General features: G+C 45.2%; 1 protein-coding gene across 1 annotated transcript; it reads left to right on the plus strand.

The window, feature by feature from the left end:
• The first annotated feature begins 10,196 nt into the window (after window positions 1-10,196).
• Window positions 10,197-32,784, plus strand: LOC109899181 (potassium voltage-gated channel subfamily B member 2-like). The gene is made up of 4 exons (XM_031835034.1): window positions 10,197-10,319; window positions 29,380-29,590; window positions 29,812-29,994; window positions 30,257-32,784. Exons 1-4 carry the CDS (start codon window positions 10,197-10,199, stop codon window positions 31,981-31,983), a joined length of 2,244 nt encoding a protein of 747 aa, XP_031690894.1. The 3' UTR covers window positions 31,984-32,784.
• The last annotated feature ends 39,305 nt before the right edge of the window (window positions 32,785-72,089 follow it).

Here is a 72,089-nt window from a genome sequence, read left to right on the forward strand (position 1 = left end):
ATATGCACTCCGTTTGAAATAGGTGAAGGGGGATTGGTTGAAAGAGCTCTGCTAGTTTGACTTGTGTAATCAATTACGTTTTCTACAAAGCAAGGTAGAACATTCCCTTCCCTTCAATATATATTGACCACGACAAGCCTATCTGCCTTGAATAAGAAATGTCTCTCATTGATCCACACGTTTGAAGCAGGGCTTTCCTTTTCCATCCTTAATTCTTTTATCCTCCACTTTTGAAAGGGCAGAGCACGTACCCAAGCAGGTGTGTGATGACTGGAAAGTGTTCCTGCAGCAAAGGGAGGGCTACTGATGAAGGAACCAGGAACCTGCCTGTTTTTAGGGGATTTGATTTCCTGCTGTATAAACTTACTTATTGTGTTCTTCATTTTTCTTCTTATTTCTCATGGGTTTTTTTCTTCTAGCATCACATTGTTATTGATTAGTGCTTTGTTGGGTTTTGAGATCGCAAGAAATGCGTTTCAAAGTACGTGTTCATGTGAAATTACAACTGGAAACTAACTAGCTCTGTCTGTCCGGCTCCGTCTGTCTGGCTCTGTCTGTATGGCTCTGTGTGTCTGTATGGCTCTGTCTGTCTGTATGGCTCTGTCTGTATGGCTCTGTCTGTCTGTATGGCTCTGTCTGTCTGGCTCTGTCTGTCTGTATGGCTCTGTCTGTCTGGCTCTGTCTGTCTGTATGGCTCTGACTGGCTCTGTCTGTCTGCATCTGTCTGTCTGTATGGCTGTGTCTGCCTGTATGGCTCTGTCTGTCTGTCTCTATCTGTCTGTATGGCTCTGTCTGTCTGTCTGGCTCTGTCTGTATGGGTCTGTCTGTCTGTATGACTCTGTCTGTCTGTCTGGCTCTGTCTGTATGGGTCTGTCTGTCTGTATGGCTCTGTCTGTCTGTATGACTCTGTCTGTCTGGCTCTGTCTGTATGGCCCTGTCTGTCTGGCTCGGTCTGTATGGCTCTGTCTGTATGGCTTTGTCTGTCTGTATGACTCTGTCTGTCTGGCTCTGTCTGTATGGCTCTGTCTGTCTGGCTCGGTCTGTATGGCTCTGCCTGTATGACTCTGTCTGTATGGCTCTGTCTGCATGGCTGGCTCTGTCTGTATGGCTCTGTCTGTCTGGCTCTTTCTGTCTGTATGGCTCTGTCTGTCTGGCTCTTTCTGTCTGTATGGCTCTGTCTGTATGGCTCTGTCTGTCTGTATGGCTCTGTCTGTATGGCTCTGTCTGTCTGTATTTCTCTGTCTGTATTTCTCTGTCTGTATGGCTCCGTCTGTCTGGCTCTGTCTGTATGGCTCTGTCTGTCTGGCTCTGTCTGTCTGGCTCTGTCTGCCTGGCTCTGTCTGTATGGCTCTGTCTGTATGGCTCTGTCTGTATGGCTCTGTCTGTATGGCTGGCTCTGTATGGCTCTGTCTGTATGGCTCTGTCTGTATGGCTCTGTCTGTATGGCTGGCTCTGTCTGTATGACTGGTTCTGTCTGTCTGGCTCTGTCTGTATGGCTGGCTCTGTATGTCTGGCTCTGTCTGTATGGCTGGCTCTGTATGTCTGGCTCTGTATGTCTGGCTCTGTCTGTATGTCTCTGTTGGTCTGGCTGTCTCTTTTGGTCTGGCTGTCTCTGTTGGTCTGGCTGTCTCTGTTGGTCTGGCTGTCTCTGTTGGTCTGGCTGGTTCTGTTGGTCTGGCTGGTTCTGTTGGTCTGGCTGTCTCTGTTGGTCTGGCTGGTTCTGTTGGTCTGGCTGTCTCTGTTGGTCTGGCTGGTTCTGTTGGTCTGGCTGGTTCTGTTGGTCTGGCTGGTTCTGTTGGTCTGGCTGTCTCTGTTGGTCTGGCTGGTTCTGTTGGTCTGGCTGTCTCTGTTGGTCTGGCTGGTTCTGTTGGTCTGGCTGGTTCTGTTGGTCTGGCTGGTTCTGTTGGTCTGGCTGTCTCTGTTGGTCTGGCTGGTTGTGTTGGTCTGGCTGTCTCTGTTGGTCTGGCTGGTTCTGTTGGTCTGGCTGGTTCTGTTGGTCTGGCTGTCTCTGTGGCTGTGGAGACAGATTGTCGAGGCTCAACTTCCTGCTCTAAAAAATTGATTTCTCTATTTCACTGGTCAAGTTGGACAAAGGAATATGAAGTAAAACCGCATACTCTATGAGTAAAACGATTTATGGCACATTTTCATTCAAAACAGCACTTATTTTCAGTATAAATATCTTTGTCAAAGTGTTTGCAACTCTCTTTGTGAATTGCAGTGTGTCATTTTTTGTTTTACATTTTTTAAGTGTGTAGCAACTGACCCACAGTTTTCTTCTTGAAGAATCTTGTAAGAGTCTGCTGACGGCCACAAGCTTCAAGCTTCCATTTTCTCAGCTATCTACAATAAAGGTATAATTGAAGAATGAAACAGGTGTTAAATCATGGACTTTGCTACACAGAAAACAGCAGTTAACTTCTCCACTGTCAACACTTTGATTAGATCAGAGGAACTAGATCAATATCTCTGAAAATACCATATAAGTATCATTACCTTTTAAAACGATTTAATCTGTATTCTTTTATCATGTTTTGGACCAGAGGTCTCCACTAACTATTGTTCCTGCAGTGAGGAGGATTCACAAATCTTCATAATTTATCTTTAGATAATTGCCTCCAAAAAAATGTGCATAACAGTATTAGGGTCCCAAACGAACGGCTCTCTCACCGATGCGATTCGTTAGGCTACTAACGCGTCACACGCTTTAACGTCACTGTCTGGCAAGTTTCGACTTCGTGCTTCAGATCCTAGGAAAATACAAACAAGATATTTTGGTTGACTTGTCCCGATGTGATACCGCGGACATATAACTCAGTAGTATGATTTATGAATGGCACAGGGATATAGGGCATCGCATTTATTCAGTTCGACACCTTTTATAAACTAGTCAAGCTTGCTGTTCGGTCATCAATCAGAGCACAGTAAAAAAGGAGTCTGGCTATACACACAAAATAAAAATGAAAATGAATGTGCCAGAAAACAGTAATTAAGCTAAGTGGATTTCTACTCATCGTTACAATTTCCATTTCATGAGACGTACAAATTCACTCACAGGTATGTCAAAGGAGCATCGTGTTCCCTCCTTCCTCTGTTTAAAGGAGTTTGAATGCAACCAACCAACCAACCACAACACACACACTAAACACACACACACTAAACACACACACACACACACACACACACACACACTAAACACACACACACTAAACACACACACACTAAACACACACACACACACACTAAACACACACACACTAAACACACACACACTAAACACACACACACTAAACACACACACACACACACTAAACACACACACACTAAACACACACACACTAAACACACACACACTAAACACACACACACTAAACACACACACACTAAACACACACACACACACACTAAACACACACACACTAAACACACACACACTAAACACACACACACACACACTAAACACACACACACTAAACACACACACACTAAACACACACACACACACACTAAACACACACACACACACACACACACACTAAACACACACACACTAAACACACACACTAAACACACACACACACACACTAAACACACACACACACACACACACACACACACACACTAAACACACACACACACTAAACACACACCCACACACACACACACTAAACACACACCCACCCACTAAACACACACACACACACACTAAACACACACACACACACACTAAACACACACACACACAAACTAAACACACACACTAAACACACACACACACATTAAACACACACAAACTAAACACACACACTAAACACACACACACACACCTTAAACACACACACACACATAGACACTAAACACACACACACACACTAAACACACACTAAACACACACACACACACACACACTAAACACACACACACACATAGACACTAAACACACACACACACACACACACACTAAACACACACACACACACACACTAAACACACACACACACACACACACACACACACACACTAAACACACACACACTAAACACACACACACACACAGACACTAAACACACACACACACACACACACACACACACACTAAACACACACACACACTAAACACACACACACTAAACACACACACACACTAAACACACACACACTAAACACACACACACACTCACACACCACATAGACACTAAACACACACACACACACACACACACACCACATAGACACTAAACACACACACACTCACACACCACATAGACACTAAACACACACACACACACACCACATAGACACTAAACACACACACACACACACCACATAGACACTAAACACACACACACACTAAACACACACACACACACACACACACTAAACACACGCACACACTAAACACACGCACACACTAAACACACACACACACACACACTGAGAGACGGTACAGACAAGCGGTTTCCTGGCCATCACTCGCTTTATAACTGACAGGTCATAACCTGTCCTATCAGTTAGGTCGCTGGACGCATACTGACCTGAGAGGGTCAATAGCCAACCAATAGCCAACCAATAGCCAACCAATAGCCAACCAACAGCCAACCAATAGCCAACCAATAGCCAACCAATAGCCTCCTGTGTCAAACTCCTCAGAAGACGAGGACATTTCTCTTCCTCTACTTCTCCATCGGGAGACAGATGGATGGAGGGATGAGAGAAGGAGACAGATGGATGGAGGGATGAGAGAAGGAGACAGATGGATGGAGGGATGAGAGAAGGAGACAGATGGATGGAGGGATGAGAGAAGGATACAGATGGATGGAGGGATGAGAGAAGGATACAGATGGATGGAGGGATGAGAGAAGGAGACAGGTGGATGGAGGGATGAGAGAAGGAGACAGATGGATGGAGGGATGAGAGAAGGAGACAGATGGATGGAGGGATGAGAGAAGGAAACAGATGGATGGAGGGATGAGAAAAGGAAACAGATGGATGGAGGGATGAGAGAAGGAGACAGATGGATGGAGGGATGAGAGAAGGAGACAGATGGATGGAGGGATGAGAGAAGGAGAAGAAGGAGAGGTATAAACGGTTGCAGAAAGGGGATGGGGTGGAGGGGTTGTGCTCCCGTGTAACGGGTCGTAACCGTTAGTGACGGCCGAACTGTCAGTGGTGACAGGATGGTTAGAGGGAGAGAGAGAGAGAGAGAGAGACAGAGATACTAATGAACAGAGAGAGACTAAGAGAAGCAGAGAGAGAGAGAGAGAGAGAGAGAGACTTGCTCGGACTACTAGGAGAGAGAGAGAGAGAGAGAGAGAGAGAGAGAGAGAGAGAGAGAGAGAGACTTGCTCGGACTACTAGTTAAAGTTGAAGATTCCTTTAGTCTCATGTTGTCAGGAGTGAGGTTAATTACCCCAAAATCTTTTGTAGCTTTTCAATTTGTTCTTCATTCCATACACCTCTGGACTGTTCAGTGGCAGCATTAGACCTGTGTGCGTCCCAAATTGCTCTCTATTCCTTAAATGGAGATTTCTGGTCAATGGTGCATTGTACCCTGGGAACAGGGTGCTATTTGGGACTCAGCCCAAGCCCTTTGAGCGAGGAGTTGGGAGGCTGCCAACAGGTCATTTCCAGGTCACATCTTGGTCAGCTGACAGGGGACGTGGTGGGGTCGTCCTCTTTTCCAGGAGATTAAACCTGAGTACTGACTACATCACGCCATCCACCTGACACACACATCACCCACACATCTACCACCAACACACGCGCACGAGCGCAAATGAGGCTCGGTCAGAGGCGACTGGACGTGAGTACTTGATCTTCTCTGCACCTCCCAGTCAGTTAAGGAAAGGTTAATAGGTCTGTGTTCAGCACTCACACAGTGGGACGAACGGCAGGCAGCGACATATACAGTACACCGTTTACCAGACATCTCTGTGAGTAGGTGGAGTTGTGAGTGGAGGTGTGTGTGTGTGTGTGTGTGTGTGTGTGTGTGTGTGTGTGTGTGTGTGTGTGTGTGTGTGTGTGTGTGTGTGTGTGTGTGTGTGTGTGTGTGTGTGTGTGTGTGTGTGTGTGTGTGTGTGTGTGTGTGTACACTGTTACCCAGGCCAAAAGTTTTCAGAATGACACAAATACTAATTTTCACAAAGTCTGCTGCCTCAGTTTGTATGGTGGCAATTTGCATGTACTCCAGAATGTTATGAAAAGTGATCAGATGAATTGCAATTAATTGCAAAGTCCCTCTTTGCCATGCAAATTAACTGAAAACCCCAAAAAACATTTCCACTGCATTTCAGCCCTGCCACAAAAGGACCAGCTGACATCATGTGTGAGTGTTGACGAGAACAAGGCTGGAAATCTCTATCATGCTGATTGAGTTCAAATAACAGACTGGAAGCTTCAAGAGGGGGGTGGTGCTAGGAATCATTGTTCTTCCTCTGTCAACCATGGTTACCTGCAAGGAAACACATGCCGTCATCATTGCTTTGCACAAAAAGGGCATCACAGGCAAGGATATTGCTGCCAGTAAGATTGCACCTAAATCAAACATTTATCGGATCATCAAGAACTTCAAGGAGAGCGGTTCAGTTGTTGTGAAGAAGGCTTTAGGGCGCCCAAGAAAGTCCAGCAAGCGCCAGGACCGTCTCCTAAAGTTGACTCAACTGCGGGATCGTGGGTACCACCAGAACAGAGCTTGCTCAGGAATGGTAGCAGGCAGGTGTGAGTGCATCTGCACGCACAGTGAGGCAAATACATTTGGAGGATGGCCTGGTGTCAAGAAGGGCAGCAAAGAAGCCACTTCTCTCCAGGAAAAACATCAGGGACAGACTGATATTCTGCAAAAGGTACAGGGATTGGACTGCTGAGGACTGGGGTAAAGTCATTTTCTCTGATGAATCCCTTTTCCGATTGTTTGGGACATCCGGGAAAAAAAAAAGCTTGTCTGGAGAAGACAAGGGGAGCGCTACCATCAGTCCTGTGTCATGCCAACAGTAAAGCATCCTGAGACCATGTGTGGGGTTGCTTCTCAGCCAAGGGAGTTTTTTTTATTTATTTTTTTCACCTTTATTTAACCAGGTAGGCTAGTTGAGAACACCTTTATTTAACCAGGTAGGCTAGTTGAGAACACCTTTATTTAACCAGGTAGGCTAGATGAGAACACCTTTATTTAACCAGGTAGGCTAGTTGAGAACACCTTTATTTAACCAGGTAGGCTAGTTGAGAACACCTTTATTTAACCAGGTAGGCTAGTTGAGAACAAGTTCTCATTTGCAACTGCGACCTGGCCAAGATAAAGCATAGCAGTGTGAGCATACAACAAAGAGTTACACATGGAGTAAACAATTAACAAGTCAATAACACAGTAGAAAACAAAGGGGGGGTCTATATACAATGTGTGCAAAAGGCATGAGGAGGTAGGCAAATAATTACAATTTTGCAGATTAACACTGGAGTGATAAAAGATCAGATGGTCATGTACAGGTAGAGATATTGGTGTGCAGAAGAGCAGAAAAGTAAATAAATAAAAACAGGGGATGAGGTAGGTGAAAAGGGTGGGCTATTTACCAATAGACTATGTACAGCTGCAGCGATCGGTTAGCTGCTCAGATAGCTGATGTTTGAAGTTGGTGAGGGAGATAAAAGTCGATTTTTGCAATTCGTTCCAGTCAGAGGCAGCAGAGTACTGGAACGAAAGGCGGCCAAATGAGGTGTTGGCTTTAGGGATGATCAGTGAGATACACCTGCTGGAGCGCGTGCTACGGATGGGTGTTGCCATCGTGACCAGTGAGCTGAGATAAGGCGGAGCTTTACCTAGCATAGACTTGTAGATGACCTGGAGCCAGTGGGTCTGGCGACGAATATGTAGCGAGGGCCAGCCGACTAGAGCATACAAGTCGCAGTGGTGGGTGGTATAAGGTGCTTTAGTGACAAAACGGATGGCACTGTGATAGACTGCATCCAGTTTGCTGAGTAGAGTGTTGGAAGCCATTTTGTAGATGACATCGCCGAAGTCGAGGATCGGTAGGATAGTCAGTTTTACTAGGGTAAGCTTGGCGGCTTGAGTGAAGGAGGCTTTGTTGCGGAATAGAAAGCCGACTCTTGATTTGATTTTCGATTGGAGATGTTTGATATGAGTCTGGAAGGAGAGTTTGCAGTCTAGCCAGACACCTAGGTACTTATAGACGTCCACATATTCTAGGTCGGAACCATCCAGGGTGGTGATGCTAGTCGGGCATGCAGGTGCAGGCAGCGACCGGTTGAAAAGCATGCATTTGGTTTTACTAGCGTTTAAGAGCAGTTGGAGGCCACGGAAGGAGTGTTGTATGGCATTGAAGCTTGTTTGGAGTGGGTTCACTCACAATTTTTGCCTAAGAACACAGCCATGAATAAAGAATGGGACCAACACATCCTCCGAGAGCAACTTCTCCCAACCATCCAGGAACAGTTTGGTGATGAACAATGCCTTTTCCAGCATGATGGAGCACCTTGCCAAAAGGCAAAAGTGATAACTAAGTGGCTCGGGGAACAAAACATTGATATTTTGGGTCCATAGCCAGGAAACTCCCCAGACCTTAATCCCATTTAGAACTTGTGGTCAATCCTCAAGAGGCGGGTGGACAAACAACACCCCCACAAATTCTGACAAACTCCAAGCATTGATTATGCAAGAATGGGCTGCCATCAGTCAGGATGTGGCCCAGAAGTTAAATGACAGCATGCCAGGGCGGATTGTAGAGGTCTTGACAAAGAAGGGTCAACAGAGCAAATATTGACTCTTTACATCAACTTCATGTAATTGTCAATAAAATCCTTTGACACTTATGAAATGCTTGTAATTGTACTTCAGTATTCCATAGTAACATCTGACAAAAAATATCTAAAGACACTGAAGCAGCAAACTTTGTAGAAATATATTTGTGTCATTCTCAAAACTTTAGGCCACGACTGTAAATACTGGTATTTCTGTCTGACCTCTATAATATAATCTATTATTATGTACGGGCTGTAAGTCTGCGTGTGAATCCAGATGTGTGATTGTGTTAGCATGTGCATGTGAATAAGTATCAGTAAGCAAAGGTCAGAGGTGAGACACCAATCTGTTGTACAGTCATCGTGACTCCACAGTCTCTCTGAGGGTGTAGGATCTAGCCCAGGCCTGACACCACAGTCTCTCTGAGGGTGTAGGATCTTGCCCAGGCCTGACTTCACAGTCTCTCTGAGGGTGTAGGATCTAGCCCAGGCCTGACTTCACAGTCTCTCTGAGGGTGTAGGATCTAGCCCAGGCCTGACTCCACATTCTCTCTGAGGGTGTAGGATCTAGCCCAGGCCTATGGTTACTAGAGTTACTAGGGTTACTAATGTTCTACTAGCCCGGCTAGTTTGATGAGTTCTACTAGCCCGGCTAGTTTGGCAAATGTTCTACTAGCCCGGCTAGTTTGATATGTTCTACTAGCCCGGCTAGTTTGGCAAATGTTCTACTAGCCCGGCTAGTTTGGCAAATGTTCTACTAGCCTGGCTAGTTTGGCAAATGTTCTACTAGCCTGGCTAGTTTGGCAAATGTTCTACTAGCCTGGCTAGTTTGGCAAATGTTCTACTAGCCTGGTTAGTTTGGCAAATGTTCTACTAGCCTGGTTAGTTTGACAAATGTTCTACTAGCCTGGCTAGTTTGACAAATGTTCTACTAGCCTGGCTAGTTTGCCAAATGTTCTACTAGCCTGGCTAGTTTGCCAAATGTTCTACTAGCCTGGCTAGTTTGCCAAATGTTCTACTAGCCTGGCTAGTTTGCCAAATGTTCTACTAGCCTGGCTAGTAGAACATTTTGTTCATATGTGTTTGATGCCATTCCATTCACTCCGTTCCAGCCATTATTATGAGTCGTCCTCCCCTCAGCTGTCTCAACTGGACTCTAAACTAATCCTCTAAGGTCAGGGTAGCAGCCTTTGCATGTGGCCCAGAGCCAATCTGTTACTGTAATAATAGGGTGGAGGAGGACAGCAAGGATAAAGGATAAAAGAGGGAGAAGAGGAGGAGAGAGAGGGAGGATGAGGTCAGGGAAGGGTAGTGGGAGGAAGAAGAGGAGGAGAGAGAGGGAGGATGAGGTCAGGGAAGGGCAGTGGGAGGAAGAAGAGGAGGAGAGAGAGGGAGGATGAGGTCAGGGAAGGGCAGTGGGAGGAAGAAGAGGAGGAGAGAGAGGGAGGATGAGGAGGAGGTCAGGGAAGGGCAGTGAGAGGAAGAAGAGGAGGAGAGAGAGGGAGGATGAGGTCAGGGAAGGGCAGTGGGAGGAAGAAGAGGAGGAGAGAGAGATGGAGGATGAGGAGGAGGTCAGGGAAGGACAGTGGGAGGAAGAAGAAGAGGAGGAGAGAGGGGGAGGATGAGGTCAGGGAAGGTCAGTGAGAGGAAGAAGAGGAGAGAGAGACCGAGGATGAGGAGGAGGTCAGGGAAGGGCAGTGAGAGGAAGAAGAGGAGGAGAGAAGGAGGATGAGGTGGATAGGGAAGGTCAGTGAGAAGGAGAAGAGTGATTGGTCATTGTCCTGCACTTTAATATTGCACAGCAGCAGTAGCGTAGCTTATAGCTTCTCAACACGTGCACTGTAGCAGTTCTAAAGGCTAAAAGATGAGAACTGATATGAGCTGAGAACATTGATGAGAACACTTCACCTTCTACTCAGGTAACAACTCCACCATTGACCTATAAACAAAGATTGGCTAACGGAGAGGTAGGAGACAAACAGACTGTTACCCAGGCTAACGGAGAGGTAGGAGACAAACAGACTGTTACCCAGGCTAACGGAGAGGTATGAGACAAACACTGTTACCCAGGCTAAAGGAGAGGTAGGAGGCAAACAGACTGTTACCCAGGCTAACGGAGAGGTAGGAGACAAACAGACTGTTACCCAGACTAACGGAGAGGTAGGAGACAAACAGACTGGTACCCAGGCTAACGGAGAGGTAGGAGACAAACAGACTGGTACCCAGGCTAACAGAGAGGTAGGAGACAAACAGACTGGTACCCAGGCTAACAGAGAGGTAGGAGACAAGCCGACTGGTACCCAGGCTAACGGAGAGGTAGGAGACAAACAGACTGGTACCCAGGCTAACAGAGAGGTAGGAGACAAACAGACTGGTACCCAGGCTAACGGAGAGGTAGGAGACAAACAGACTGGTACCCAGGCTAACAGAGAGGTAGGAGACAAACAGACTGGTACCCAGGCTAACAGAGAGGTAGGAGACAAACAGACTGGTACCCAGGCTAACGGAGAGGTAGGAGACAAACAGACTGTTACCCAGGCTAACGGAGAGGTAGGAGACAAACAGACTGTTACCCAGGCTAATGGAGAGGTAGGAGACAAACAGACTGTTACCCAGGCTAACGGAGAGGTAGGAGACAAACAGACTGGTACCCAGGCTAACAGAGAGGTAGGAGACAAACAGACTGGTACCCAGGCTAACGGAGAGGTAGGAGACAAACAGACTGTTACCCAGGCTAAAGGAGAGGTAGGAGACAAACAGACTGGTACCCAGGCTAACAGAGAGGTAGGAGACAAACAGACTGGTACCCAGGCTAACGGAGAGGTAGGAGACAAACAGACTGGTACCCAGGCTAACGGAGAGGTAGGAGACAAACCGACTGGTACCCAGGCTAACAGAGAGGTAGGAGACAAACAGACTGGTACCCAGGCTAACAGAGAGGTAGGAGACAAACAGACTGTTACCCAGGCTAACAGAGAGGTAGGAGACAAACAGACTGGTACCCAGGCTAACATAGAGGTAGGAGACAAACAGACTGGTACCCAGGCTAATGGAGAGGTAGGAGACAAACAGACTGGTACCCAGGCTAACGGAGAGGTAGGAGACAAACAGACTAGTACCCAGGCTAACGGAGAGGTAGGAGACAAACCGACTGGTACCCAGGCTAACGGAGAGGTAGTAGACAAACAGACTGGTACCCAGGCTAACAGAGAGGTAGGAGACAAACAGACTGGTACCCAGGCTAACAGAGAGGTAGGAGACAAACAGACTGGTACCCAGGCTAACAGAGAGGTAGGATACAAACAGACTGTTACCCAGGCTAACATAGAGGTAGGAGACAAACAGACTGGTACCCAGGCTAACAGAGAGGTAGGAGACAAACAGACTGTTACCCAGGCTAACAGAGAGGTAGGAGACAAACAGACTGGTACCCAGGCTAACAGAGAGGTAGGAGACAAACAGACTGGTACCCAGGCTAACAGAGAGGTAGGAGACAAACAGACTGGTACCCAGGCTAACGGAGAGGTAGGAGACAAACAGACTGGTACCCAGGCTAACAGATAGGTAGGAGACAAACAGACTGGTACCCAGGCTAACAGAGAGGTAGGAGACAAACAGACTGGTACCCAGGCTAAAGGAGAGGTAGGAGACAAACAGACTGGTACCCAGGTTAACAGAGAGGTAGGAGACAAACAGACTGGTACCCAGGCTAAAGGAGAGGTAGGAGACAAACAGACTGGTACCCAGGCTAGGAACATGAGTGTTATGTTATGCTTTGAGCATTGGTGTTGGATTATCAGTACGTTGGGGTCTCCTGATGGGTCACAGATGGGATCAGAAAGACAGATGAAGATGCATTTGTTCTGCTTCTCTACTATCGTTACTGTCCCAAACGACACCATATTTACTATTGGCTCTGGTCAAAACTAGTGCACTATATATAGGGAATAGGGTGCCATAGGGCTCTGGTCTAAAGTAGTGCACTATATAGGGAATAGGGTGCCATAGGGCTCTGGTCTAAAGTAGTGCACTATATAGAGAATAGGGTACCATAGGGCTCTGGTCTAAAGTAGTGCACTATATAGGGCATAGGGTGCCATAGGGCTCTGTTCTAAAGTAGTGCACTATATAGGGAATAGGGTGCCATAGGGTTCTGGCCTAAAGTAGTGCACTATATAGGGCATAGGGTGCCGTAGGGCTCTGGTCTAAAGTAGTGCACTATAATAGGGAATAGGGTGCCATAGGGCTCTGGTCTAAAGTAGTGCACTATATAGGGAATAGGGTGCCATAGGGCTCTGGTCTAAAGTAGTGCACTATATAGGGAATAGGGTACCATAGGGTTCTGGTCTAAAGTAGTGCACTATATAGGGAATAGGGTTCCATAGGGCTCTGGTCTAAAGTAGTGCACTATATAGAGAATAGGGTGCCATAGGGCTCTGGTCTAAAGTAGTGCACTATATAGGGAATAGGGTACCATAGGGTTCTGGTCTAAAGTAGTGCACTATATAGGGAATAGGGTTCCATAGGGCTCTGGTCTAAAGTAGTGCACTATATAGAGAATAGGGTGCCATAGGGCTCTGGTCTAAAGTAGTGCACTATATAGAGAATAGGGTGCCATAGGGCTCTGGTCTAAAGTAGTGCACTATATAGGGAATAGGGTACCATAGGGTTCTGGTCTAAAGTAGTGCACTATATAGGGAATAGGGTTCCATAGGGCTCTGGTCTAAAGTAGTGCACTATATAGAGAATAGGGTGCCATAGGGCTCTGGTCTAAAGTAGTGCACTATATAGGGAATAGGGTACCATAGGGTTCTGGTCTAAAGTAGTGCACTATATAGGGAATAGGGTTCCATAGGGCTCTGGTCTAAAGTAGTGCACTATATAGAGAATAGGGTTCCATAGGGCTCTGGTCTAAAGTAGTGCACTATATAGGGAATAGGGTTCCATAGGGCTCTGGTCTAAAGTAGTGCACTATATAGAGAATAGGGTTCCATAGGGCTCTGGTCTAAAGTAGTGCACTATATAGAGAATAGGGTTCCATAGGGCTCTGGTCTAAAGTAGTGCACTATATAGGGCATAGGGTGCCATAGGGCTCTGGTCTAAAGTAGTGCACTATATAGAGAATAGGGTTCCATAGGGCTCTGGTCTAAAGTAGTGCACTATATAGAGAATAGGGTTCCATAGGGCTCTGGTCTAAAGTAGTGCACTATATAGGGCATAGGGTGCCATAGGGCTCTGGTCTAACGTAGTGCACTATATAGAGAATAGGGTACCATTTGGGACATTTATTATTGAAGGAGATGTAATCCTCTACTTTAAACACGTGTAATCTGAAGAGACGTAACTCATTCTGTTTTTTTTTTAAATCTGCACAACAGCTTACAGGCTTTTATCCGACTTTCATCTCCTCTGTCAATCTGTTCTGTTTCTTATGCTCCTTTTGACAACAGTAACAGTTCATTGGAGATTAAAGGTGAAGAAATTAAATCAAAGAGTCATTTGACATTTGTATGGGCCATGTAGGGTTGCAACGTTCTGGGCTTTCACAGAAATCCTGGTAGTTGGATTCCCAGAATCAAGAGGGAAATAAGCAGGAAATGCAGATGGGGTATACTACAGATGAGGGATGCTACGGATGGGGGATGCTACAAGATGGGGGATGCTACAGATGGGGGATGCTACAGATGGGGGATGCTACAGATGGGGGATGCTACAGATTGGGGGATGCTACAGATGGGGGATGCTACAGATGGGTTAAGCTACAGATGAGGGATGCTACAGATGGGTGATGCTACAGATGGGGAAATGCTACTCGGAAAATTTCCCAACTGAAAAAAAGGAGTTGGTTTGTGAGTTGTGAGAAGAATAGAAGCGGGAATACTAGAACTATATAGTATAGAATATCTAAACAATGCTGCAGGATGGAAGCAGACGCACAAATACACTGGTAATTAGAGGACGTTAAAACTACCATTTAAAAAAAAATCTAAATCTCCTCTCACTCACTCATCCACCGTCTGTTCCAAGGACTGTACAAAAGAATGGACCAAGCAATTGATGACATCCCCCCCATTGGTTCCTATGTGAAGGCTCATTGGTTCCTATGTGAAAGCTCATTGTTTCCTGTGTGAAGGCTCATTGTTTCCTGTGTGAAAGGTCATTGTTTCCTGTGTGAAGGCTCATTGTTTCCTATGTGAAGGCCCATTGTTTCCTGTGTGAAGGCTCATTGTTTCCTGTGTGAAGGCTCATTGTTTCCTATGTGAAGGCCCATTGTTTCCTGTGTGAAGGCTCATTGTTTCCTATGTGAAGGCCCATTGTTTCCTATGTGAAGGCCCATTGTTTCCTGTGTGAAGGCTCATTGTTTCCTATGTGAAGGCCCATTGTTTCCTGTGTGAAGACTCATTGTTTCCTGTGTGAAGGCTCATTGTTTCCTGTGTGAAGGCTCATTGTTTCCTGTGTGAAGGCTCAGAGGCGCATTTGAAGATCAGCAAGTGTTGTTTTAGCCTGTCACCATCTTGCATTATGGAGGAGTATCTGGAAATATTGCATGCGCACTGCAGTTTGAGCCACTCTAGGAAGTGACGTTGCAGGCTAGCTCAGTGCTGCCCCCTCTCATTGAGTATCTAAAGTTGAAGGCAGACCAGGGGTACTGCAGGTTGTAACTTATCCTTAGAACTTTTTCTAAGTGCAATTTTTTTTTTATCAAATAGGTTCAAGGACATACAACTGGTGAAATAAAAGCAAGTACTGGAACCATGACTGTGTACCTATGATGAAAATTACAGGCCTCTCTCATCTTTTTCAAGTGGGAGAACTTGCACAATTGGTAGCTGACTAAATACTTTTTTGCCCCACTGTACCTATATAAATATACATCCTTTTTAAAGAATATACCTTTATTATTCCCTGCTAACCCTTCCACTCTTCCACCAATTAGAGTATATTAATAAACAATAACTCTTGTGCTTCTACCTTCAGTTTATACATATTACACACATTTTACAGACACAATCTATTCAACAATAGTTACATTGTGTTTGTTTTTAGTCCTTCCTCTATTTCTGATGTCCAACCAGTTAGATTTCTATTTGTAACTGTGTTATTTTGCAACATTTCTGAACCTTTATACATTTTACAGACCCCTGTATGTTTTACATTGGTTATCTTGTTGTTATTAGTCCCACCCTTCAGCTCCATTCAGCCCCTCCCATCTATCTCTTAACACCATCTAGTCCCACCCTTCAGCTCCATTCAGCCCCTCCCATCTATCTCTTAACACCATCCAGTCCCACCCTTCAGCTCCATTCAGCCCCTCCCATCTATCTCTTAACACCATCTAGTCCCACCCTTCAGCTCCATTCAGCCCCTCCCATCTATCTCTTAACACCATCTAGTCCCACCCTTCAGCTCCATTCAGCCCCTCCCATCTATCTCTTAACACCATCTAGTCCCACCCTTCAGCTCCATTCAGCCCCTCCCATCTATCTCTTAACACCATCTAGTCCCACCCTTCAGCTCCATTCAGCCCCTCCCATCTATCTCTTAACACCATCCAGTCCCACCCTTCAGCTCCATTCAGCCCCTCCCATCTATCTCTTAACACCATCTAGTCCCACCCTTCAGCTCCATTCAGCCCCTCCCATCTATCTCTTAACACCATCCAGTCCCACCCTTCAGCTCCATTCAGCCCCTCCCATCTATCTCTTAACACCATCTAGTCCCACCCTTCAGCTCCATTCAACCTCTCCCATCTATCTCTTAACACCATCCAATCCCATCCTTCAGCTCCATTCAACCACTCCCATCTATCTCTGAACACCATCCATTTTGGATTTCTATTTGCCATATATTTTTCAACTGTGCTGTGATGCTTCACAAATGTACTGGACCTTTCTATTCTCATAGCTTCTACAGATTGTAAATTAAAGATAAACATTTTTGCTAACATTTTTATAAAATATATATTATATTATTGATTGATTGACTATGGCTTTTCAAATCACCCAGTATTGCTATCTGCAGCATTAGTTCTATGAACAAAAACGAGCTACATATGGACAGTACCAAAATAAATGATCTAATGACTCTGCCTCCTCACAGCAGAATCTGCAGAGCTGGGAAGATTGTATCCCCCATATAGGGGGGGGGGGGGGAATTTTGTATAGTAATTTAAATTAACGTTGTTTTGTGTGTCATTTCATAAACCATGTGCCATGGAATGGGTACATCGAAAATCTCTTCCCAACTCTTTTGCAATTTATATGGCACAGCTGTTAATTCTTTGGTCCTTAAATGAAATTGGTATATGTTTTTATCACACTTTTCTTTGACCATTTATGTTCTTTAATACAGGGCCGACATACAAGTTCCTTACTTTTATCCCCTTCTACTTGCCTCTTCCATTTTTGTGGTAATGCTGCTATTAGTTGGTTGTAATTTTGGGTAGAGCAGACATTTCCATATGTCTGTGTTAGCTGCATGTGTGACATAACTCCACCAGTCCTATTTATGATATCATTCACTAAAATTATACTTTTTTTGTAAAACATTTAATCGAAAAATATGTTTTTTTTTATCAATTACTATATTTGAGTTTAACCACACTATTTGTTGTATTATTTGTTCTGTCTTTTCAGGATTAAACTGAAATTGCAACCAACTTTCTGAGGCTTGTTTAAAAAATAACGATATTTTGGAGATTATTTCATTTTCAAACAACCGAAAGTGAGTGGTTGTAATGTGAATAATGGGGAAAAGGCCCTTATTGAACATGGGATGAGACATTCCTACCAATTTACTAGAGAACCAGTTTGGATTTAAGGTATAACTTTTGTATGACTGATGCCTTTAGTGAGAGGTCCAATGCTTTAATATTTAATCATTTCTGCCCTCCGAATATATTCGTTATATAAATAGGCCCTTTTCATTTTGTGGCCATTTCAAATACATTGTAATATTTTTTTGTTCATATCATTTAAAAAGCAGGTCGCTAGGTGGAGGAAAAACCATAAGCAAATAGGTCAACTGTGATATAACTAAAGAGTTCATCATGGTGATTTTTCCACATATAGACAGGTATTTTCCTTTCCATTGTAGCAAGATCTTATCTATTTTTGCTAACTTTCTATAAAAATTTATTGGAGTGAGATCATTTCTTTCTTTCGGGATTTGAATACCGACTATGTCCACATCTCCGTCAGACCATCTACCAATTAAACTACATGGTGATGTAAAATTAGCACGTAATATAGTACACATTGATCATAATTTGGTTTTAATCCAGAGAGGTTAGGAAAAGTATCTAGATCCTCTATGAGCCTGTGGAGGGATTCAGATTGTGGAGATGGAGGAGATGGACATGGAGATGGAGGATGGAGGAGATGGAGATGGAGATGGAGGAGATGGACATGGAGATGGAGGAGATGGAGATGGAGTTGGAGGAGATGGAGATGGAGGAGATGGACATGGAGATGGAGGAGATGGAGATGGAGATGGAGGAGATGGAGATGGAGGAGATGGAGATAGGGGAGATGGACATGGAGATGGAGGAGATGGAGATGGAGATGGAGATGGAGATGGAGGAGATGGAGATGATGGAGATGGAGATGGAGGAGATGGAGATGGAGGAGATGGACACGGAGATGGAGATGGAGATGGAGATGGAGATGGAGGAGATGGACATGGAGATGGAGGAGATGGAGATGGAGATGGAGGAGATGGAGATGGAGGAGATGGACATGGAGATGGAGGAGATGGAGATGGAGATGGAGGAGATGGAGATGGAGGAGATGGACATGGAGATGGAGGAGATGGAGATGGAGATGGAGGAGATGGACATGGAGATGGAGGAGATGGAGATGGAGTTGGAGGAGATGGAGATGGAGGAGATGGACATGGAGATGGAGGAGATGGAGATGGAGATGGAGGAGATGGAGATGGAGGAGATGGACATGGAGATGGAAGAGATGGAGATGGAGATGGAGGAGATGGAGATGGAGGAGATGGAGATGGAGGAGATGGACATGGAGATGGAGGAGATGGAGATGGAGGAGATGGACATGGAGATGGAGGAGATGGAGATGGAGGAGATGGAGACTGAAACCAAATATTCTTAGGGTACTTCACTTCCTCTTTTCAAAATATAATTTGGTAAATCATAGAATCACCAGCTCTATGTTTACAGATGATAAAATGAAGACTCCAAAGAAAGAACACCTTCCCTACAGTCAAACATGGAGGAGGTTCAGCCTTCCCTACAGTCAAACATGGAGGAGGTTCATCCTTCCCTACAGTCAAACATGGAGGAGGTTCATCCTTCCCTACAGTCAAACATGGAGGAGGTTCAGCCTTCCCTACAGTCAAACATGGAGGAGGTTCAGCCTTCCCTACAGTCAAACATGGAGGAGGTTCAGCCTTCCCCACAGTCAAACATGGAGGAGGTTCAGCCTTCCCTACAGTCAAACATGGAGGAGGTTCAGCCTTCCCTACAGTCAAACATGGAGGAGGTTCAGCCTTCCCTACAGTCAAACATGGAGGAGGTTCAGCCTTCCCTACAGTCAAACATGGAGGAGGTTCAGCCTTCCCTACAGTCAAACATGGAGGAGGTTCAGCCTTCCCTACAGTCAAACATGGAGCAGGTTCAGCCTTCCCTACAGTCAAACATGGAGGAGGTTCAGCCTTCCCTACAGTCAAACATGGAGGAGGTTCAGCCTTCCCTACAGTCAAACATGGAGGAGGTTCAGTCTTCCCTACAGTCAAACATGGAGGAGGTTCAGCCTTCCCTACAGTCAAACATGGAGGAGGTTCAGCCTTCCCTACAGTCAAACATGGAGGAGGTTCAGCCTTCAAAGAAAGAACACCTTCCCTACAGTCAAACATGGAGGAGGTTCAGCCTTCCCTACAGTCAAACATGGAGGAGGTTCAGCCTTCCCTACAGTCAAACATGGAGGAGGTTCAGCCTTCCCTACAGTCAAACATGGAGGAGGTTCAGCCTTCCCTACAGTCAAACATGGAGGAGATTCAGCCTTCCCTACAGTCAAACATGGAGGAGGTTCAGCCTTCCCTACAGTCAAACATGGAGGAGGTTCAGCCTTCCCTACAGTCAAACATGGAGGAGGTTCAGCCTTCCCTACAGTCAAACATGGAGGAGGTTCAGCCTTCCCTACAGTCAAACATGGAGGAGGTTCAGCCTTCCCTACAGTCAAACATGGAGGAGGTTCAGCCTTCCCTACAGTCAAACATGGAGGAGGTTCAGCCTTCCCTACAGTCAAACATGGAGGAGGTTCAGCCTTCCCTACAGTCAAACATGGAGGAGGTTCAGCCTTCCCTACAGTCAAACATGGAGGAGGTTCAGCCTTCCCTACAGTCAAACATGGAGGAGGTTCAGCCTTCCCTACAGTCAAACATGGAGGTTCAGCCTTCCCTACAGTCAAACATGGAGGAGGTTCAGCCTTCCCTACAGTCAAACATGGAGGAGGTTCAGCCTTCCCTACAGTCAAACATGGAGGAGGTTCAGCCTTCCCTACAGTCAAACATGGAGGAGGTTCAGCCTTCCCTACAGTCAAACATGGAGGAGGTTCAGCCTTCCCTACAGTCAAACATGGAGGAGGTTCAGCCTTCCCTACAGTCAAACATGGAGGAGGTTCAGCCTTCCCTACAGTCAAACATGGAGGAGGTTCAGCCTTCCCTACAGTCAAACATGGAGGAGGTTCAGCCTTCCCTACAGTCAAACATGGAGGAGGTTCAACCTTCCCTACAGTCAAACATGGAGGAGGTTCAGCCTTCCCTACAGTCAAACATGGAGGAGGTTCAGCCTTCCCTACAGTCAAACATGGAGGAGGTTCAGCCTTCCCTACAGTCAAACATGGAGGAGGTTCAGCCTTCAAAGAAAGAACACCTTCCCTACAGTCAAACATGGAGGAGGTTCAGCCTTCCCTACAGTCAAACATGGAGGAGGTTCATCCTTCCCTACAGTCAAACATGGAGGAGATTCAGCCTCCCTACAGTCAAACATGGAGGAGGTTCAGCCTTCCCTACAGTCAAACATGGAGGAGGTTCAGCCTTCCCTACAGTCAAACATGGAGGAGGTTCAGCCTTCCCTACAGTCAAACATGGAGGAGGTTCATCCTTCCCTACAGTCAAACATGGAGGAGGTTCAGCCTTCCCTACAGTCAAACATGGAGGAGGTTCAGCCTTCCCTACAGTCAAACATGGAGGAGGTTCAGCCTTCACTACAGTCAAACATGGAGGAGGTTCAGCCTTCCCTACAGTCAAACATGGCGGAGGTTCAGCCTTCCCTACAGTCAAACATGGAGGAGGTTCAGCCTTCCCTACAGTCAAACATGGAGGAGGTTCAGCCTTCCCTACAGTCAAACATGGAGGAGGTTCAGCCTTCCCTACAGTCAAACATGGAGGAGGTTCAGCCTTCCCTACAGTCAAACATGGAGGAGGTTCAGCCTTCCCTACAGTCAAACATGGAGGAGGTTCAGCCTTCCCTACAGTCAAACATGGAGGAGGTTCAGCCTTCCCTACAGTCAAACATGGAGGAGGTTCAGCCTTCCCTACAGTCAAACATGGAGGAGGTTCAGCCTTCCCTACAGTCAAACATGGAGGAGGTTCAGCCTTCCCTACAGTCAAACATGGAGGAGGTTCAGCCTTCCCTACAGTCAAACATGGAGGAGGTTCAGCCTTCCCTACAGTCAAACATGGAGGAGGTTCAGCCTTCCCTACAGTCAAACATGGAGGAGGTTCAGCCTTCCCTACAGTCAAACATGGAGGAGGTTCAGCCTTCCCTACAGTCAAACATGGAGGAGGTTCAGCCTTCCCTACAGTCAAACATTGAGCAGGTTCAGCCTTCCCTACAGTCAAACATGGAGGAGGTTCAGCCTTCCCTACAGTTAAACATGGAGGAGGTTCAGCCTTCCCTACAGTCAAACATGGAGGAGGTTCAGCCTTCCCTACAGTCAAACATGGAGGAGGTTCAGCCTTCCCTACAGTCAAACATGGAGGAGGTTCAGCCTTCCCTACAGTCAAACATGGAGGAGGTTCAGCCTTCCCTACAGTCAAACATGGAGGAGGTTCAGCCTTCCCTACAGTCAAACATGGAGGAGGTTCAGCCTTCCCTACAGTCAAACATGGAGGAGGTTCAGCCTTCAAAGAAAGAACACCTTCCCTACAGTCAAACATGGAGGAGGTTCAGCCTTCCCTACAGTCAAACATGGAGGAGGTTCAGCCTTCCCTACAGTCAAACATGGAGGAGGTTCAGCCTTCCCTACAGTCAAACATGGAGGAGGTTCAGCCTTCCCTACAGTCAAACATGGAGGAGGTTCAGCATTCCCTACAGTCAAACATGGAGGAGGTTCAGCCTTCCCTACAGTCAAACATGGAGGAGGTTCAGCCTTCCCTACAGTCAAACATGGAGGAGGATCAGCCTTCCCTACAGTCAAACATGGAGGAGGTTCAGCCTTCCCTACAGTCAAACATGGAGGAGGTGCAGTGATGTTTTGTGGTTGATTTTATGCCTCAGGCACTGTGTGCATTGAATGTGTGCATGACATCATGGAATCAGGAGAATGCCAAGGCATTTTGGGACGCAGTAACCCGGTAGACCTTTAACTTGAAATCCTCAATGACATGGGGCCAGAACCCTATGGCACCGTATTCCCTATATAGTGCATTACTTTAGACCAGAGCCCTATGGCAACCTATTCCCTATACATAGTGCACTACTTTAGACCAGAGCCATATGGCACCCTATTCCCTATATAGTGCACTACTTTAGACCAGAGCCCTATGGCACCCTATTCCCTATATAGTGCACTACTTTAGACCAGAGCCCTATGGCACCCTATTCCCTATATAATACACTACTTTAGACCAGAGCCCTATGGCACCCTATTCCCTATATGTAGTACACTACTTTAGACCAGAGCCCTATGGCACCCTATTCCCTATATAGTGCACTACTTTAGACCAGAGCCCTATTCCCTATATAGTGCACTACTTTAGACCAGAGCCCTATGGGCCTACATAGAGTGACATTTGGGATGCACCCTTGTATATATTTTCTTCATTTCATAAAAGCATTTTCACTTTATCAGATCACAACAATTGGCCCAGTGCTGTCCGAATTTGGCCGGGGTAGGCCATCATTGTAAAGAAGTTGCTCTTAACCGACTAGTTCAATAATATTTTTATAAAGTTAAATAAAAGGTCCAATAAAGTTACAGTTGAAGAAATCAGATCACCATAGTCTTTACCCTGGAGGCATTACCCTGGAGTCTTTACCCTGGAGGCATTACTCTGGAGGCATTACCCTGGAGTCTTTACCCTGGAGGCATTACCCTGGAGTCTTTGCCCTGGAGGCATTACCCTGGAGTCTTTGTCCTGGAGGAATTACCCTGGAGTCTTTACACTGGAGGCATTACCCCGGAGCCTTTACCCTGGAGGCATTACCCTGGAGTCTTTACCCTGGAAACATTACCCTGGAGTCTTTACACTGGAGGCATTACCCTGGAGTCTTTACCCTGTAGTCTTTACCCTGTAGGCATTACCCTGGAGGCATTACCCTGGAGACTTTACCCTGTAGTCTTTACCCTGGAGGCATTACCCTGGAGACTTTACCCTGGAGGCATTACCCTGGAGGCATTACCATGGAGGCATTACCCTGGAGGCTTTCCCTGGGGGCGTTACCCTGGAGACATTACCGTGGATGTATTACCCTGGAGGCATTACCCTTGAGGCATTACCCTGGAGTCATTACCCTGTAGTCTTTACCCTGGATACATTACCCTGGAAGCATTACCCTGGAGGCACTACCCTGGAGACTTAACCCTGGAGGCATTACCCTGGAGACTTAACCCTGGAGGCATTACCCTGGAGACTTAACCCTGGAGACTTAACCCTGGAGACTTAACCCTGGAGGCATTACCCTGGAGACTTTACCCTGGAGACTTTACCCTGGAGTCTTTACCCTGGAGTCTTTACCCTGGAGTCTTTACCCTGGAGGCATTACCCTGGAGTCTTTACCCTGGAGACTTAACCCTGGAGTCTTTATCCTGGAGTCTTTACCCTGGAGGCATTACCCTGGAGTCTTCACCCTGGAGTCTTTACCCTGGAGTCTTTACCCTGGAGTCTTTACCCTGGAGGCATTACCCTGGAGGCTTTACCCTGGAGTCTTTACTCTGGAGGAATTACCCTGGAGTCTTTACCCTGGAGGCATTACCCTGGAGGCATTACCCTGGAGTATTTACTCTGGAGGCATTACCCTGTAGTCTTTACCCTGGAGTCTTTACCCTGTAGTCTTTACCCTGGATACATTACCCTGGAAGCATTACCCTGGAGGCATTACCCTGGAGACTTAACCCTGGAGGCATTACCCTGGAGACTTAACCCTGGAGGCATTACCCTGGAGACTTAACCCTGGAGACTTAACCCTGGAGGCATTACCCTGGAGACTTTACCCTGGAGACTTTAACCTGGAGTCTTTACCCTGGAGTCTTTACCCTGGAGGCATTACCCTGGAGTCTTTACCCTGGAGACTTAACCCTGGAGTCTTTATCCTGGAGTCTTTACCCTGGAGGCATTACCCTGGAGTCTTCACCCTGGAGTCTTTACCCTGGAGTCTTTACCCTGGAGTCTTTACCCTGGAGGCATTACCCTGGATGCTTTACCCTGGAGTCTTTACTCTGGAGGAATTACCCTGGAGTCTTTACCCTGGAGGCATTACCCTGGAGGCATTACCCTGGAGTATTTACTCTGGAGGCATTACCCTGGAGTCTTTACCCTGGAGTCTTTACCCTGGAGGCATTACCCTGGAGTCTTTACCCTGGAGTGTTTACCCTGGAGGCTTTACCCTGGAGGCTTTACCCTGGAGTCTTTACCCTGGAGAAAGGGGACACCGCGACTCATTATTGTACTCCTACATTTCTTCAGTCATTCTTTTATTTTCATCATTCCACTGTCTTCTCATTCTCTCTCAGGCTCCATGCTTTATGTTCCTCATACAGAAAGCACATTCCCATTGATGAATGTCTGTCTCTCTCAGCTCATCAAATCAAATCTACTTCCTCACCACTGATTTTATTCATACCATTAATATTCCTATGGCTTCCAGAGATTCACTTATACATCTCACAGAGCTTGTCCCCAATGGCACCCTATTACCTACAGTATATAGTGAGCTTCTTCTACAGGGGCCTATGGGCCCTGGTTAAAAGTAGTGAACTTAAAATACAATGAACGAAAAAAATAAAAAATAATCCAACATGCAAGAATTTTAAAGATTTTACTGACTTATAGTTCATAAGGAAATCAGTGAATTGAAAGAAATTCATTAGGCCCTAATCTATGGATTTCATATGACTGGGAATACAGATATGCATCTGTTGGTCACAGATACCTTTAAAAATCAAAATAAGTCATGGCGTGACTCAGAGAACCAGTCAGTATCTGGTGTGACCACCATTTGCCTCATACAGCGCGACACATCTCCTTCACATAGAGTTGATCAGGCTGTTTATTGTGGACTGTTGTAATGTTGCCCCGCTCCTCTTCAATGGCTGTGCGAAGTTGCTGGATATTGGCGGGAACTGGAACACGTTGTTGTACACGTCTATCCAGAGCATCCCAAACATGCTCAATGGGTGACATGTCAGGTGAGTATGCAGGCCATGAAAGAACTGGGACATTTTCAGCTTCCAGTAATTGTGTCCAGATCCATGTGACATGGGGCTGTGCATTATCATGCTGAAACATGAGGTGATGGCAGTGGATGAATGGCACCACAATGGGCCTCAGGATCTTGTCACAGTGTCTCTGTGCATTCAAATTACTCTGTTCACAACACTGACATCAGCAAACAGCTTGCCCACACAATGCCATCTGCCCGGTACAGTTGAAACCGGGATTAATCCGTGAAGATCACACTTCTCCAGCGTGTCAGTGGCCATCAAAGTCGGTTACGAAACCGAACTGCAGTCAGGTCAAGACCCTGGTGACGACGACGAGTATGCAGATGAGCTTCCCGGAGACGGTTTCTGACAGTTTGTGCAGAACCCACAGTTTCCTCAGCTGTCCTGGGGGGCTGGCCTCAGACCATCCCACAGGTGAAGAAGCTGGATGTGGAGGTCCTGGGTTGGCGTGGTTACACGTGGTCTGTGGCTGTGAGGCCAGTTGGACGTACTCCCAAAACCATGTTGGAGGTGGCTTATGGTAGAGAAATGAACATTCAATTCTCTGGCAACAGCTCTGGTTGACATTCCTGCAGTCAGCACGTCAGTTGAACGCTCCATCAAAACTTGAGACATCTGTGGCGTTATGTTGTGTGACAAAACATCACATTTTAGAGGTGCCTTTTATTGTCCCCAGCACAAGGTACACCTGTGTAATGATCGTGCTGTTTAATCAGATACTTGATATGCCACACCTGTCAGGTGGATGGATTATCTTGGCAAGGGATGTAAACAAACTTGTGCGTAACATTTGAGAGAAATAAGCTTTTTGTGCATACGGAAAATTACTGGGATATTTTATTTCAGCTCATGAAAGATTGGACCAACACTTGACATGTGGTGTTTATATTTTTGTTCAGTGACAGTATAGGGTGGCATTGGAGACACGGACAGAGTCTATCCCAAATCAACCACCTCAGATCTGAACTCTAGCAGTGGAATGGCTGGGCTGTAAAGTGTTGACTCTAGATAGATACATTTATATTCTCTAAGGTGTTAGGCTGTGACTCATTTATATTCTCTAAGGTGTTAGGCTGTGACTCATTTATATTCTCTAATGTGTTAGGCTGTGACTCATTTCTATTATCTAAGGTGTTAGGCTGTGACTCATTTATATTCTCTAATGTGTTCGGCTGTGACTCATTTATATTCTCTAAGGTGTTAGGCTGTGACTCATTTCTATTATCTAAGGTGTTAGGCTGTGACTCATTTATATTCTCTAATGTGTTAGGCTGTGACTCATTTATATTCTCTAAGGTGTTAGGCTGTGACTCATTTCTATTATCTAAGGTGTTAGGCTGTGACTCATTTATATTCTCTAATGTGTTCGGCTGTGACTCATTTCTATTATCTAAGGTGTTAGGCTGTGACTCATTTATATTCTCTAATGTGTTAGGCTGTGACTCATTTCTATTCTCTAGGGTGTTAGGCTGTGACTCATTTCTATTCTCTAGGGTGTTAGGCTGTGACTCATTTCTATTCTCTAAGGTGTTAGGCTGTGACTCATTTATATTCTCTAAGGTGTTAGGCTGTGACTCATTTATATTCTCTAAGGTGTTAGGCTGTGACTCATTTATATTCTCTAAGGTGTTAGGCTGTGACTCATTTCTATTATCTAAGGTGTTAGGCTGTGACTCATTTCTATTCTCTAGGGTGTTAGGCTGTGACTCATTTCTATTATCTAAGGTGTTAGGCTATGACTCATTTCTATTCTCTAATGTGTTCGGCTGTGACTCATTTCTATTCTCTAGGGTGTTAGGCTGTGACTCATTTCTATTCTCTAGGGTGTTAGGCTGTGACTCATTTCTATGCTCTAGGGTGTTAGGCTGTGACTCATTTATATTCTCTAAGGTGTTAGGCTGTGACTCATTTCTATTCTCTAAGGTGTTAGGCTGTGACTCATTTATATTCTCTAAGGTGTTAGGCTGAGATGCAAGATTCACCCAACCGTTCTCTGCTATGAATTGACAATGGAAGGGAAAGATATTACATGGTCTATTACATCTCACCTTAGTGTGTGTGTGTGTGTGTGTGTGTGTGTGTGTGTGTGTGTGTGTGTGTGTGTGTGTGTGTGTGTGTGTGTGTGTGTGTGTGTGTGTGTGTGTGTGTGTGTGTGTGTGTGTGTGTGCGTGCGTGTGGTGTATATATATACAGTAGAAGCTCCTACTGTTGTTTTGCTCAAAGAACATGTACTGCTCCTGGTTCTGGCTACAGACCATATAGTACCACTTTTAAAAGGGGTAGTTTTTTTTCTTCAAGGTCAGAACACATAGCTACTGTTTAATATTTGTATTCTTGATTTTATCAACTGATTTAACAGTGTTGCTTCCCATCCCTCTCCTTGCCTCAGAACTGGGCTTGAACTAGGGACCAAAAAACACAATACATTTATATGAAAACATGTTTCTATTCAGATTTTTCAAGGGGTGATGCTGCACCTTCAGCATCCTTACTTCCTGTGCTACTTCCTGTGCTACTTCCTGTGCTACACCACGGACCCTCTGAACACGTGTCGTCCGTATAGTAGAAATACCTGTCAGATCACAAAAGCAGTCCTTACAGAGTAGTGACCCTACAGAGTAGAGACCTTACAGAGTAGTGTCCTTACAGAGTAGTGACCCTACAGAGTAGTGTCCTGACAGAGTAGAGACCTTACAGAGTAGTGACCTTACAGAGTAGTGACCCTACAGAGTAGAGACCTTACAGAGTAGTGTCCTTACAGAGTAGTGACCCTACAGAGTAGTGTCCTGACAGAGTAGAGACCTTACAGAGCAGTGACCCTACAGAGTAGTGTCCTGACAGAGTAGAGACCTTACAGAGTAGTGACCCTACAGAGTAGAGACCTTACAGAGTAGTGTCCTTACAGAGTAGTGACCCTACAGAGTAGTGTCCTGACAGAGTAGACCTTACAGAGTAGTGACCCTACAGAGCAGTGACCTTACAGAGTAGTGACCTTGCAGAGCAGAGACCTTACAGAGCAGTGACCTTACAGAGCAGTGACCTTACAGAGCAGTGACCTTACAGAGTAGAGACCTTACAGAGCAGTGACCTTACAGAGTAGAGACCTTACAGAGTAGTGACCCTACAGAGTTGTGACCTTACAGAGCAGTGACCTTACAGAGTTGTGACCTTACAGAGCAGTGACCTTACAGAGCAGTGACCTTGCAGAGCAGAGACCTTACAGAGCAGTGACCTTACAGAGCAGTGACCTTACAGAGTAGAGACCTTACAGAGCAGTGACCTTACAGAGCAGTGACCTTACAGAGCAGTGACCTTACAGAGCAGTGACCTTGCAGAGCAGAGACCTTACAGAGCAGTGACCTTACAGAGCAGTGACCTTACAGAGCAGTGACCTTACAGAGTAGTGACCTTACAGAGTAGTGACCTTACAGAGCAGTGACCTTACAGAGCAGTGACCTTACAGAGTAGTGACCTTACAGAGCAGTGACCTTACAGAGCAGTGACCTTACAGAGCAGTGACCTCACAGAGCAGTGACCTCACAGAGCAGTGACCTTACAGAGCAGTGACCTTACAGAGCAGTGACCTTACAGAGCAGTGACCTTACAGAGCAGTGACCTCACAGAGCAGTGACCTTACAGAGCAGTGACCTTACAGAGCAGTGACCTTACAGAGCAGTGACCTCACAGAGCAGTGACCTTACAGAGCAGTGACCTCACAGAGCAGTGACCTCACAGAGCTGTGACCTCACAGAGCAGTGACCTTACAGAGCAGTGACCTTACAGAGCAGTGACCTCACAGAGCAGTGACCTTACAGATCAGTGACCTTGGAAAACAAGTACTTCTACGTCTCAGTGATTTAACGCTACTTGCGCACCGCCAATTAGCTATCCATTTTACATCAGCTACACTGACATCTCTCCCTCTCCCTCTCCCCTCCAGATCCTGGCTATCCTGTCTATCCTGTTCATAATTCTCTCCACTATCGCCTTGTCCCTCAACACCCTACCAGAGCTCCAGGTGCTAGATGAGTTCGGCCAGGCCAACGACAACCCCCAGCTGGCCCATGTGGAAGCCATCTGCATCGCCTGGTTTACCATGGAATACCTCCTCCGCTTCCTCTCTTCACCCGACAAGTGGAAGTTCTTCAAAGGTAAATATACGCTTAAAGCCGCTCCTCAACTAAACTGGAACTTTGTCTTTCGTTTTGTGTTTTAGTTGATAATACTGGCCAATTTTTATAGTTAAAATGTAAATTGTACTCGCAATTCAGCTTGTTGCTGCCACTTGTACAAAGTCGTATTGAAGTAAAAACTGTTTTACCCCTCTCCCTTGCTTCCTCTCTCCCTCCTTCTCTCCCTGTCTGTCTCAAAGGTCCCCTGAACATCATTGACCTGCTGGCCATCCTCCCTTATTATGTCACCATCTTCCTGACGGAATCCAACAAGAGTGTTCTACAGTTCCAGAACGTTCGGCGTGTGGTGCAGATATTCCGGATCATGAGAATATTGAGGATTCTGAAGCTGGCCAGGCATTCCACAGGGCTGCAGTCTCTAGGTCTGTATGCATGTTGTTTAGCCCAGTGTTTATTAGTCCTGGTCCTGGGGACTCAGATGGGTGCTCGTTTTAGTTTTTTTGCCCACTACGCACCTGATTCCACCAATGAAAGGTTTGATGAATTGATTCAAGGGAATCAGATGTATAGTGCGAAGGCAAACATTAAAATGAGCACCTCTTCGGACCAGTACCAGGACCAAGAACCACTGTTTGACTCATTGAGAGTATACAGTTTTAGTTGTTCTACTCTAATCTAATATAGGTTTCACCCTGAGGAGGAGTTACAACGAGCTGGGCCTGCTCATCCTCTTCCTGGCCATGGGCATTATGATCTTCTCCAGCCTCGTCTTCTTTGCCGAGAAGGACGAAGACGCCACCAAGTTCACCAGCATCCCCGCCTCCTTCTGGTGGGCCACTATCACTATGACTACGGTGGGTTACGGTGACATCTACCCTCAGACTCTGTTGGGTAAGATAGTCGGGGGTCTCTGCTGTATCGCCGGGGTGTTGGTCATCGCTCTGCCCATCCCCATTATAGTCAACAATTTCTCTGAGTTCTACAAGGAGCAGAAGAGGCAGGAGAAGGCCATAAAGAGGCGGGAGGCCCTGGAGAGGGCCAAGAGGAACGGTAGTATCGTCTCCATGAACCTGAAGGATGCGTTCGCCCGGAGTATGGAGCTGATGGATGTAGTCGTGGAGAAAGGAGGAGAGGACAAGCTCTGTGTGGGCCTGGGCAACCACCTGTCCCCCAACCGCTGGGCCAGCACACCCAAATGCGCCGCCTCTGACACCAGTCTTCATACCCTGGATAAGACGTTCCCCGAATCCATCCTCCTGGGATCCACCCACCGCATCACCATCACCACCAGCAGCAGCCCCCAGCGGCGGCACCTCGGTAGCCCTCAGTTCAGAGGCGGTATCCCCGAATTCAGAGGCGGTAACTCTCAGCTTCTTAACGCTCAGAACCTAGAGTCCTTGTACAACGAGATGGCCAGGTCTCAGTCCTTCACCAACCTCAACACTTCCTGCTCCCTGAGCACCGTGAGCACCTCAACCGCCTTCACCGCCACGACATCCCCGGAGTTGCAGCAGCACCCGGGGTCCCCTCCTGCGCCGACCCCGACCTTACAGAAAGTAGAACTGGAGATGCAGGAAGTCCTGCGCTCTTCTTCGTCTTCGACGGAGCTGAAGGAAGGTGACGGAATACAGAGCCCGCCGAGCGTGGATAGCATCGCCACCTGCAGGGACGAGTTTGGGGAAGGTTCTGGAAGGAAGTTCCCTCCGACTCTGGATCTCCTCCCAGAGTCGAGTGTCGATGATGTCCAAAGCCCACACGATACCACCCTCCTCAAAGACAGGATGTATGGGTTTGTTCCCTATGACCAAGATGGTGCCACAAAGTCCACCAGAGACGACGCAGAGAGCTTCAACAGAACCGTTGAGAACATCCGGAATTCCCTGAGAGGCAGCATCAACCCTGTCGTCAAGGGAACCAAAGGGTTAAAGGTCATTTTCATCGAGGGCCCCCCCACCGAAGCCCCCCCGACGCCACCCAGCACCACCTCACCCAAGGACATCAGCTCCAGCCTCCTGGAGGATGAGTCCCCTGAGGGGGAGACCACACCGCTCCTCCCCAGCACAGAGGCCCTCGACCTGGGCACAGAAGACGAGATCTTCCCCCTGTCCCCTGAGAGGCTGGTGGTAGTGGTGGACACCCCGCCAGGGGACGAGGACACCCTGGACCAGAGTCTCGGGTGTCAAGGGTTGACCAACGAGGAGAAAAACCTGATGGAGACTACTGCGGGAGCGGCAGGAGGGGCATCGGCGGGGAACTGCACCCAGGGTGTGTTGGGGGGAGGGGCAAGTGGGGAGGGTAAGGTCGACATCAACCAAAGTGGACACCAAGCAGAGAACCACATGTTCACACCAGAGATCCCCCTGATGACCGGGGAGAGCAGTATGTCCCCAACCTGTGAAACCAGCATGTGACTGTAGGGGGCGCTATGAGGGAAAAGACCCACTTGAATTACATTTAAATAACCTGCTGAGAAATACGAAGAAGAATGAGAAGAGAGGGAGGAAATAGGAGGAAAGTGAGATGAGAGAAAAAGGGCCAGATAGTGGAAGAGGTATTTTTGCATGGCATGACAAGTCCCTTTTACGCGTGTTGTTGTTTATTGCTGAAACAGAGACTGCAGAGGTTTATTGCCGAAACAGAGACTGCAGAGGTTTATTGCCGAAACAGAGACTGCAGAGGTTTATTGCCCGAAACAGAGACTGCAGAGGTTTATTGCCCGAAACAGAGACTGCAGAGGTTTATTGCCCGAAACAGAGACTGCAGAGGTTTATTGCCCGAAACAGAGACTGCAGAGGTGTATTGCCGAAACAGAGACTGCAGTAGTTTTGCAGACATAAAACTTTTGGGGCTCAAATCGAGAAACTCATATGGACATATTTAAGAAGACATTTTCAATCCTGTAAATTTCAGTCTTGTTTCTTTTTTTCTAGCAACAGTGAAAAATGTGTATCTTTAAAAACATCAAAAAGCTTTTAAAAATAGATATGTAGGTATATTTGACGGTTTGCTGAAAGCGCTCAACATACTATGACAACAAAGGCAATGACAATTCACAGAAGAAGAGGCAGAAAAAGATCCACGTTCGCCAAAGGTACAAATATTTCTAATGTGAGGAGAAAGAAGGTAATGCATCAACAGACCTCACACAGAGCCTGTGTTCCAAATGGCACCCTATAGTGCACTACTTTAGACCAGAGCCCTATAGCACCCTATTCCCTATATAGTACACTACTTTAGACCAGAGCCCTATGGCACCCTATTCCCTATATAGCACACTACTTTAGACCAGAGCCCTATGGCACCCTATTCCCTATATAGTACACTACTTTAGACCAGAGCCCTATGGCACCCTATTCCCTATATAGTACACTACTTTAGACCAGAGCCCTATGGCACCCTATTCCTTAAATAGAGCACTACTTTAGACCAAAACCCTAAGGGGGTGTTGCAACGTAGCGACCTATGACAAACATATCATGACCTTTCGTTTAAATCCAATGTGTAAAAACCATGATGACTATGTTATGTTTTTGTCTTGATGAGATGAGTGTATGAACTGCAATGTTAACATTGTCTTCGGTTTGCGTTATAATTGGTTTGGGTTTTCAATGTAATAATGCCTTGCTCAAAGATCAGCTTAATGATGATTAGTATTTTCATTGGAAATAATGTTTCAAAAAAATGATATACAAATGTAGTTGCCAAAATATGTCATCAGTGATGACAAACGCTTCAGCTACTAGCCTAAACTTAATAAATAAGCATATTTATTTCAGCTTGGTTTCAGCAGGCGAGATAGGGTTTTAGAAAGGAGAAATCATTAGGTTGGTTGATATACAATCTGCTCCTTGATTCCATCAAAATATCACACAATATATTAATTACTCTCTGACAATGTATACTTCAGAATGTAGCTTTTACGAATTTAAAATCTATGAATACAGTGAAGTAGGATTACAGTTAGTTAAGACAGTCCTAGAGGTGTTCTAGTGGGGCCTACAGATAGTTAAGACAGTCCTAGAGGTGTTCTATTGGGGCCTACAGTTAGTTAAGACAGTCCTAGAGGTGTTCTATTGGGGCCTACAGTTAGTTAAGACAGTCCTAGAGGTGTTCTAGTGGGGCCTACAGTTAGTTAAGACAGTCCTAGAGGTGTTCTAGTGGGGCCTACAGTTAGTTAAGAGACAGTCCTAGAGGTGTTCTAGTGGGGCCTACAGTTGGTTAAGAGACAGTCCTAGAGGTGTTCTAGTGGGGTCTACAGTTAAGACAGTCCTAGAGGTGTCCTAGTGGGGCCTACAGTTACGACAGGCCTAGAGGTGTTCTAGTAGGGCCTACAGTTAGTTAAGACAGTCCTAGAGGTGTTGTAGTTAAGACAGTCCTAGAGGTGTTCTAGTGGGGCCTACAGTTAAGACAGTCCTAGAGGTGTACTAGAGGGGCCTACAGTTAGTTAAGACAGTCCTAGAGGTGTTCTAGTGGGGCCTACAGTTAGTTAAGACAGTCCTAGAGGTGTTCTAGTCGGGCCTACCGTTAAGACAGTCCTAGAGATGTTCTAGTGGGGCCTACAGTCAGTTAAGACAGTCCTAGAGGTGTTCTAGTGGGGCCTACAGTTAAGACAGTCATAGAGATGTTCTAGTTAAGACAGTCCTAGAGGTGTTGTAGTTAAGACAGTCCTAGAGGTGTACTAGTGGGGCCTACAGTTAAGACAGTCATAGAGGTGTTCTAGGTGTTCTAGTGGGGCCTACAGTTAAGACAGTCCTAGAGGTGTTCTAGAGGGGCCTACAGTTAGTTAAGACAGTCCTAGAGATGTTCTAGTGGGGCCTACAGATAGTTAAGACAGTCCTAGAGGTGTTCTAGTAGGGCCTACAGTTAGTTAATATGGTCCTAGAGGTGTTCTAGAGGGGCCTACAGATAGTTAAGACAGTCCTAGAGGTGTTCTATTGGAACCTACAGTTAGTTAAGACAGTCCTAGAGATGTTCTAGTGGGGCCTACAGATAGTTAAGACAGTCCTAGAGGTGTTGTGGTGGGGCCTACAGTTAGTTAAGACAGTCCTAGAGGTGTAATAGTGGGGCCTACAGATAGTTAAGACAGTCCTAGAGGTGTACTAGTGGGGCCTACAGTTAAGACAGTCCTAGAGGTGTACTAGTGGGGCCTACAGTTAAGACAGTCCCAGAGGTGTTCTAGCAGGGCCTACAGATAGTTAAGACAGTCCTAGAGGTGTACTAGTGGGGCCTACAGTTAAGACAGTCCTAGAGGTGTACTAGTGGGGCCTACAGTTAAGACAGTCCCAGAGGTGTTCTAGCGGGGCCTACAGTTAGTTAAGACAGTCCTAGAGATGTTGTAGTGGGGCCTAGAGTTAATGAAGACAGTCCTAGAGATGTTGTACTGGGGCCTACAGTCAGTTAAGACAGTCCTAGAGATGTTGTACTGGGGCCTACAGTTAAGACAGTCCTAGAGGTGTTCTATTGGAACCTACAGTTAGTTAAGACAGTCCTAGAGATGTTCTAGTGGGGCCTACAGATAGTTAAGACAGTCCTAGAGGTGTTGTGGTGGGGCCTACAGTTAGTTAAGACAGTCCTAGAGGTGTAATAGTGGGGCCTACAGATAGTTAAGACAGTCCTAGAGGTGTACTAGTGGGGCCTACAGTTAAGACAGTCCTAGAGGTGTACTAGTGGGGCCTACAGTTAAGACAGTCCCAGAGGTGTTCTAGCAGGGCCTACAGATAGTTAAGACAGTCCTAGAGGTGTACTAGTGGGGCCTACAGTTAAGACAGTCCTAGAGGTGTACTAGTGGGGCCTACAGTTAAGACAGTCCCAGAGGTGTTCTAGCGGGGCCTACAGTTAGTTAAGACAGTCCTAGAGATGTTGTAGTGGGGCCTAGAGTTAATGAAGACAGTCCTAGAGATGTTGTACTGGGGCCTACAGTCAGTTAAGACAGTCCTAGAGATGTTGTAGTGGGGCCTACAGTTAGTTAAGACAGTCCTAGAGATGTTGTACTGGGGCCTACAGTTAAGACAGTCCTAGAGATGTTGTACTGGGGCCTACAGTTAAGACAGTCCTAGAGGTGTTGTACTGGGGCCTACAGTTAAGACAGTCCTAGGGATGTTGTACTGGGGCCTACAGTTAAGACAGTCCTAGAGGTGTTGTACTGGGGCCTACAGTTAAGACAGTCCTAGAGATGTTGTACTGGGGCCTACAGTTAGTTAAGACAGTCCTAGAGACGTTGTACTGGGGCCTACAGTTACGAAAGTCCTAGAGGTGTTGTACTGGGGCCTACAGTTAAGACAGTCCTAGAGGTGTTGTACTGGGGCCTACAGTTAAGACAGTCCTAGAGATGTTGTACTGGGGCCTACAGTTAAGACAGTCCTAGAGATGTTGTACTGGGGCCTACAGTTAAGACAGTCCTAGAGATGTTGTACTGGGACCTACAGTTAAGACAGTCCTAGAGATGTTGTACTGGGGCCTACAGTTAAGACAGTCCTAGAGGTGTTGTACTGGGGCCTACAGTTAAGACAGTCCTAGAGATGTTGTACTGGGGCCTACAGTTAAGACAGTCCTAGAGATGTTGTACTGGGACCTACAGTTAAGACAGTCCTAGAGATGTTGTACTGGGGCCTACAGTTAAGACAGTCCTAGAGGTGTTGTACTGGGGCCTACAGTTAAGACAGTCCTAGAGATGTTGTACTGGGGCCTACAGTTAAGACAGTCCTAGAGATGTTGTACTGGGGCCTACAGTTAAGACAGTCCTAGAGATGTTGTACTGGGGCCTACAGTTAAGACAGTCCTAGAGGTGTTGTACTGGGGCCTACAGTTAAGGCAGTCCTAGAGGTGTTGTACTGGGGCCTACAGTTAAGACAGTCCTAGAGATGTTGTACTGGGGCCTACAGTTAAGACAGTCCTAGAGATGTTGTACTGGGGCCTACAGTTAAGACAGTCCTAGAGATGTTGTACTGGGGCCTACAGTTAAGAAAGTCCTAGAGATGTTGTACTGGGGCCTACAGTTAAGACAGTCCTAGAGATGTTGTACTGGGGCCTACAGTTAAGGCAGTCCTAGAGGTGTTGTACTGGGGCCTACAGTTAAGACAGTCCTAGAGATGTTGTACTGGGGCCTACAGTTAAGACAGTCCTAGAGATGTTGTACTGGGGCCTACAGTTAAGACAGTCCTATGTAGATCATTTGGAGTTCCATTTGGGGCAGAAAAATATTAGTGTATCTCAGAAAACCCCCCATTATTATTACTTCTACTGTCAGATGACCAATACATATGATCATGTTTTATCAAGGCATTCTAGCTGCTCATTAACACCAGTAAATGAGTAGATGATCGTTCTTTTTGATTTCTCTAACGGGTGGTTTGTCTCGTAATTGATTCATCCTGATGTCATTACTGTAATTGTTTTGCGTTTCCAGTTAGTTTTTTATCCTGATCATTTAAAACTTCTCTGTTTGTTTTGCTCTGGTGTCTTGGACATGATTGAGTTTTAAAACTGAATGATTTCAGTCAGACTTCAATACCCTAAGCTTAACTTCAACTTTCTCTGCTTGTTTTGCTCTGGTGTCTTGGACTGGGCGTAATTGTTTGTTTTGTTCTGGTGTCTTGGACATGATTGAGTTTTAAAACGGAATGATTTCAGTCAGACTTCAATACCCTAAGCTTAACTTCAACTTTCTCTGCTTGTTTTCGCAGAATGATAATACCAGCTATGTTGCATTTTGTTCTAATTGACATGCTAGAATATAATATATAATATACATATATAGCTTTGGCATGGAGCTTGGCTGAGTGTAAAATATAAACTTGTGTTGAGTTTGAGAAAACGACATAGATGCTGAATGCTACAGAGACGAGGAGGAGGTGGTTCTCATAGTTTAAAGCAGGGGACAAGGACTTACCCCCTATCATAGAAGACACGGAAGTTCAAGGCTGACAGCGGTACGCAGGCATTGTTTACAGAAAACAGGATCCCTCGTTATAGTGAATTGAAAAATGTCAATATTTTTGGTTAGTCTTCATGTAAATAAAAATGTAAACAAATCTTAGACAAATATGGTACCAATAATTGCTTCCAAATACACCAGATGTCCTTGAACCGATTGTTTTACAGCCATCCACAGAAGAAGAAAAGGATAATTTTGTTGCTCATGAGAGCCTGCAGTACCCCGGTCGGCCTTCGACTTGAGTTACTCAATTAGAGGGGGCAGCACTGAGCTAGCCTGCATCGTCACTTCCTAGAGTGGCTCAACCTGCGCATGTTGTCTCCATGAGACGCCATCTTATGAATGGTGTCAAGTGATCAATGGCTTTGTCCGTTCATATATACAGTCATGGGTAGCCTAGTGGTTAGAGCGTTGGACTAGTAACCGAAAGGTTGCAAGTTCAAATCCCCGAGCTGACAAGGTACAAAATCTGTCGTTCTGCCCCTGAACAAGGCAGTTAACCCACTGTTCCTAGGCTGTCATTGAAAATAAGAATTTGTTCTTAACTGAGTTGCCTAGTTAAATAAATACATTTGTTTCAAAAAGAGAGAGGTGGAAAGTGCAACACAGCATTCTGCCATCTTTGCAGGCCAAGATTTCTGTTCCTTTGTTTTCTGTCCAATTGGATGTATAAGTATACAGGCAGACACTAGTACTACACTTGTATTTTTCAGAAGATATTTCATCTATAAGGCCCGAGGGGGTGTGGTATACGGCCATTATATCACAAACCCCCAAGGTTCCTTATTTCTATTATAAACTGGTTACCAACGTAATAGGAGCAGTGAAAACAAATGTTTTTTCATACCCGTAGTATACGGTCTGATATACCACAGCGGTCAGCCAATCAGCATTCAGGGCCCAGTTTATAAATCTGAATATATAATGGGAGCTATATTTTTTATCTACACTGAGCATACCAAACATTAGAAACACCTTCCTAATATTGAGTTGTACACCCCCAACTTGTGTCAAGTTGGCTGGATGTCCTTTGGGTGGTGGACCATTCCTGATACACAGGGGAAACTGTCAAGCATGAAAAACCCAGCAGCGTTGCAGTTCTTGACACACTCAAAGCAGTGCCCCTGGTCACCTACGACCCCCGATGCCCCCATCTCCGCCCCCATCTCCATCCCCATCTCCGCCCCCATCTCCGCCCCCATCTCCACCCCCATCTCCGCCCCCATCTCCACCCCCATCTCCGCCCCATCTCCACCCCCATCTCCGCCCCATCTCCGCCCCCATCTCCCCAGTTCAATAGGTACTTACTGTAAATCTTCCGTCTTTTCCATTCACCCTCTGAATGGCAAACATACACAATCCATGTCTCCATTGTCTCAAGGTTTAAAAATCCTTCTTTATTAATCCTTCATCTACACTGAATGAAGTGGATTTAACAGGTGACATCAATAAGAGATCATGGTTTTCACCTGGTCAGTCTGTAAAAGAAATAGCAGGTGTTCTTAATGTTTTGTACACTCGGTGTATCACGGAGAAATGTCTTTATTATATAATGATATAACATTGTCATCATGACCAATGCACCATTATCAAAATATAAACTGAGAAATTAAAATGTTTACTTTCAAATATTGGTGTGACTGACAATGTGTTGTCGGTCATCCTACAATGTGTTGTCAGTCATCCTACAATGTGTTGTCAGTCATCCTACAGTGTGTTGTCGGTCATCCTACAATGTGTTGTCAGTCATCCTACAATGTGTTGTCAGTCATCCTACAATGTGTTGTCGGTCATCCTACAATGTGTTGTCGGTCATCCTACAATGTGTTGTCAGTCATCCTACAATGTGTTGTCAGTCATCCTGCAATGTGTTGTCGGTCATCCTACAATGTGTTGTCAGTCATCCTACAATGTGTTGTCAGTCATCCTGCAATGTGTTGTCGGTCATCCTACAATGTGTTGTCAGTCATCCTACAATGTGTTGTCAGTCATCCTGCAATGTGTTGTCAGTCATCCTGCAATGTGTTGTCAGTCATCCTACAATGTGTTGTCAGTCATCCTACAATGTGTTGTCAGCCATCCTACAATGTGTTGTCAGTCATCCTACAATGTGTTGTCAGTCATCCTACAATGTGTTGTCAGTCATCCTGCAATGTGTTGTCGGTCATCCTACAATGTGTTGTCAGTCATCCTACAATGTGTTGTCAGTCATCCTGCAATGTGTTGTCGGTCATCCTACAATGTGTTGTCAGTCATCCTACAATGTGTTGTCAGTCATCCTGCAATGTGTTGTCAGTCATCCTGCAATGTGTTGTCAGTCATCCTACAATGTGTTGTCAGTCATCCTACAATGTGTTGTCAGCCATCCTACAATGTGTTGTCAGTCATCCTACAATGTGTTGTCAGTCATCCTACAATGTGTTGTCGGTCATCCTACAATGTGTTGTCAGTCATCCTACAATGTGTTGTCAGTCATCCTACAATGTGTTGTCAGTCATCCTACAATGTGTTGTCAGCCATCCTACAATGTGTTGTCAGTCATCCTACAATGTGTTGTCAGTCATCCTACAATGTGTTGTCGGTTATCCTACAATGTGTTGTCAGTCATCCTACAATGTGTTGTCAGTCATCCTACAATGTGTTGTCAGTCATCCTACAATGTGTTGTCAGTCATCCTACAATGTGTTGTCGGTCATCCTACAATGTGTTGTCAGCCATCCTACAATGTGTTGTCAGTCATCCTACAATGTGTTGTCAGTCATCCTACAATGTGTTGTCAGTCATCCTACAATGTGTTGTCAGTCATCCTACAATGTGTTGTCAGTCATCCTACAATGTGTTGTCGGTCATCCTACAATGTGTTGTCAGTCATCCTACAATGTGTTGTCAGTCATCCTACAATGTGTTGTCAGTCATCCTACAATGTGTTGTCAGTCATCCTACAATGTGTTGTCGGTCATCCTACAATGTGTTGTCAGTCATCCTACAATGTGTTGTCAGTCATCCTACAATGTGTTGTCAGTCATCCTACAATGTGTTGTCAGTCATCCTACAATGTGTTGTCAGTCATCCTACAATGTGTTGTCAGTCATCCTACAATGTGTTGTCAGTCATCCTACAATGCCAGAAGTCGATGGGAGAAAAAAACTCTAAACAATTATGGAATATAAATGAGAATATCTTAAATGTTATTTATTTATTTCCATGGCAACTAGTAACATGTAAAGCTATTTTATGTTTTGTTGTGAATTAATGTAGAGAATAATTATATATTTTTTTCTAAACCGAAACCAAACAAGCACAACCAACGATTTAATGCCATAACGGTGACTTTTCATAAAGATGTTGTTTATGAAAAGGTGTTTAAACATTAGGCTTTGTTCATATTATAGAACTGTACAGAAAATGAGGACTTTTATAGAGGTAAAACAGCAGGTCTTTAAGTAATAGATACAATATCATTGAGTTCTCAGGATTTCTATCTATCAACTCTCTTACGTTTCGATTGGCTCTCTGGTTTTCATCAACAGGTATAATGTCAGTTAGTACAGAACTTTATAAAATATGTTTTCAAACCCACATTGATGTCTTGGCTACTAGGGATATACACTCGACGCCCCCTATCTCCGCCCCCTATCTCCGCCCCCTATCTCCGCCCCCATCTCCGCCCCCCAGAGAGAGAGACAGTTAGACAGATACAGAGAGAGAGAGACAGTTAGACAGATACAGAGAGAGAGACAGTTAGACAGATACAGAGTGAGAGAGACAGTTAGACAGATACAGAGAGAGAGAGACAGTTAGACAGATACAGAGAGAGAGAGACAGTTAGACAGATACAGAGAGAGAGACAGTTAGACAGATACAGAGAGAGAGACAGTTAGACAGATACAGAGAGACAGACAGACAGATACAGAGTGAGAGAGACAGTTAGACAGATACAGAGAGAGAGAGACAGTTAGACAGATACAGAGAGAGAGAGACAGTTAGACAGATACACAGAGAGAGAGACAGTTAGACAGATACAGAGAGACAGATACAGAGAGAGAGACAGACAGACAGACAGACAGATACAGAGTGAGAGACAGTTAGACAGATACAGAGAGAGAGACAGTTAGACAGATACAGAGAGAGAGACAGTTAGACAGATACAGAGAGACAGACAGACAGACAGACAGATACAGAGAGAGAGACAGTTAGACAGATACAGAGTGAGAGAGACAGTTAGACAGATACAGAGAGAGAGACAGTTAGACAGATACAGAGAGACAGACAGACAGACAGATACAGAGAGAGAGAGACAGTTAGACAGATACAGAGAGAGAGAGACAGTTAGACAGATACAGAGTGAGAGAGACAGTTAGACAGATACAGAGAGAGAGAGACAGTTAGACAGATACAGAGAGAGAGAGACAGTTAGACAGATACAGAGAGAGAGACAGTTAGACAGATACAGAGAGAGAGACAGACAGATACAGAGTGAGAGAGACAGTTAGACAGATACAGAGAGAGAGAGACAGTTAGACAGATACAGAGAGAGAGAGAGACAGTTAGACAGATACACAGAGAGAGAGACAGTTAGACAGATACAGAGAGACAGATACAGAGAGAGAGACAGACAGACAGACAGATACAGAGTGAGAGACAGTTAGACAGATACAGAGAGAGAGACAGTTAGACAGATACAGAGAGAGAGACAGTTAGACAGATACAGAGAGACAGACAGACAGACAGATACAGAGAGAGAGACAGTTAGACAGATACAGAGAGACAGATACAGAGAGAGAGAGACAGTTAGACAGATACAGAGTGAGAGAGACAGTTAGACAGATACAGAGTGAGAGAGACAGTTAGACAGATACAGAGTGAGAGAGACAGTTAGACAGATACAGAGAGAGAGACAGTTAGACAGATACAGAGAGAGAGACAGTTAGACAGATACAGAGAGAGAGAGACAGTTAGACAGATACAGAGAGAGAGACAGTTAGACAGATACAGAGTGAGAGAGACAGTTAGACAGATACAGAGAGAGAGACAGACAGACAGACAGATACAGAGTGAGAGAGACAGTTAGACAGATACAGAGAGAGAGAGAGACAGTTAGACAGATATAGAAAGAGAGAGACAGTTAGACAGATATAGAGAGAGAGAGACAGTTAGACAGATATAGAGAGACAGACAGACAGACAGACAGACAGACAGACAGACAGACAGACAGACAGACAGACAGACAGACAGACAGACAGACAGACAGACAGACAGACAGAGCAGTCATCAATGAGAGTCTAACGAACCATCAGAATGGCACGCGGAATTGGACCTCAGACAGGAAGAGATGTGAATGGATCGCTCTGATTGGCTCCTACTGAAGCCAAGTCAATGAAAAGTCAGTATTGTAGATCACTGGAAGGAGTGATGGGTTGGATCCCCATGGCATGCTTGCAGGAAGACTGGTCCATTGATAAATGGTTAGGATAGGTTACGGAGCCAGTTTTGGGATGCAGGGAAGGACACTTTGGACTAAAATATAACCTTGTGTAAAGGGAGTGAGAGCAGCTTAGTGCTACATATGAACAATGGCTATCGATGTACGCAGACAAGGGAATGTCCCAATGATAGACTGGCTGAAAGACAAACAGGACACACAGGAACACATGTTCTCATATCACAAGATGGTGTTGCTAATCCACCCCAACAAGAAGTGAAATTGGCGTTCGAGATCCACACAACATTGTGTGATGTGTGTTCTGTCTCCAATCTCCAGACCCCCCCCCCCCCCCCCAAAAAAAATAGTTTGACTTTTGTTTGGATTTTATTTCAATTTTTCTGTCCAAGATTCATCTGTTATTTGTGAAAGGTCATGAAATGTGTCCATTTTTTCTCTCAAAGTGATTCCACATGGAAAAGCTCTTTCTTGGTATTTGTGTTCAGTAATCATAAGTGTAGAGTAATCGTTAATCAGTAGTGAAGCAGGGCAACGGAGTTGAATCAGCTACCTAGAACCAAGCTGAATGTTTCTTCAGGGTTGTGTACTGCAGTGTTTCCCAACTCTGGTCCTCCAGTACCCCCAACAGCCCAACTCTGGTCCTCCAGTACCCCCAACAGCCCAACTCTGGTCCTCCAGTACCCCCAACAGCCCAACTCTGGTCCTCCAGTACCCCCAACAGGAGTTGGGACTGGAGTTGGGCTGTTGGGGTACTGGAGGACTGGAAATGGGCTGGAGGGGGTACTGAAGGACTGGAGTTGGGCTGTTGGGGGTACTGGAGGACTGGAAATGGGCTGATGGGGGTACTGGAGGACTGGAGTTGGGCTGATGGGGGTACTGGAGGACTGGAGTTGGGCTGATGGGGGTACTGGAGGACTGGAGTTGGGCTGATGGGGGTACTGGAGGACTGGAGTTGGGAAAACACTGCTGTTCAGTATAGATGCAAACTGAAATAGCACCCTATTCCCTATGTAGTACACAACCTTTGGCCAGAGCCCTGTGTAGGGAATAGAGAGCCATTTAGCACCAAAGTCTGTGTGCGTGTGCGCGTGCGTGCGTGCGTGCGTGTGTGTGTGTGCGTGTGTGCGTGCGTGCGTGTGCGTGCGTGCGTGCGTGTGTGTGTGTGTGTGTGTGTGTGTGTGTGTGTGTGTGTGTGTGTGTGTGTGTGTGTGTGTGTGTGTGTGTGTGTGTGTGTGTGTGTGTGTGTGTGTGTGTGTGTGTGTGTGTGTGTGTGTGTGTGTGTGTGTGTGTGTGTGGATGCTGAATTTAACTCTATGAGCTAACAGAAGAAGGACAGTCTCCTGGTATTATTATTGGTTTAAAAAACCGTTTTAAAAGGTGGAGAAAATATTATGTCTTTATTTTCTTTCACAGAATTTTTCTGTGTCATTCACACGTAGAATTATCGAACTCCCACTTCCCTTCCCACAAACACATAAATGCTACTTACGTTGTTTTGTTTCCCGTGTCTATGTGAAATTCTGCCTCTCTTATTTTGGGGGATTTTGTTTTATTTTTTTATTCTCTATTTTTTGGGGGGACAGTTTTAAGGGACATTATCAGTAAACACCTTTTTAAGATTCAGACTGTTTATCTTTGTACACATGTTTTTAGTCCCAACAATTGTGACACTTTGTCACGGTACATGTATGTTAACATTTCTGTATTGGTTAGACAGCATTGTTCCCCATTAAGTCTACTAGCATATGCAAGACAACAAATAAATGTAAATACAACTCACCTGTGTCCTGTCTGCTCTTCTCCTTCTACAAGATATCTGTGTCCCAAATGGCAACCTATTCCCTATATAGTGAACTACTGTAGCCTGGCACCAGTCTCTTTAGCTAATGTTCCCTGTAGTCCCTGTCATGTGTCTAAGAGACATCTTCGTGAACTTGAACATTCTATCACTAATGAGCTCGGGAGGATTTGATCCTGATTCGATCACCCTCACAGCTATAATCCAATCACAAAGATTATGCAAATTATTATGTTCTTTTTCCTGTATCCACAGAACACATTGATATCCGGTTTCTAAGCAACCGTTGTCTTTGTCCAGATCAAAAGTTGCTAGCTCATGTTTACATTCTCTAACTAAATAGCTGGCTGTATGCTTCAATTCCAACCATAAAACGTCTTAGCTTTGATTTTAAGCCTTAAAATACAATAACTTGCCAAGCTAACAGCTAACTGTTTGTTTATAAATATTTATGTTATTTCCAATAACCAATTCGATATTAGATAGCTAGAACGTAGCGGCCCCTTTGTGGAAAACAACCTGTGGTTACCAAGGTTACCCAATCAGCTCACAACACAATTTTCTCGTCAACTTGTTTTTGTCAATTATAAGACTACACTTATGAAAAGTATGACATGTCTAAAAATTACTTTTCAACATTTTCTGCTCACTAATTGGAAAAAAAAGGTAATATTGTACGGCCCCTTTTCATAACGGTGGTAGCAGCCAGGTGAGTGAATGTTAACTAGGAGTTACCCACCTGAACATTAAATGTCTTACTGTACCTGTGATGAATCGTTTTCCACATTCATATCTACGTGTATCCTACTTAGACACCTGTCCCCATATTGTCCAAGCCATCGCAGAATAGCCTGAAGCCACAGGGCTCTTCTCAGAGGTGTGTGACAGCGTGTTCCAGTTCCCGCCAATATCCAGTAACTTCGCACAGCCATTGGAGAGGAGTGGGACAACATTCCACAGGCCACAATCAACAGCCTGATCAACTCTATGTGAAGGAGATGTGTCACGCTGCATGAGACAAATGGTGGTCACACCAGATACTGACTGGTTTTCTGTTCCACGCCCCTTCCTTTTTCTAATGTATCTGTGACCAACAGATTCATATCTGTATTCTCAGTCATGTGAAATCCATAGATTAGGGCAAAATTTATTTATTTCAATTGACTGATTGCCTTATTGTAGCATTTATATTTTTGTTCATGTATGTTGAACAACACAACAACTTTTCGGCATGCTTAGTTATTTCTGTATAGCAAAAGAAATGGACGACAAAGTTGGCTCTTTTACACAGGGTGTCAATGGGAAAGAATGGTTGTTTTCCATAACGCACAGCATAAAGCAACTATTTCTGTTTTACAATCTCTCTCCACCAGGTGTAGCACTTCTATCATCGTTTAAAATACAAGAAATGGACAGTGACAGGGGTAAGGGGGGATACCGAGTCATTTTTTTCCGGCGTCATTGCATGCGCTCATCATTCTCAAAGCCGCTGTTTACTTCTAAGATCACTTTAGCACCGCCCTAAAAACCCGATTCAAATTCGACACAAACCTTCAAATAGGTATGTAATGACACATTAAAAACTCTTTATACTACCCTTTATAGTAGGCGATAAGGTGATATGTTGGACAGATCGAGTGAATAAAAAGCTATTTTTCCACACAACATCTCTCCTTCTCACTATCATGCATTCGTTTTGCTTCCCCACCTGCCACGGGGCTCATTGCCTGCTTGAATTATGCAGAAACAGGCAGCGTGAGGGTCATGTAATTGATTCTGTTGGAAAAGGGGAAAAATGAAGAGGTGAAGAGAAGGAAAGGAAGAAAGAGCTGGAAGACGATTGGAGAAAGAGCAGGAAGACGATTGGAGAAAGAGCTGGAAGACGATTGGAGAAAGAGCTGGAAGACGATTGGAGAAAGAGCAGGAAGACGATTGGAGAAAGAGCAGGAAGACGATTGGAGAAAGAGCAGGAAGACGATTGGAGAAAGAGCAGGAAGAGGAAAAAGTATAAGAGTAAGAAGAGTGACACAATGAGAGTGAAGAAGAGCAGACAGAGGAGGTACAATGGCTCTTTCCCAGAAACAGAAATGCCATTTTAATGACAACATGATGAGAGAATGTCCTTTTATACGCTCAGGTCAAGACGATAGAATGGTTCACTGCACCCTTTGTCATTCCTCTTTTTCAATAGGCAGCCGGAGAAGAACGGCAGTGGTAGAACATCAGCAGACGAAAAAGCCTAAAGCCTCTCTGATTGTCCGTGTTGGTTTGCCCTCTGTCACCACATTCTTCAAGAAGGTAGAGCCTTCCCAAGAAGAATATGGTTTAACTGTGCAGGAGGTTTTTTTTGCACACCACACTATCCGACACAATCATAGTTACAGATCTATGGACTGCACAGCACAACTGACACGAAAGCTTTATGAGTCGACGTTTACATGTGCTAGGACAAAATGTGACGCCACAGTGAGTAACGTGTTAGCAACATGGGCAAGTACTTTGGTAACACAGGACCTAGACCAGGTTGAATTTCTGTCCCTGTCCATTGATGTGTCCAATCATGGACATGTAAAGCTGCTGCCAATAGTAGTCAGATATTGTAAGATATATGATGGCAACACATCTGTGGAAACAAAACTGCTTGATTTTGTTGAATTGAAAGGAGACACAGCAGAGGAGAATGCAGCTGAGGTCCTGGTGGTCATCCAATAATGTAACCTGCAAAACAAAGTCGTGGCCTTCTCTGCCGACAAATTATTTAAACCAAATTGAACATGTTTAATTATTTATTTGAGGCTAAATTGATTTTATTGGTGTATTATATTAAGTTGAAATAAGTGTTCATTCAGTATTGTTGTAATTCTCATTATTACAACAAGCCAAAAAATGTATCGGCCGATTAATCGGTATCAAACTTTTTTTTTTGGTCCTCCAATAATCGGTATCGGCTTTGAACAATCATAATCGGTCGACTTCTTCTTCTTCTTCTTCTTCTTCTTCTTCTTCTTCTTCTTCTTCTTCTTCTTCTTCGTCCATACCAAAGTTTAAAATGCTCTGCAGTGGGAGGTGATTGGCTGAGGTTGTCCTGCCCACATCATTCATAACAGTGGGAGGTGATTGGCTGAGGTTGTCCTGCCCACATCATTCATAACAGTGGGAGGTGATTGGCTGAGGTTGTCCTGCCCACATCATTCATAACAGTGGGAGGTGATTGGCTGAGGTTGTCCTGACCACATCATTCATAGCAGCGGGAGGTGATTGGTTGTCCTGCCCACATCATTCATAGCAGCGGGAGGTGATTGGTTGTCCTGCCCACATCATTCATAACAGTGGTAGGTGATTGGCTGAGGTTGTCCTGCCCACATCATTCATAACAGTGGGAGGTGATTGGCTGAGGTTGTCCTGCCCACATCATTCATAACACGGCCAGAACAGCTTTGGATATGATTCCCCTTGATGTTGAGTACCTGCTCACAAAGATATTTCCATATTTTCACCGTCAGAGTAGAAAGACTGAAGAGCTTTTGTGAGTTTGTTGGCCAGGAGTACCATAACATTTTAGGACACAGCAATGTTCGCTGGCTGTCCATGCTCCCTGCTCTAGAAAGAGTGCTGAAAAGGTATGTGCCATTGAAATCCTTTTTTCTATCTGAAGACAAATAGCCTGTTGTCTTGCTAACAATGTTCGAAGATCCACTGACTGAACTTTGGCTGGCCTTTGTCCATGGAAACCTGACCGTATTCAGTGACACGATCAAGGTGCTTGGAGGCCAGGACCACTGTGTTGTGGAGTCCACTGCAATTCTGAGAAACGTTGAGGCAAAATTCACTGCAAGACGTGATGACAACTTCATTCTGTTTTTTGGTCAGAGGACTTCTGAGAGAGCTAGAGGACAATGGAGACATGTCTAAAGAGAGCTTTCTCAAAACATCCCGATCATTCTTCACTACGGCTGTGAACTACTGGCAAGCATGGAGAAAGCACACAGATCATCTAAAATATTCACATGGTCTCCTTTTTAAAAAGGCAACCTCAGCGTGAAGAGATCCAGAAGGCAGCAGCCACACTGCAGGAAAAATGCCCCAATGTGACCATCAATGAGGATGCATTGTTTGATGAGGTTACTGGCCTGCCAGAGTTCCTAAAGGGGGGATCGCTTGAAGAATGGAAAACATCTGAGACACCGCTTAGTCAGAGATGGAGCACGGTGGTTACCCACTTCAAAGAGAACAACATCCCACACATTAACCTGGCTAGATTAGCGCCTGTTGTCATGTGCTTACCTGGAAGTAATGCACCAGTCGAGAGAGTGTTCTCCCAAATGAATGATAAATGGACGACAGCAAGAAATAGGTTCACTGTTCCTGCCATCAAGGCCATGCTTATTGTGAAGACAAACTTCAACCTCCCCTGCCAGGAGTTCATGGAGACGCTGGCCAAAGACAGCGCAATCCTGAAGAAGATACATTCTTCTGAGAAATATACAGATTAGGTTGGTAAAAGTGGTAACTACATAATATATTCTCATCATCGTCTTATTTCTTTATTATGTTGTTAAGTATTTCACTATTGTCTGTTTTTTCAATTTTGCTCATGTCCTCTTCTGCTCTGATTCTAGCAGGACCACTGAATGGCTGTTCAGATCGGATAGCAACAAAGCTATATAAGATAACCACCAAGCTAAATAAGATAGCAACCAAGCTATATAAGAGAACAACCAAACTAAATTTCTTTCTTTCTCTCTCTCGGAGGACCTGAGCCCTAGGACCATGCCCCAGGACTACCTGACATGATGACTCCTTGCTGTCCCCAGTCCACCTGGCCATGCTGCTGCTCCAGTTTCAACTTCCACCTGACTGTGCTGCTGCTCCAGTTTCAACTGTTCTGCCTTATTATTATTTGACCATGCTGGTCATTTATGAACATTTGAACATCTTGGCCATGTTCTGTTATAATCTCCACCCGGCACAGCCAGAAGAGGACTGGCCACCCCACATAGCCTGGTTCCTCTCTAGGTTTCTTCCTAGGTATTGGCCTTTCTAGGGAGTTTTTCCTAGCCACCGTGCTTCTACACCTGCATTGCTTGCTGTTTAGGGTTTTAGGCTGGGTTTCTGTACAGCACTTTGAGATATCAGCTGATGTACAAAGGGCTATATAAAAATATAAAAAAATAAAAAAAATAAATTTGATTTAAATAAGATAGCAACCAAGCTAAATAAGATAGCAACCAAGCTAAATAAGATAGCAACCAAGCTAAATAAGAGAGCAACCAAGCTAAATAAGATAGCAACCACGCTAAATAAGATAGCAACCAAGCTAAATAAGATAGCAACCACGCTAAATAAGATAGCAACCAAGCTAAATAAGAGAGCAACCAAGCTATATAAGAGAGCAACCAAGCTAAATAAGATTGCAACAGCTATATACGAGAGCAACCAAGCTAAATAAGATAGCAACCAAGCTAAATAAGATAGCAACCACGCTAAATAAGATAGCAACCAAGCTAAATAAGAGAGCAACCAAGCTATATAAGAGAGCAACCAAGCTATACAAGATAGCAACCAAGCTAAATAAGATAGAAACAGCATTCATTGCATCATTGTGCTTTCAACCAAACATTTGAGTTAATTAATTACCTCAATCAATAGTTTAATTACTTAACAGATTTTCAATTCCCAACAGTGAGTTTAATAATTCATTATTCATCTCCAAAATTGCAGAATAAGCAACAAAACAACTGGTGTGTGTGTGTGTGTGTGTGTGTGTGTGTGTGTGTGTGTGTGTGTGTGTGTGTGTGTGTGTGTGTGTGTGTGTGTGTGTGTGTGTGTGTGTGTGTGTGTGTGTGTGTGTGTGTGTGTGTGTGTGTGTGTGTGTGTGTGTGTGTGTGTGTGTGTGTGTGTGTGTGTGTGTGTGTGTGTGTGCGTGTGTGTGTGTGTGTGTGTGTTGAACAGTTTATCACAAAAGAGGAAATGTTTTACATTTCAATGCACAGTTAATTGATATTTAAATCACATTTAATTGATATTTCAATGCACAGTTAATTGATATTTAAATCACATTTAATTGATATTTCAATGCACAGTTAATTGATATGTAAATCACAGTTAATTGATATTTAAATCACGGTTAATTGGTATTAAATCACAGTTATTTGATATTTAAATCACATTTAATTGATATGTAAATCACAGTTATTTGATATGTAAATCACAGGTAATTGGTATTTAAATCACAGTTAATTTATATTTAAATCACAGTTAATTGATATTTAAATCACAGTTAATTGATAGCGCCTATTTAAATCAGGGTCAATAACTCAAGTGGTGAAGTTTAATGTCTGGTTTTAGGACCAGTCTCCTATAACAAGTCGTAGTGAGATGAAAACTGATATCTTCATATCATGTTGGATTGGGATTCTTAGTCGAATAACCTAGTGGTTTATATTTATGCTCAGAAAAGGGAGGCGATGAGGATAGCTTACACACTCCCATTAACCTCTCCTGTCTCCCCAAGTGTGCACTCGTTCACTTCCCTTCACTGAACTGAAAGGAAATGACTGGGATATGGAAACTCCATTTAGGCCATGCCAACACCAATCCAATGCTTTTACATTTAGTGAACAAGTGCACACTTCAGCAGGAAGGAGAAAGTATTGGGATTAAACCCTTACATTGTACTAGCCAACCAGGGGTTTCCCTCACTAGCTAAATAAGGTAGAGGCTGGTGAAACCCCCCTCTAACCCTCCTCATTAGCTAAATGTGGTAGAGGCAGGTGAAACCCCCTGTAACCCTCCTCACTAGCTAAATGTGGTAGAGGCAGGCGAACCCCCCTCTAACCCTCCTCATTAGCTAAATGTGGTAGAGGCAGGCGAACCCCCCTCTAACCCTCCTCACTAGCTAAATGTGGTAGAGGCAGGCGAACCCCCCTCTAACCCTCCTCACTAGCTAAATGTGGTAGAGGCAGGTGAACCCCCCTCTAACCCTCCTCACTAGCTAAATGTGGTAGAGGCTGGTGAACTCCCCTGTAACCCTCCTCATTAGCTAAATATGGTAGAGGCTGGTGAAACCCCCTCTAACCCTCCTCATTAGCTAAATGATCCTCAAAGAATTCTACAGCTGCACCATCGAGAGCATCCTGACAGGTTGGATCACCGCCTGGTATGGCAACTGCTCGGCCTCCGACCGTAAGGAGCTACAGAGGGTAATGTGTACAGCCCAGTACATCACTAGGGCCAAGCTTCCTGCCATCCAGGACTTATATACTTGGAAGTGTTGTTTTTACATTGCTGCTACTCGCTGTTTATTACCTATGCATAGTTGCTTTACCCCTAACTACATGTACAAATTACCTCGACTAACCTGTTCACCCGCACATTGACTTGGTATCGGTACCCCCTGTATATAGACTCATTATTGTTATTTTATTGTGTTTATTTTTTATTTTTTACTTTACTTTATATAGTAAATATTTTCTTAAAATAGCATTGTTGGTTAAGGCTTGTAGGTAAGCATTTCACGGTAAGGTCTACACCTGTTGTATTCGGCACATGTGACAAATACAATTGGATTTGACAGGTGCACCTTGTGCTGGGAACAACAAAAGTCCACACTAAAATGTGCAGTTATGTCACACAACACAATGTCACAGATGTCTCAAGTTTGGAGGCAGTGCAATTAGTATGCTGACTGAGGGAATGTCCTCCAGAGCTATTGCCAGATGTTCAATGTTCATTTTTCTATCATAAGCCGCCGTTTTAGAGAATTTGCCAGTATGTCCAACCGGCCTCATAACCGCAGACCACGTGTATGGCGTTGTGTAGGCGACCGGTATGCTGATGTCGTTGTGAACAGAGTGCCTAAAGGTGGCGGTGGGGTTATGGTATGGGCAGGCATAAGCTACGGACAACGAACACAATTGCATTTTTTCAATGGCAATTTGAATGCACGGAGACACACAGAGATCCTGAGGCCCATTGTCATTCATCCGCCCGCCACCATCTCATGTTGCAGCATTATAATGCACAGCCCCAAGTTCGCAAGAATCTGCACACAATTCCTGGAAACTGAAAATGTCCCAGTTCTTCCATGGCCTGCGTTCTCACAAGACATGTCACCCATTAAGCATGTTTACGACATGTACGACAGCATGTTCCAGTTCCCGCCAATATCAAGGAAACAGCAGAAGGAGCACCCCCCTCATCCACATCGACGGGACAACAGTGGAGAAGGTGAAAAGTTTTAAGTTCCTCGGCGTACAAATCACGGACAAATTGAAAATAGTACACAGACAGCGTGGTGAGGAAGGCACAACAGCGCCTCTTCAACCTCAGGGGGCAGAAGAAATGTGGCTTTTCACCCAAAACCCTGACAAACTTTTACAGATGCACAATCGAGAGCATCCTGTCAGGCTGCATCACAGCCATCAACCGTAAGGCTCTCCAGAGGGTAGTGAGGTCTGCACAACGCATCACCGGGGGAAAACTACCTGCCCTCCATGACACCTACAGCACCCGATGTCACAGGAAGGCCATGAAGATCATGACGGACAACCACCCGAGCCACTGCCTGTTCACCCCGCTATTATCCAGATGGCGAGGTCAGTACAGGTGCATCAAAGCAGGGACCGAGAGACTGAAAAACAGCTTGTATCTCAAGGCCATCAGACTGTTAAACTGCCATCACTAACATTGAGTGGCTGCTGCCAACATACTGACTCAACTCCAGCCACTTTAATAATGGGAAAATTGATGTAATAAATACATCACTAGCCACTTTAAACAATGCCACTTCATATAATGTTTACATACCCTACATTACTCATCTCATATGTACAGTGCCTTGCGAAAGTATTCGGCCCCCTTGAACTTTGCGACCTTTTGCCACATTTCAGGCTTCAAACATAAAGATATAAAACTGTATTTTTTTAGCTGATCAAGCTCAGCTAGTCGCTGTGCTTCTGCCCTCTGCATTGCTTGCTCTTTAGGGGTTTTAGGCTGGGTATCTGTAAACCACTTTATGTCTGTTGATCAGGGAGCCTGATTTAATGTGAGACCAATAGTCATGAATTTGTAATAAGAACACTAAGTGTTGTGTCGGAGTTGTTCATCTTCCTTTTCCCAGTGTGAATATTTAGCTGGTCTGTAGCTGATTACATTTCAATTTAAATTATTCTCTAGGATAACTACCATCTGTCATTATCCATGACTATCATCCCAATACAACACACCAAACTTTTTCTAATTAACATATCTCCTCAATCTATTGTACATGGGAACAATGTTTTCTATGGATTCATGATTAAAATATTCCCTTTAGTCAATAACAGCTTCTACACATCATGGCCACATGTTTGACAGATTTTTTTTTAATAGAGTTTATGGGGGTGATGCTGTCATCCAATAGATTTCATTTCATTGCTAATTTGTCAAAATTATCAATTAGAAAGATGGTGCTGTTCATCACTGATGTTCACAGGACTCTCCTAATGCTATGTTGAAACAGCACCACGGATGAAGGAGGGAGGAAAACCAGCACCACTGATGAAGGAGGAAACCAGCACCACTGATGAAGGAGGAAACCAGCACCACTGATGAATGAGGGAGGAAACCAGCACCACTGATGAAGGGAGGAAACCAGCACCACGGATGAAGGAGGGAGGAAAACCAGCACCACTGAAGAAGGGAGGAAACCAGCACCACTGATGAAGGGAGGAAACCAGCACCACTGATGAAGGGAGGAAACCAGCACCACTGATGGAGGGAGGAAAACCAGCACCACTGATGAAGGGAGGAAACCAGCACCACTGATGAAGGGAGGAAACCAGCACCACTGATGAAGGAGAAGAAAACCAACACCACTGATGAAGGGGAGGAAACCAGCACCACTGATGGAGGGAGGAAACCAGCACCACTGATGGAGGGAGGAAACCAGCACCACTGATGGAGGGAGGAAACCAGCACCACTGATGAAGGGAGGAAACCAGCACCACTGATGAAGGGAGGAAACCAGCACCACTGATGGAGGAGAAGAAAACCAACACCACTGATGAAGGGGAGGAAACCAGCACCACTGATGGAGGGAGGAAACTAGCACCACTGATGGAGGGAGGAAACCAGCACCACTGATGAAGGAGGAAACCAGCACCATGGATGGAGGGAGGAAACCAGCACCACTGATGGAGGAAGGAAACCAGCACCACTGATGAAGAGGAGGAAACCAGCACCACTGATGAAGGAGGAAACCAGCACCACAGATGGAGGGAGGAAAACAGCACCACTGATGGAGGGAGGAAACCAACACCACTGATGAAGGAGGGGAGGAAAACCAGCACCACTGATGAAGGGGAGGAAACCAGCACCACTGATGAAGGGGAGGAAACCAGCACCACTGATGAAGGAGGAGAGGAAAACCAGCACTACTGATGAAGGGGAGGAAACCAGAACCACTGATGAAGGGGAGGAAACCAGAACCACTGATGAAGGGGAGGAAACCAGCACCACTGATGAAGGGGAGGAAACCAGCACCACTGATGGAGGAGGGGAGGAAAACCAGCACCACTGATGAAGGGGAGGAAACCAACTCCACTGATGAAGGGAAGGAAAACCAGCACCACTGATGAAGGGGAGAAAACCAGCACCACTGATGAAGGAGGGGAGGGAAACAGACATCTTCTCTACCACACCTTCATCATGTCATCCAATGTTGCTTCATGATGTTGAATCTTCTCAAATAAATCCATAGTCTTTTTATGCGAGTAAATTAGCAGTTCTATAATATAATCTTTTGTTTTTCAATATGTCTAAAATATAATCATTTGAATAATTTTATGTTTTCTTTTTGTTTGCTAAAATGATGAATGTATTGTTATTATTAGTTTGGACTAATCTTGGCCATGTTCTGTTATAATCTCCACCCGGCACAGCCGGAAGAGGACTGGCCACCCCTCAGAGCCTGGTTCCTCTCCACCCGACACAGCCGGAAGAGGACTGGCCCACCCCTCATAGCCTGGTTCCTCTCCACCCGACACAGCCGGAAGAGGACTGGCCCACCCCTCAGAGCCTGGTTCCTCTCCACCCGACACAGCCGGAAGAGGACTGGCCCACCCCTCATAGCCTGGTTCCTCTCCACCCGACACAGCCGGAAGAGGACTGGCCCACCCCTCATAGCCTGGTTCCTCTCCACCCGACACAGCCGGAAGAGGACTGGCCCACCCCTCATAGCCTGGTTCCTCTCCACCCGACACAGCCGGAAGAGGACTGGCCCACCCCTCAGAGCCTGGTTCCTCTCCACCCGACACAGCCGGAAGAGGACTGGCCCACCCCTCATAGCCTGGTTCCTCTCCACCCGACACAGCCGGAAGAGGACTGGCCCACCCCTCATAGCCTGGTTCCTCTCCACCCGACACAGCCGGAAGAGGACTGGCCCACCCCTCATAGCCTGGTTCCTCTCCACCCGACACAGCCGGAAGAGGACTGGCCCACCCCTCATAGCCTGGTTCCTCTCCACCCGACACAGCCGGAAGAGGACTGGCCCACCCCTCATAGCCTGGTTCCTCTCCACCCGACACAGCCGGAAGAGGACTGGCCCACCCCTCATAGCCTGGTTCCTCTCCACCCGACACAGCCGGAAGAGGACTGGCCCACCCCTCATAGCCTGGTTCCTCTCCACCCGACACAGCCGGAAGAGGACTGGCCCACCCCTCATAGCCTGGTTCCTCTCCACCCGACACAGCCGGAAGAGGACTGGCCCACCCCTCATAGCCTGGTTCCTCTCCACCCGGCACAGCCAGAAGAGGACTGACCCACCCCTCATAGCCTGGTTCCTCATAGCCTGGTTCCTCTCCACCCGGCACAGCCAGAAGAGGACTGACCCACCCCTCATAGCCTGGTTCCTCAGAGCCTGGTTCCTCTCCACCCGGCACAGTCAGAAGAGGACTGGCCCACCCCTCATAGCCTGGTTCCTCTCCACCCGGCACAGCCAGAAGAGGACTGACCCACCCCTCATAGCCTGGTTCCTCATAGCCTGGTTCCTCTCCACCCGGCACAGCCAGAAGAGGACTGACCCACCCCTCATAGCCTGGTTCCTCATAGCCTGGTTCCTCTCCACCCGACACAGTCAGAAGAGGACTGGCCCACCCCTCATAGCCTGGTTCCTCTCCACCCGGCACAGCCAGAAGAGGACTGGCCCACCCCTCAGAGCCTGGTTCCTCTCCACCCGGCACAGCCAGAAGAGGACTGGCCCACCCCTCATAGCCTGGTTCCTCTCTAGGTTTCTTCCTAGGTTCTGGCCTTTCTAGGGAGTTTTTCCTAGCCACCGTGCTTCTACACCTGCATTGCTTGCTGTTTGGGGTTTTAGGCTGGGTTTCTGTACAGCACTTTGAGATATCAGCTGATGTACGAAGGGCTATATAAATACATTTGATATGATTTGATGTGACTATGATCTGGAAATGGTTCCTTTATTAAAAAGTTGAGTGAAATCAGAACTCGTCAACCTCGGATGTGTATTAATTATGCGTGTAAAGTCGACATGAGTGCTGAAAACCTACATTTTATTAAATGTTATTAACCAGGATAGAAGCTGACAAACATGATTTGATGGCAAGAATCATACATACCCTTGTAAAGTGTTGTGTGATGTGTTTATTGTTGAATATGTAATATAGTGAAACAACATGTGTTATCTATGCTTCAGACTACAGATTAAAGGACACTGAAGTGGTAAACAATGGCATAAAAAAAATCATTAAAAAGAAAATGAATTTACAAATGTATGAGTATTACATCAGACCATTTAAAAAAAGCGTAGGTAGAGTGGAGAGAACTGACTTTGCAACACACAGGTGTTTTATTTCAACACTGGGATGATTTTAACAGTACAACGCCACACAGGCCTCATGCCTCTCAGGTAGGTGTGTAAGGGTTTTCCTGTGGTGAAGTAGAAGCGGACCAAAATGCAGCGTGGTGGTTATTCATGTTCTTTAATAAAGGAACTAGACATGAAATAACGAACAAAACAATAAATGTGCGAAAACCTAAACAGTCCTATCTGGTGCAAACACAGAGACAGGAACAATCACCCACAAACACACAGTGACACCCAGGCTACCTAAGTATGATTCTCAATCAGAGACAACTAATGACACCTGCCTCTGATTGAGAACCATACTAGGCCGAAACATAGAAATACACAAAACCTAGAAAAACAAACATAGACTGCCCACCCAACTCACGCCCTGACCATACTAAATAAATACAAAACAAAGGAAATAAAGGTCAGAAATAAATTAATAGAAACACAAAACTCATGAAAGAGCACACAGGGCCACAGCACTTCAGGAGCATGCAGGGCCACAGCACTTCAGGAGCACACAGGGCCACAGCACTTCAGGAGCATGCAGGGCCACAGCACTTCAGGAGCACACAGGGCCACAGCACTTCAGGAGCACACAGGGCCACAGCACTTCAGGAGCACGCAGGGCCACAGCACTTCAGGAGCACACAGGGCCACAGCACTTCAGGAGCACACAGGGCCACAGCACTTCAGGAGCACACAGGGCCACAGCACTTCAGGAGCACACAGGGCCACAGCACTTCAGGAGCACGCAGAAGCCAACAATATCCCCGGTATCAATATGTTCAACTGGCTCGGCTCGCTATTACAGCACCACCAAATTACATGTATTACGGTGGTAACTGACCTTTTAATGGGGTCAGACCTGCCCTCGTGCTCCTAGACCTTAGTGCTGCTTTTTACACCATCGATCACCACATTCTTTTGAAGAGAAACCCATATTGGTCTACACGGACATCTTCTTGGCCGGTTTAGAGCATATTTGTTGGAAATATATCAGTTTGTCTCTGTGGATGGTTTGTCCTCTGACAAAACAATTGTAAGTTTCGGCGTTCCTCAAGGTTCTGTTTTAGGACCACTATTATTTTCACTATATATTCTACCTCTTGGTGATGTCATTCGGGAAACACAATGTCAATTTTCACTGCTATGTGGATGACACACAGCTGTACATTTCGATGAAACATGGTGAAGCCCCAAAATTGCCTGCCCTAGAAGCCTGTGTTTCAGACATAAGGAAGTGGATGGCGGCAAATGTTTTACTTTTAAACTCGGACAAAACAGAGATTCTAGTTCTAGGTCCCAAGAAGCATAGGGGTCTACCAGTTGGATCTGACAATGAATCTTAATGGTTGTACAGTCGTCTCAAATAAAACTGTGAAGGACCTTGGCGTTACTCTGGACCCTGATCTCTCTTTTGACGAACATATCAAGACTGTTTCAAGGACAGCTTTTTTCCATCTATGTAACATTGTAAAAATCAGAAACTTTCTGTTCAAAAATTCGGCAGAAAAATGAATCCATGCTTTTGTTACTTCTAGGTTAGACTACTGCAACGCTCTACTTTCCAGCTACCCGGACAAAGCACTAAATAAACTTCAGTTAGTGCTGAACACGGCTGCTAGAATCCTGACTAGAACCAAAACATGTGATCATATTACTCCACTGCTAGCTTGTTAGGGAGGATGTTCCTGTCGCGGGATCAAATCACCGCATATTTTAGAGTGCCACCGAAAGTTTTCGATAAAACTCAAACTTTCATTAAAACACACATACAAGGTAGTGAATTAAAGCTACACTCGTTGTGAATCTAGCCACCAAGTCAGATTTGTAAAATGCTTTTCGGCGAAAGCATGAGAAGCGAATATCTGATAGCAAACACCCCCCAGAATACCAGACCGTCAACAAAACAACAGATTTTGCGGTAGCCGGCGCTACCCAAAACGCAGAAATAAAATATAAAACATTCATTACCTTTGACGAGCTTCTTTCTTGGCACTCCTATATGTCACATAAACAACACAATTGGGTCTTTTTCCCGATTAAATCCGTCATTGTATACCCAAAATGTGATTTGCTGAAGACCGGTCTGATCCAGAAAAATGCACCTTTACAAGACGCAACTTCACTTTTTAAAATTACAAAAGTTGCCTATATACTTTCACAAATCACTTCAAATTACTTTTCTAAACCAACTTTAGGTATTAATAAACGTTAATAATCTATTAAATTGATCACGGGGCGATCTGTATTCGATAGCAGCAAGTCTTGAAATCATCGTCCATGTTTTCACATTCAAAACATCCTGTGGTGAGCCCAAAGAAAGGAAACTCGTCACGCTGCCAAACCAAGGATAAAGCAGAATGAAAATGACAGCATTGGCGACATCGTGTGGAAGCTGTAGGCGTTTACAGGGGATTCCTATGTATTTTTTCAGTGTTAAACAATACATTGACTGGCGGATGGATTTTCTTTTTGTGTTTCGGGGAACAGTTTTTCGACGCATTTTGACTCCTTAAACACATTATGTTATAGCCACAGACACGATTTAACCAGTTTTAGAGACTTCAGAGTGTTTTCTATACACACACACTTATCATATGCATATACTATATTCCTGGCATGAGTAGCAGGACGCTGAAATGTTGCGCGATATTTAACAAAAAGCTGTGAAAATTCGCATCATCCCAAAGAGGCTAGCCTCTCTACACTGTCTTCCTGTTAAGGCAAGGGCTGATTTCAAGGTTTTACTGCTAACCTACAAAGCATTACATGGGCTTGCTCCTACCTATCTTTCCGATTTGGTCCTGCCGTACATACCTACACGTACGCTACGGTAACAAGACGCAGGCCTCCTTATTGCCCCTAGAATTTCTAAGCAAACAGCTGGAGGCAGGGCTCTCTCCTATAGAGCTCCATTTTTATGGAATGGTCTGCCTATCCATGTGAGAGACGCAGACTCGGTCTGGACCTTTAAGTCTTTACTGAAGACTAAATCTCTTCAGTAGGTCCTATGATTGAGTGTAGTCTGGCCGAGGGGGGCAAAGGTGAACGTCAATACACTGGAGTGAAGAACCGCCCTTGCTGTCTCTGCCTGGCCGGTTCCCCTCTTTCCACTGGGATTCTCTGCCTCTAACCCTAAGTCACTGGCTTACTAGTGCTCTTCCAGTCCCTAGTAGGGGTGTGTCACTTGAGTGGGTTGAGTCACAGACGGGATCTTCCTGTCTGGTTTTGTGTCCCCTCAGGCTTGTGCGGTGGAGGATATCTTCATGGCCTATACTCAGCCTTGTCTCAGGGTAGTAAGTTGGTGGTCTGTTGATATCCCTCTAGTGGTGTAGGGGCTGTGCTTAGGCAAAATGGGTGGGGTTATATCCTGCCAGCTTAGCCCTGTCTGGGGGTATCGTGGGCCACAGTGTCCCCCGACCCCTCTTGTCTCAGCCTCCAGTATCTATTGTGCAATAGTCTATTTGCCGGGTCAGTCTGATATATTTGGTGTAATTCTGGATTTGTTTTCGAATTCTTTGTGGATCTGTGTAATCTGAGGGAAATATGTATCTCTAATATGGTCATACATTGGGCAGGAGGTTAGGAAGTGCAGCTCAGTTTCCACCTCATTTTGTGGGCAGTGAGCACATAGCCTGTCTTCTCTTGAGAGCCATGTCTGCCTACGGCGACCTTTCTCAATAGCAAGGCTATGCTCACTGAGTCTGTACATAGTCAAAGCTTTCCTTAATTTTGGGTCAGTCACAGTGGTCAGGTATTCTGCCGCTGTGTACTCTCTGTGTAGGGCCAAATAGCATTCTAGTTTGCTCTGTTTTTTTGTTAATTCTTTCCAATGTGTTAAGTAATTATCTTTTTGTTTTCTCATGATTTGGTTGGGTCTAATTGTGCTGTTGTCCTGGGGCTCTGTGGGGTGTGTTTGTGTTTGTGAACAGAGCCCCAGGACCAGCTTGCTTAGGGGACTCTTCTCCAGGTTCATCTCTCTGTAGGTGATGGCTTTGTTATGGAAGGTTTGTGAATCGCTTCCTTTTAGGTGGTTGTAGAATTTAACCGCTCTTTTCTGGATTTTGATAATTAGTGGGTATCGGCCTAATTCTGCTCTGCATGCATTATTTGGTGTTCTACGTTGTACACGGAGGATATTTTTGCAGAATTCTGCGTGCAGAGTCTCAATTTGGTGTTTGTCACATTTTGTGAAGTCTTGGTTGGTGAGCAGACCCCAGACCTCACAACCATAAAGGGCAATGGGCTCTATGACTGATTCAAGTATTTTTTGCCAAATCCTAATTGGTATGTTGAAATTTATGTTTCTTTTGATGGCACAGAATGCCCTTCTTGCCTTGTCTCTCAGATCGTTCACAGCTTTGTGGAAGTTACCTGTGGCGCTGATGTTTAGGCCAAGGTATGTATAGTTTTTTGTGTGCTCTAGGGCAACAGTGTCTAGATGGAATTTGTATTTGTGGTCCTGGTGACTGGACCTTTTTTGGAACACCATTATTTTGGTCTTACTGAGATTTTCTGTCAGGGCCCAGGTCTGACAGAATCTGTGCATAAGATCTAGGTGCTCCTGTAGGCCCTCCTTGGTTGGTGACAGAAACACCAGATCATCAGCAAACAGCATTTGACTTCGGATTCTAGCAGGGGGAGGCCGGGTGCTGCAGACTTTTCTAGTGCCCGCGCCAATTCGTTGATATATATGTTGAAGAGGGTGGGGCTTAAGCTGCATCCCTGTCTAACCCCACGACCCTGTGTGAAGAAATGTGTGTGTTTTTTGCCAATTTTAACCGCACACTTGTTGTTTGTGTACATGGATTTTATAATGTCGTATGTTTTACCCCCAACACCACTTTCCATCAGTTTGTCTCTCTCTCTCTCTCTCTCTCTCTCTCTCATGAAAAGCCAACTGACATTACTCCTGAGGTACTGACCTGTTGCACCCTCTACAACCACTGGGCCTAGTTATTACCAAGATGCTTTCTACTGGACCTGGTTATTACCATCACTTATTCTGCCTTCCTCTTGTGACAATTTAGTTTACTATAATAGAAAATGAATGGCAACTATTGATGCCGCAGCTCCTGTAAAGATAAGAAAGGCCACAGGTTACAAAGTGGCTCAGTGACTCGTGTTTGCATCTCAATGTGAAAAAAACTGTTTGCATGTTCTTCACAAAGAGGGCAACAGATGCTACTGAGCCAGATGTCTATGTGTCAGGGGAGAAGCTCCAGGTGGTATCCGATTTTAAGTACCTTGGCATCATACTTGATTCCAACCTCTCTTTTAAAAAGCATGTGAAAAAGGTAATTCAAATAACCAAATTCAACCTAGCTCATTTCCGATTTATACGAAATTGTTTGACTACAGAGGTAGCAAAACTGTACTTCAAATCTATGATACTCCCCCACTTAACATACTGCTTGACTAGTTGGGCCCAAGCTTGCTGTACAACATTAAAACCTATTCAGTCTGTCTACAAACAGGCTCTCAAAGTGCTTGATAGGAAGCCCAATAGCCATCATCATTGTCACATCCTTAGAAAGCATGAGCTCTTGAGTTGGGAAAATCTTGTGCAATACACCGACGCATGTCTTGTATTCAAGATCCTCAATGGCCTGGCTCTTCCTCCACTCAATATTTTTGTTAAACAGAAAACCCAGACATATGGCAGCAGATCCACAAGGTCTGCCATGAGAGGTGACTGTATAGTTCCCCTAAGGAAAAGCACCTTTAGTAAATCTGCATTCTCTGTGAGAGCTTCCCATGTCTGGAATACACTGCCATCAGACACACATAACTGCACCACATATCACACTTTCACAAAATGCTTGAAGACATGGCTAAAGGTCAATCAGATTTGTGAACATGGTCCCTAGCTGTGTGTTGCCACTCTCCATGTTGTCTGTTGTCTGTAGCTTGTGAGGTGTGGAAACACTTTGTTGCTTTTATGAATTTTGTCTTGCTGCTTTTTGTTTTATGCTGCTCTGTCTGTATGCCACGTCTTGCTTGTCCTATGTTGCTCTGTCTGTATGCTATGTCTTGCTTGTCCTATGTTGCTATGTCTTGCTTGTTCTATGTTGCTATTGTCTATATTGTAATTGTTTTTAATAACCTGCCCAGGGACTGCGGTTGAAAATTAGCCGGTTGGCTAAAACCGGCACTTTTACTGAAATGTTGATTAATGTGCACTGTCCCTGTAAAAATAAAAATAAACTCAAACTCAAACTCAATCCAAACAGAGAACCCCTTGGATGAGTGAGGAAACTAATCAATGAAAGAGAAATTGTAGGAAGGCAGAGCAGAGCAGAAGTGTACAAAGTCAAAGTTGCAGATCCATTATGATTTTGTGAACAACTTGCCTTCAGGAAAGTATTCAGACCTTTTGACTTTTTTTCCACAGTTTGTTGCGTTACAATCGTACTTTTAAGTGTAAGAAGGCAATTAGAAATGCCAGGCGGGGTAGATCTCAACCAATGATGGCCTGATAAATCCTGAACTTTCCTCCACATCTAAATGTGATGAGTTTGTGGTTTCAGAGATCAGATTAGATGTATCAGTCAAGCAAGAGCTGATGAGAAGTTCGATATGTGCCCTAGCCTACCACGCAAAGGCACTATGGATTTATTTTCACTGGTTGACACAGACATGCTCAGGAAAGTGATATAACAATTTAAGTCTTCTACTAGTCTTCTAGGTCCTATCCCCAGCACCTTCTTCAAAACAGTTTTCAATTATATATCTGAAGAAGTGCAAGCTATTGTTAATCACTCCCTATCCACAGGCACTTTCTCCACTGCACTAAAAACTGCTATGGTGAAACCTCTTCTGAAGAAAAGTAATCTATATTCTTCAGCTCTTAGCTATTTTCAGCCAATATCCAACCTTCCATTCCTAAGCAATGTTCTGGAGAAATTGGTGTTCAAACAGCTAAATTATTTTTTAAGTGCCAACTGTATTTTGGTTTTTGTGCACACCACATCACAGAGACAGCCTTGGTTAAAGTGGTACATGATCTTAGAGCCAACAGAGATGCCAAACAGCTCTCTGTCCTTGTACCCTTAGATTTAAGTGCTACATTCAACACGCTTGTCCACGATGTTCTTCTGAACAGGCTGGAGAGGTGGCCTCTCCTGGTCCAGTTCTAAATTGGTTTTGGACTTAAGGGGTCAAGAGTTCATTTTTTGATGTCCGAATTTTTGTCATTTATTTTTCACTGGTACGCAGACGATACACGTCTTTACATACATCTTTCACCAGAGGATTTTAGCTCCACGGATAAAGTATTATAGTGATTTAAGTACTTGGAAGTACTAACAACTTCCCCCAGCTAAATCAAGACAGGACTGAGAGACTGTTGTAACCAAAGCACAGAGAGAGAGAATCTGGCCGCACATTTTAATGCACAGGCAATAAAGATAAAACACCAGGTAAAAAAAAAAACGTTTTACTTTAGATTCTGAACTAAATGTTTAATCATTAGGAATGTGACCAAAATAGCTTTTTACCATGAGGAACATTTCCAAGGCCATTTCTCTCTCAGACCGATACAGAGAGACTCATACATGTTTTTATTACAAACAGGCATGACTACCGTAATGCTCTCCTGTCTGGTCAAAAGCAAAACATTGGTCAACTCCAAAACATACAGATTTTTGCAGCACGGGTACTGACCAGGACCAGACGGAGAGCACACATTACATCGGTTTAATGGTCCCTGCACTGTCTGCCTGTGAGTTACAGAATTCATTTGAAGATTCCTCTATTGGTTTTTAAATCAATCCACGATGGTGCACCTCAATACATGTCAGACATGCTTTTATGTACCCAGTATGTCCCTCAGGTCCTCTGGCCTTTTAACTATCCCAAAGCCTAGGACCAAGAGGCATGGAGAGGCAGCCTTTAGTTACTAAGCCCCCAGCCTCTGGAACAGCCTGCCAGAGAACCTGTGGGAGGCTGAAACGGTGGACATATTTAAAAGAGTCTGGGGGAATAACATATCTTAAAACACATTTTTAACTTTGCTTTTCCTTGGGGTGCTTTTTGGTCATTCAGTTTGTGTCAGTCTTTTGGTTTTTTGTCTTATGTATGTTGTGTAGTAACTATTTCAGCTTTTATTTTCAGAATGTAAGGCACATTGCGTTGCATTCCATTTCTGAAATGTGCTGTATAAATAAAGCTTGATATGATTTAATTGGAATATCAGTCTGGTCCAACAGTCTGCATGACATCTCATCAGTCTGGTCCAACAGTCTGCATGACATCTCATCAGTCTGGTCCAACAGTTTGCATGACATCTCATCAGTCTGGTCCAACAGTCTGTATGGCATCTCATCAGTCTGGTCCAACAGTTTGCATGACATCTCATCAGTCTGGTCCAACAGTCTGTATGGCATCTCATCAGTCTGGTCCAACAGTCTGCATGACATCTCATCAGTCTGGTCCAACAGTTTGCATGACATCTCATCAGTCTGGTCCAACAGTCTGCATGACATCTCATCAGTCTGGTCCAACAGTCTGCATGACATCTCATCAGTCTGGTCCAACAGTCTGCATGACATCTCATCAGTCTGGTCCAACAGTTTGCATGACATCTCATCAGTCTGGTCCAACAGTCTGCATGACATCTCATCAGTCTGGTCCAACAGTCTGCATGACATCTCATCAGTCTGGTCCAACAGTCTGCATGACATCTCATCAGTCTGGTCCAACAGTCTGCATGACATCTCATCAGTCTGGTCCAACAGTCTGCATGACATCTCATCAGTCTGGTCCAACAGTCTGCATGACATCTCATCAGTCTGGTCCAACAGTCTGTATGGCATCTCATCAGTCTGGTCCAACAGTCTGCATGACATCTCATCAGTCTGGTCCAACAGTCTGCATGACATCTCATCAGTCTGGTCCAACAGTCTGCATGACATCTCATCAGTCTGGTCCAACAGTCTGCATGACATCTCATCAGTCTGGTCCAACAGTCTGTATGGCATCTCATCAGTCTGGTCCAACAGTCTGCATGACATCTCATCAGTCTGGTCCAACAGTCTGTATGGCATCTCATCAGTCTGGTCCAACAGTCTGCATGACATCTCATCAGTCTGGTCCAACAGTCTGCATGACATCTCATCAGTCTGGTCCAACAGTCTGCATGACATCTCATCAGTCTGGTCCAACAGTTTGCATGACATCTCATCAGTCTGGTCCAACAGTCTGCATGACATCTCATCAGTCTGGTCCAACAGTCTGCATGACATCTCATCAGTCTGGTCCAACAGTCTGTATGGCATCTCATCAGTCTGGTCCAACAGTCTGCATGACATCTCATCAGTCTGGTCCAACAGTCTGCATGACATCTCATCAGTCTGGTCCAACAGTCTGCATGACATCTCATCAGTCTGGTCCAACAGTCTGCATGACATCTCATCAGTCTGGTCCAACAGTCTGCATGACATCTCATCAGTCTGGTCCAACAGTCTGCATGACATCTCATCAGTCTGGTCCAACAGTCTGCATGACATCTCATCAGTCTGGTCCAACAGTCTGCATGACATCTCATCAGTCTGGTCCAACAGTTTGCATGACATCTCATCAGTCTGGTCCAACAGTCTGTATGGCATCTCATCAGTCTGGTCCAACAGTCTGCATGACATCTCATCAGTCTGGTCCAACAGTCTGCATGACATCTCATCAGTCTGGTCCAACAGTCTGCATGACATCTCATCAGTCTGGTCCAACAGTCTGCATGACATCTCATCAGTCTGGTCCAACAGTTTGCATGACATCTCATCAGTCTGGTCTAACAGTTTGCATGACATCTCATCAGTCTGGTCCAACAGTCTGTATGGCATCTCATCAGTCTGGTCCAACAGTCTGCATGACATCTCATCAGTCTGGTCCAACAGTCTGCATGACATCTCATCAGTCTGGTCCAACAGTTTGCATGACATCTCATCAGTCTGGTCCAACAGTCTGTATGGCATCTCATCAGTCTGGTCCAACAGTCTGCATGACATCTCATCAGTCTGGTCCAACAGTCTGCATGACATCTCATCAGTCTGGTCCAACAGTCTGCATGACATCTCATCAGTCTGGTCCAACAGTCTGCATGACATCTCATCAGTCTGGTCCAACAGTCTGCATGACATCTCATCAGTCTGGTCCAACAGTCTGCATGACATCTCATCAGTCTGGTCCAACAGTCTGCATGACATCTCATCAGTCTGGTCCAACAGTCTGCATGACATCTCATCAGTCTGGTCCAACAGTCTGCATGACATCTCATCAGTCTGGTCCAACAGTCTGTATGGCATCTCATCAGTCTGGTCCAACAGTCTGCATGACATCTCATCAGTCTGGTCCAACAGTCTGCATGACATCTCATCAGTCTGGTCCAACAGTCTGCATGACATCTCATCAGTCTGGTCCAACAGTCTGCATGACATCTCATCAGTCTGGTCCAACAGTCTGCATGACATCTCATCAGTCTGGTCCAACAGTCTGCATGACATCTCATCAGTCTGGTCCAACAGTCTGCATGACATCTCATCAGTCTGGTCCAACAGTCTGCATGACATCTCATCAGTCTGGTCCAACAGTCTGTATGGCATCTCATCAGTCTGGTCCAACAGTCTGCATGACATCTCATCAGTCTGGTCCAACAGTCTGCATGACATCTCATCAGTCTGGTCCAACAGTCTGCATGACATCTCATCAGTCTGGTCCAACAGTCTGCATGACATCTCATCAGTCTGGTCCAACAGTCTGCATGACATCTCATCAGTCTGGTCTAACAGTTTGCATGACATCTAATCAGTCTGGTCCAACAGTCTGTATGGCATCTCATCAGTCTGGTCCAACAGTCTGCATGACATCTCATCAGTCTGGTCCAACAGTTTGCATGACATCTCATCAGTCTGGTCCAACAGTCTGTATGGCATCTCATCAGTCTGGTCCAACAGTCTGCATGACATCTCATCAGTCTGGTCCAACAGTCTGCATGACATCTCATCAGTCTGGTCCAACAGTCTGCATGACATCTCATCAGTCTGGTCCAACAGTCTGCATGACATCTCATCAGTCTGGTCCAACAGTTTGCATGACATCTCATCAGTCTGGTCTAACAGTTTGCATGACATCTCATCAGTCTGGTGCAACAGCCTGTATGGCATCTCATCAGTCTGGTCCAACAGTCTGCATGACATCTCATCAGTCTGGTCCAACAGTCTGCATGACATCTCATCAGTCTGGTCCAACAGTTTGCATGACATCTCATCAGTCTGGTCCAACAGTCTGTATGGCATCTCATCAGTCTGGTCCAACAGTCTGCATGACATCTCATCAGTCTGGTCCAACAGTCTGCATGACATCTCATCAGTCTGGTCCAACAGTCTGCATGACATCTCATCAGTCTGGTCCAACAGTCTGCATGACATCTCATCAGTCTGGTCCAACAGTATGCATGACATCTCATCAGTCTGGTCCAACAGTATGCATGACATCTCATCAGTCTGGTCCAACAGTCTGCATGACATCTCATCAGTCTGGTCAAACAGTCTGCATGACATCTCATCAGTCTGGTCCAACAGTCTGTATGGCATCTCATCAGTCTGGTCCAACAGTCTGCATGACATCTCATCAGTCTGGTCCAACAGTCTGCATGACATCTCATCAGTCTGGTCCAACAGTCTGCATGACATCTCATCAGTCTGGTCCAACAGTCTGCATGACATCTCATCAGTCTGGTCCAACAGTCTGCATGACATCTCATCAGTCTGGTCTAACAGTTTGCATGACATCTAATCAGTCTGGTCCAACAGTCTGTATGGCATCTCATCAGTCTGGTCCAACAGTCTGCATGACATCTCATCAGTCTGGTCCAACAGTCTGCATGACATCTCATCAGTCTGGTCCAACAGTTTGCATGACATCTCATCAGTCTGGTCCAACAGTCTGTATGGCATCTCATCAGTCTGGTCCAACAGTCTGCATGACATCTCATCAGTCTGGTCCAACAGTCTGCATGACATCTCATCAGTCTGGTCCAACAGTCTGTATGGCATCTCATCAGTCTGGTCCAACAGTCTGCATGACATCTCATCAGTCTGGTCCAACAGTCTGCATGACATCTCATCAGTCTGGTCCAACAGTCTGCATGACATCTCATCAGTCTGGTCCAACAGTCTGCATGACATCTCATCAGTCTGGTCCAACAGTCTGCATGACATCTCATCAGTCTGGTCCAACAGTCTGCATGACATCTCATCAGTCTGGTCCAACAGTCTGCATGACATCTCATCAGTCTGGTCCAACAGTCTGTATGGCATCTCATCAGTCTGGTCCAACAGTCTGTATAACATCCATTTAAAATGTATTTAGAAAATATGTCAATCTTAAAAGCCAGGCAACTAAAATCAACTATCTAGACAATGTTTCGTTTTTTTTGCTAGCCTGTTAGCTATTTTTACTACAGTATCTAGCTTGCTAGCCAGCTCAAAATTACCAGAACACACACTACATGACCAAAAGTATGTGGACACCTGCTAGTCGACCCCTTTTGCTGCTATAACAGCCTTCACTCTTCTGTGAAGGCTTTCCACTAGATGTTTGAACATTGCTGAATGGGATTTACTTCCATTCAGCGATGAGCACTAGTGAGGTCGAGTGCTGATGTTGAGCGATTAGGCCTGGCTTGCAGTCGGCGTTCCAATTCATCCCAGAGGTGTTCAATGAGATTGAGACCAGGGCTCTGTGCTGGCCAGTCAAGTTCTTGCACACCAACCGAGACAAACCATTTCTGTATGGACCTCGCTTTGTACACAGAGGCATTGTCATGCAGAAACAGGAAAGTGCCTTCCCAAAACTGTTTCCACAAGGTTTGGAAGCACAGCATCGTCTAGAATGACATTGTATGCTGCAGCGTTAAGATTTCCCTTCACTGAAACTAAGGGGCTGTCCCGAAACATGAAAGACAGCCACCCTCCACCAAACTGTGCAGTTGGCAATATGCATTGGGGCTGGCATCTGCCAAAACCAGATTTGTCCGTCGGACTACCAGATAGTGAAGCGTGATTCATCACTCCAGAGAACGCGTTTCCAGTACTCCAGAGTCCAATGGCGGTGAGCTTTACACCACTCCAGCCGACACTTGGCATTGTGCATGGTGATCTTAGGCTTTTGTGCAGCTATTTGGCCATGGAAAACCATTTCATGAAGCTCCTAGACTTTTCCACTTCACAATAACAGCACTCACAGTTGGCCTTGGCAGCTCTAGCTGGGCAGAAATGTGACAAACTGACTTGTTGGAACAGTGGCACACTATCATGGTGCCACGTTGAAAGTCACTGAGCTCTTTATGCTCCCGTCAGCAACAACGGGTGTGGCTGAAATAGCCAAATCCACTCATTTTAAAGGGTGTCCACATACTTTTGTTTATATAGTGTATCTGTCATCGTAATTGAGTTTAACTGTAGCCAACTTTGATTCGCAATAACAGGAAAATTAACACATTACAAGGTCATTATTTATGTATGGCGAGTACAGGACCATTCTGGAAGAAAACCTGATGTTGTCTGCAAAAGACCTGAGACTGGGACGGAGATTTGTCTTCCAACAAGACAATGATCCAAAACATAAAGCAAAATCTACAATGGTTCAAAAATAAACATATCCTACAAAGTATTAACTTAAGGGGGCAGAATAATTTTGCACGCCCAATTTTTCAGTTTTTGATTTGTTAAAAAAGTTTGAAATATCCAATAAATGTCGTTCCACTTCATGATTGTGTCCCACTTGTTGTTGATTCTTCACAAAAAAATACAGTTTTATATCTTTATGTTTGAAGCCTGAAATGTGGCAAAAGGTCGCAAAGTTCAAGGGGGCCGAATACTTTCGCAAGGCACTGTACATATGAGATGAGTAATGTAGGGTATGTAAACATTATATAAAGTGGCATTGTTTAAAGTGGCTAGTCATGCATTTATTACATCAAGATGGCAAGATGCAGTAGATGGTATAGAGTACAGTATATACATATGAGATGAGTAATGTAGGGTACATAAACATTACATAAAGTGGCATTGTTTAAAGTGGCTAGTGATACATTTATTACATCAATTTTCCATTATTAAAGTGGCTGGAGTTGAGTCAGTATGTTGGCAGCAAGCCACTCAATGTTAGTGATGGCAGTTTAACAGTCTGATGGCCTTGAGATAGAAGCTGTTTTTCAGTCTCTCGGTCGCAGCTTTGATGCACCTGTACTGACCTCGCCTTCTGGATAATAGCGGGGTGAACAGGCAGTGGCTCAGGTGTTTGTTGTCCTTAACAATCTTCTTGGCCTTCCTGTGACATCGTGTGGTGTAGGTGTCCTGGAGAGCAGGAGGTTTGCCCCCGGTGATGCTTTGTGCAGACCTCACTACCCTCTGGAGAGCCTTACAAAGGTGGGCGGAGCAGTTGCCGTACCAGGCGGTGATACAGCCCGACAGGATGCTCTCGATTGTG

The sequence above is a fragment of the Oncorhynchus kisutch genome, linkage group LG11 (genome assembly GCF_002021735.2).
Source record: "Oncorhynchus kisutch isolate 150728-3 linkage group LG11, Okis_V2, whole genome shotgun sequence".
Classification (NCBI taxonomy): domain Eukaryota; kingdom Metazoa; phylum Chordata; class Actinopteri; order Salmoniformes; family Salmonidae; genus Oncorhynchus; species Oncorhynchus kisutch.

What these genes read in the sequence shown, in the direction of transcription:
- LOC109899181 (XM_031835034.1), top strand. Translation starts at nt 10,197, where the DNA reads ATGAGGAGGAGGTCAGGGAAGGGCAGTGAGAGGAAGAAGAGGAGGAGA. An exon ending in AGATGGAGGATGAGGAGGAG is followed by an intron (nt 10,320 to 29,379) that starts GTCAGGGAAGGA and finishes TCTCCCCTCCAG; the next exon opens with ATCCTGGCTATCCTGTCTAT. An exon ending in CACAGGGCTGCAGTCTCTAG is followed by an intron (nt 29,995 to 30,256) that starts GTCTGTATGCAT and finishes AATCTAATATAG; the next exon opens with GTTTCACCCTGAGGAGGAGT.